Below are 72,089 nucleotides of genomic sequence, written 5' to 3' on the forward strand. Positions count from 1 at the left end.
ACTGCAGGAGGACTGAGGAGGAGGAGGAGGACTGAGACAAGGTCATTAGATTTGGAAGTTAAGATATCAATGGTAAATTTGAAGAAACAGTTTTACCATATATATATATATATGTAGTGCAGCAAGGTGCTGCAGTGGATAGAGAACCTGGAGAGAGGAGGACCTGAGTTCAAATTCAGCCTCAGATACTTGATACTTATGCCTTTGTGACCTTGGTCAAATTACTTAACCTTGATTGCCCCCCCCATACAGGGCCATCTCCTGTTGTCCTGATTTACATCTGATTACTCTCCTCCAGATGGCTCTGGAGGAGAAGGTAAGACTGGTGACTTAAGCACAGCAACCCTTCATTCAAATCCAATTCACTTGCTTGTCATGGCATCACCTTCCTGATGTCATGGTCCTCATCAAGACTGAAGGGGAAACATCATATAAATGTATATTTGTTTAATATATGTGTGTGTTTGTCTAAAATTTCATTCTTTACAAAAGTGAGTTCTCTTCCCATGTTTTAATTTGGAGGAAATGTAGTATTAAATCAATGGGGCAGTTAGGTAGCACAATGATTAGAGTGCTGGGTCTCAGGGACTCAGAAAACATGAGTTCGAATCCAGCCTCAGCATTTATTTCATCTGCAACCCTGGGGAAGTCGTTTAAATCTGTTTGCCTCAGTTCCTCATCTGTAAATGGAACTCTCCATTATCTTTGCCAAGAAAACCCCAGATGGACTCATAGACAGTCAAACATGACTTAAATTAATCAAAAATCCCTATAATAGTAACAAGATTAAATCAGAAGGGTTTAGGACTTTTAAATCAATATAATCATTTAGAAATATTCAATTTCATGACTAAAAGTTATTGCCTAAACATATTCTATCATTTAAAAAAACTTTTTGAGCTATTATTTTAGAATTGCTAAAATGATGAAAAATTATCTCTTTTCTCACATAAATGGGATCTCTCAAAAGTACTAGCCTGATATAAATATAATATCCTATAAATCTGGTCTGAAATGTTTTTCAGAGGGAATATACACATAAAGACTGATTCCTTTATTCTAACCCATTTTTTCTTTGAAAATTTCAGAGGATGACAAATTTTAGACTAACCATTATTATTCACAAGCAAGGTCTCTCTGAAGAGAGAAGACACAGACACAATATTAGAAATTTAACAGTAAGTTAAGTTTTGCCCCTTCCAAAAAAGAAAGGAAGAAAGTCATGTACATCCATGAAATGAAAAGTTGAAAGTGGTGTTAACAGGCGATACTCTGGCAAATGAATTTACCACCATAAGCCTATTATATTTTTTATTAACATATGATTAATGATAATTTTTTACAAGCTTTTAAAAAAGGGACACTAATTTATCACTATCCATTATAGTACAAAGTAATTTGAAGAACTGATTTTACTTATAAGCTAACGTTGTAGTCAAAGGACATGGGGGTCTAAGCCCACCTCTTTTGCTTATGATTTGTATGACCGCAAGCAAATCATTTAAATTTCTTTTCCTGGACCTTTGTTTCCTTATCTGTAAAGAAGTTGGACTAAATGATTCTTGAGGTTCATTCTATTTATGACCTTTAACCTGTTTTTAAAATGCTTAGCTTTTAGTCAGGTCCATAATTACCTCTTTCTTTCTTTCTTTCTTTCTTTCTTTCTTTCTTTCTTTCTTTCTTTCTTTCTTTCTTTCTTTCTTTCTTTCTTTCTTTCTTTCCTTCTTCGTATTCTTAAACTCTTTTTCTTTTTTCTACCTTGATATTGTAAGCATTTTTCAATTTCATGATTTTGACTTTCCCCCCCTTTCTCTACACTTTTCCTTTTGCAAATCTCATCTTCAACTATTACTTTCAGGTAAAGGATCTCTATTTTTATGTTTTCATCATGACCTCTCATGGTTGTTGGGAGGAAATAATTTTGTAAGCCTTGAGATGCTGCAAGAATTGTCATTATTCACAGATTGATCTGCCAAAAAATTAATCACTAAACTAGATTAAGTTGAATATAGCATTTAATCTATTTTCAAAACACATAGTTAAAAGTATTTCAATCATAGTATAATATGTCAAACCTTCTACTCTCCTGATATAGACTTCAGAAATGAAGGATTACTTTGATGTTATGATGAAACAACAGAGTAGGTATGTTGTTGAAGAGAAAAGCTCAAATCCATGATCCTAGAATCAATAGTCCTTTGTTCTTCTGACATGTATGACTAGAAAGGGAGATGGGCTGGTCATGAGGGATAACAGATGGACAGAGATATTGTTCTGATAGCTACAAATATATTAAACGATCATGAAATCCTTCAGTCTGATGGATGGATTCTCTGTGGAAGATTTATGGCGAGATGTAGAAAAGAACTACAAAGGATGAGAAGGTTTAGATGGCTTACCAATGGTTAGAATAGCCATAACACTGAGATCACAGCACCACCAAAGCATTAAAATGATATTAGTCATTCAAAAAGAACTTATTGGAATACTAATATCACATTTAAAAAGTTTTCAAAGCACTTTAGAGGTTATCTCATTTTAATATTCAAAAGAACTCTATAGGTTTCAAACTCAAGTCTTGATTTCAACTTTATTGCTATCAAACTAATACAATTCAATAAGGGGTGGGTGAAGGAGAGATATTCAAAAAGTTTGGGTTTAAGAGTGAGTAAATAAAAAGTACCCCCTCAAGGGCTGAGGAAATGTGAAATAAAATGACTAAGGAATCCTTTTCAGAGATTAAACTACTTGTGGGGCCTTGAATATTAGACTAAGATGTCACAATTTTACCTCAAAAAGCATAAGGAGTTATTGAAAATTCTTGATTACGAAGAAAGGATGTTGGACATAGAGCTTTCAAAAACTAAAATCTGGATGAGCTAGAGAGGAGACATGGAAATCACTTGCAGGATGTTGTATATTAAAGATGTATGAGTTTGGCGTGCTCTATACTACGATAGTAACTATGGAAATAGAAGACTTGAATCTAGCAGATACTTGAAAAGAAAGGTTTATAGGCTATGTTGCCTGAATATGTGAGAATTATTGCTCCATAAAGCAGCATCATTGGCACTCTTAGATGCATTAAGTCTACTTGGGATAAAATGGTTAGCCTGAAAGGTTGAAATCATTCCCTAACAAGAGGTTATTATGAATTTCAGTTATAAAGACCCTATCTGTTCTTTATCAGAGGTGATCAAAATTGTCAATATTTATGTTGGTTCTCATGATTGGTATCTACTTCCACTAATTTCAAATGGGGTGAAGGGCAAAGTGACAGAGCTAGAAAAAAATGAACATATAGATTTTGGTCTGCTGCCATCTTTAGCAATACTCATTCATCTTATACTTTCATTAGCCAGTAACTCATACAGAATTACAAAGCAATCAGTGATAAAGTTTTATCAACCTGGACATTCAATAATTTTCTTTTGCTATTCCTGAATGGTTAGAATGAAACAGAATCTTCTTCCCTCCATGTGTGTACATATGAGGTCAAAAAGAGATGAGGAAGAGGGAGGAAAGGAGAGAGGGAGGCCAGAGAGAGAGAGAGAGAGAGAGAGAGAGAGAGAGAGAGAGAGAGAGAGAGAGAGAGAGATCCTTCTAAAGTGTGATTTGTGAGTGATAGTCTGGAGACTGAATATTTTATTTATAAAGGGGAAAATAAATGGAAATTCCCAATACCCCCAGCTCTTTGGCAGCATCTCTCTATAAGTCTGGAGGTGAATTGGGAAAGTTAATGATCCTGCAAATCCAGGATGTGAAAAAGAGACAAATAAAAAGGGTGGTTTGGATTGGTTATCCCTTCACCCCAGTAGTCATCTTCTCCTTTAAGTTATTTTCCTGTCCTATGAAGGATGTAAATAACTGAGTTTGTTTCCCCCTTAAGGCAAACCAAATTTAGGATTAACAAGTTAGCATTAAAGGAAATAATTTTTTTCTTGTTTTTCTCCACTAAAAATAACATGTGTAGGTAGTTTAAATATGCTAATAGTAAGAACTTCGATTGGAAAAAAATCATCCAGGGTATAATGGACCTGCTTTAAAGTCAGGAAGGCCTGGATTAAAAATCTTCCCCTGATAAAGTCTAGCTAAGTGATCATAGGCAAGTCACTTAATCTGTCAGTGATTGAAGCAAATTTTTAAGACTGTGAACTATACATCTACATCAGTTGAGTTTCTATACCAATGACTTTTGGATCCCTAAACAAAAGTAGCATTTGGCTATGTAGTTACTTATTTTTTGTGTGTTTATGTGTGTGTGTTTTACTCTCTCAATTTTTTTTTATCAACAGATCACCTTTCTTATGAAAGTAAATTTGCAGAACATCTAAATAATTTTATACAAAAGGATAAGGACTGGACCATAGGAATTTCTCAGATGAGGTAACTGTTCCTGACACAGCACCTGTTTTGTTATTAATAGACTTAGAAACATGTACTTTCAGGTTAAATGACTTGTCCAGGGGCATACAGTAAATACTTAAACAAGTTCCTTCCGATAATGTACATAAAATTCAATTTTAATTCTATGTATATGCATTGCTATCTTCTTTTACATGGAAGATATTGCATATGAGCAAATCTTTTAAATTTTATTTTATTTTCCTCAGTTACATGCAAAAACAAGTTTCAACACTCATTTTAAAAACTTTAAGTTCCAAATTCTCTCTCTCTTCTTTCCAACCCAATCCCCCTCAAGTTATTTGATATAGGTTAGCAATGTGTAGTTATGAAAAACATTACCACAATAGTCATGTTGTAAGAGTAAACACAACCTCCCCCACCCCCTAGGAAAAGAGAAACCTCATGAAAAATAAAGTTAAAAAAAAAGGTATACAGCAATCTGTATTCAGAAACCATCATAGATGTCTTTAGGATGGATAGTATTCTTTAATCCTTCAGAGTTGTTTTAGGTCTCAGCATTGCTGAGAAAGGGTAAGTCATTCCTTGGTTGATCATCGTACAAAATTGCTATACAAAATTGCTATATAGTACATTTCCCATTGCATCTGCTCATGTAAGTTTTTTACTGAGAGTATCCTGTTCATCATTTTTTTTATTACAGAATAGCATTTCATCACAATAACATATCACTATCTATTCAACCATTCCCCAACCTATGTGTATCCCTTAAATCTCCAGTTCCTTGTCACCAGAAAAGAATTGCTATAAATATCCTTATACATATAGGTCCTTTTTTCTTCCTGACTTCCATCATTTCTGGAATAAAGATCTAGAAGTGAAGGTCAAGGGAGAGGCATGGTTTTATAGACCTCTGGGCATAGTTCCAACTTGCTCTCCAAAATTGTTGAATCACTTCACCACTCCTCCAACAATGCATTAATCTCATTTTCCCTCATCCCGCCAACATTTGTCACCTTCCCTTTCTGTATTATTAGTAAATCCCAATAGGTATGTTACAACAGGTGATACAAATCATAAAAATATACCTGAAGCTGAAAAAAAATCTAAAAGGTTACCCTCTCTTCCCTCCAAAAAATAAATAAATATGGAAACAATAGAAAGAATAAGTTTCACCAAGGAAATAAAACACAAACATTAAAGATTTCTCCTATTAGTGTGTGTGGGTTTTCTTTTTCTTTTTCTTTTTTTTTTTTGGCAAGGCAAATAGGGTTAAGTGGCTTGCCCAAGGCCATACAGCTAGGCAATTGTTAAGTGTCTGAGGTCACATTTGAACTCAGGTACTCCTGACTCTAGGGCCCGGAGCTCCATCCACCTATTAGAGTTTTAAGAGTAGTCCATTAGTTGCACTTAATTAAGTAGACTTAGAGAATAGGTTGTGAATTCAATTTCGGCTTGGCCAGGGTTTCACTCAGTGCCAAAGAAGCTAAGAATTTTGAGGAACGTGGCAATCAATGAGATTTCTAAAGGAATTCTTCAGCCTAACATTGTGATTCCTTTAGGTATACTTTCTAGATGTTTATTTTAGATGTTTGCTCTTTGTTTTTATTGGTTTGGAGTGAAGGAAGAGAAAGAGTTTCTTTTTTATTGTAGAATCTAGAAATAAATATTGATTTTTAAAACATTATGCTTGGGAGTGACTTACTTTTGAGAGCTTGTAAACAGGAAAACATTCCTGATCATTTTGTTTCTTTGCCGGAATAAAGGAAAGCTTCTAAGACACTTTACCAGCAAGCTAGACATTTTGATGAAAGGTTAAAAACTATATAGCAAAGCTGAAGAAAGTTTAAAACTGCAGATAAAGGTTAGAAACTTTGCATGTTTCACCATTTTTTAAAATTATGACTCATTTTAGTAACAAAAATGTTTTCTGAGCTAAGTTTGAACTGCTGGAGCAGATCGGACACCCACAATTCAGTAACAGCCTCGGGCTTCTATGAGATAAAAAGAAAAATAAACTTGGGTATGAGAGAAAGAAAAAAAATCCCTGATGAGACTAGCTTATAAACGGAAGCAAAACCAAAACTCCCCTGAAATCCCCCAATCAGCAATCCTTATAAATTAATAATTCATCCCTTTCCTCAGCTTTTTTAGTTGCCCAGTGTTCGATAAGATTAATCGTCTCGATTTGCATCATTTAAAGCTGGCTGTCACGAAATGCAGAGCCAAATTCTTTGACCTCTCCAAGCCGTCTGCGCCAATGCGGTGCCTTCAGACTACGACTCCACACGTGTGTGCTGCTTGGAGGGGGTCACGGGTGCGGAATCGGGTGCCTGCCTGCAGGTGTGCGGTGGCAAGCAGGCGCTGCTGCAGCCTTGTGCACTGTGCCCAGCGAGCTGCCTCTCCCCGCAGGGTCGGGATGGGGCGGTCTGTGTGTGAATGAGTGGAAAGGGTGTCGGGCAGTGGCTGGGATTCTGACGTGTGACTCCGGGTGGGTGGTGTGTGTGTGTGTGTGTGTGTGTGTGTGTGTGTGTGTGTCAGCTTGCGAGATGGGTGCATGTGAAGGAGGGCACCCAAGTCCGGGGATGTGTGCAGGGTGCGGGGAGGGTGCTTCTGGGAGCAGCCCCCCGCCCCTCTAGTTATTCCGGGCAGTCTTTGCCACGGGCACTGGGAGGAGAGTCATAGTCTCTTTTAAAACCTCTCGGAAACATCTGTTGGAAACCCAGGCAGGCCAGGTCCTCCGAGGGAGAGGAGACTTGGAATTTTCCGGCCACTTCCCCCCGGTCCCGACTGTCCCCCTGTCTCGCCCACTGCCCCGAGTCAGACTCCGGAGGGCCAAAGGCTGGTCCTGGTGATGGGGGAGCGTGAGGGAGGTGGGGGCACGGCAGGAGAGGGAATCAGCGGGACTGGCTTTGGGCAGAAAGCCTAGCCGCGGCCCTTGAGCGGGGTTTGAGCAAGAAAAGGCGCCTGCCGCCTCCCCCACCCCGCCTCCTCCCCCTCCCCGGGTTTGCTGCCCGCCTCTGCGCGCTGCCCCGGGCAGAGCCCCAGCGCCCGGGAGCGGGCGCAATGGAAGCGGCCGCGCGGCAGCGGGAGCGGGGGCAGGGGCAAGGGCAAGGGCAGGGGCAGGGGCAGGGGGAGCAGCCACAACAGGGACCTGCGAGCGGCAGAGGCGGGGTGGGGGGTGGGGGAGGGCGTTAGGACGCGTGCGCACTGCAGGGGCGCCAGATTTGGCGGGAGGGGGAGTGTCCAAAAGCTCTTTGTTTGATGGCATCTCTGTTTACAGAGTTTATTCTTTAATATCAACCTGTTTCCTCCTCCTCCTTCTCCTCCTCCTCCTCCTCTTCGATCTCCTCCTCCTCCTCCTCCTCCTCCTCCTCCTCCTTCTCCTGAGAAACTTCCTTCGGGTGGTGTGGAGCTCCCTTAAGCAGCCGGCGCAGGCAGGGGCAGCCCCCCCGCCCCATCCCGTCCCGGCTCCCCCGGTGCCAGGTGCCTAAGCAGCAGGATGGCCAGGAGACCCAGGCACAGGTAACTCGGAAGCAGCCCCCGGGGGAGCAGCAGGGAGTGTGCGAGCTGTGTGTGTGGTGCGTGTGTGTTTGGAAGAGAGGGTGAGCTTCTTGCGGGAGGAGCAGGGCACTCGATGCTTCGCCCGGGGACTGTCAGTCCGTGCACAGCAACCGGAGCACGAGCAGCGCCAAGAAGCTGGAAGAGCCAATGAGTGCCAGTGTGCAAAGGAGAAGCGTGTCAAGATGTTGGGAAGGACGCCTCGCCATCTCTTTTGCAAGTTTCCCAGGGAAGACTTTTTCGTTATTTAAAGAGAAAAAGGCACCCCGAGAAGGCGAGCGATTTGTCCTCAAAGCCCTGGCAGAACATAGAGCCCACCAACTCGTAGCATTTTCCCAGGCGCTTGGCTGGATTCAGCGGGTGTCCGCGAGTTAGTTCCCACCTCATTGCTGGATGCGTTAGGATGTGTTTGGACTTGGATGAGTAGAGCATATGGCAGATACAAAAAATGTCGGACTTGTTTCGTAGCTGCAGGTAGTTCATTTAAATTTCATTCATTCTTTGTGAAGGTGAAGGATAGTGTCAGCTGACAAGCAGCAGGAAAAAAGGCCGATTTTACATATTCCAGTCTTTCCTTTTTGATTCCATTCAACCCCCAGTGTTGATGCCCCTTTAATCGCTCTTCTTGGGAAGGCTTTTCTTTTTAAAACAAACTATACACACACACACACACACACACACACACACACACACATACACACACACACACGCACACAGGCACACACACAGATAGACACACAGCCGCCGGCAGGACTCTGCACACATCCCTAGATAGCTCCGGTTCTCACTTCCAAAGATGATGTGATGAAAATTGCTTAGCCCTTGGCCCGAGGCTGGGGCCCTTGTCAGGAAATGTCACTTGGTTCCCGGCGGCAGCTTCCCACTTTCTGCGACTCAGGGGACCTAGGAGTCCCAGACTTTAGCCAGAGAAGTGACTGGACGTTTCCCGTCCATTTATTGCTATTGTTCAACCACAGGACAAGCTAAGTTGCTGAAGCCTTTTTAGAGTCTTTCTCGGGGGCGGCGTGCAGCCAGCAGTCAGTGGAGAGAGAGAGAGAGAGAGAGAGAGAGAGAGAGAGAGAGAGAGAGAGAGAGAGAGAGAGAGAGAGAGAGAAGGAAACGCCTCGTGCTTGCTGCTGCTGTGGAACAGATACCATCCTGGATCCTGCCCTCCCTCCCTGCAGGATCCCAGGGGTTGGAGATCACACACGTGGCCGGCGCTCCAGGCTACCTTCTGCGGCAGCCTTCTGCTTATTGGGATTGTGACTGGGGACAGAAGCCCATTGTAGAAGTGTGGAGAAAGCTCCCGCTGAAGCGGTGGGAAACCCCTCCCCTCTCCTTTTTCCCTCTGGGGCTGTTTTTGGAGGGGTGTAGTATTTTTGTCCCTTTTGCTTTCCTTCTCTCTCTCTCTCTCTCTCTCTCTCTCTCTCTCTCTCTCTCTCTTTTAAAGAGCTTTGTTGGTTTTGCAGAGTTGGAAAGTGAGTGGGCGTAGGGGCTCCATCTCCGGAGCAGATCATCTCTAGTGCGTCCCTGGCTCCGGGGTGGCTTGAGGAAGGGAGGGGACCCGCGGACTTGGAGGGAGCCTGGGCGGAGAGCGGCCACCTGCGCCTCCGCCTCCCTGCCATTTTTCTCCTTGGGGCAAGAACTCAAGATTGTAGCCCAGAACCGGCCAGGGAAAGAACTGCAGAGAGGAGGAAGGGAGAGGGGAGCCGAGAAGCAGGGAGAGCCTCGGAGCTCGGAGGGTCGCCGTTCTCTCCTCCCTCCCCCCCTCTCCTCACCGCGCCCTCCCCCGCCCCTTCCCCACTTCGTTTTGTTTTAGTTTAGTGTGCACTCGTAGCTTTTTGCTGAGAGGGAGGCAAAGAGGCAATTGGAGCAAGGGCTGCTCCTTTGGGAGGTGAATGAAGAAAGTTGGCCCAGGTCTGCCTGACCTCCTCCCGGCGCGCGGGACGCCTGGAGGGCGGCGACACTGCCTCGGGTCCTTTGAGGTCCCTCAGGTAGCCGCGCGGGGAGGGAGGGGAGGGAGGGAGGGAGGAGGAGGAGGAGGAGGAGGAGGAGGAGGAGGAGGAGGAGGAGGAGGAGGAGGAGGAGGAGGAGGAGGAGGAGGAGGAGGAGGAGGAGGAGGAGAGGCAGCCTGGGGAGGGAGGAGCGCGAAGCGGGATCCACTCCGGAGAAAACGGGCGGGCTGCGGAAGGGCCTTGGGAGCCTGGCAGTTCATCAGGTCCGCCAAAGGAGTCTGAACCCCATTTCTAGAATCACTGTAGCCGCCACAAGTCACTTCCTCCTTTTCCCCTCCCTCTCTCTCTTCCTCTACCCCCATCCCTCGTTTTTATGCTATGGTTGCACGCTTTGTTTCCTTGACAGAATGTCATATTCATAGTTGTATAGCCTTTTGACCGCACTTCGGGCTGGCTAGCAGGTGGGGGAACATGACGCATTAACCCTTTCAGGAGGCCTTTGAAAGTTCTCTCTGCCCGCCAGTTGGTTCTAAGATTTTGTCAAGCAGATAAGGGAAGGGGGGGGGATTATTTCAAGTTCTCGGTAGAAATTAATCATCCCACAGATGTATGCTCCAGAGCATCTCAGACAGCAGAGATGTCTGCAAGATGTCAACTTAGGACAGTCCTTTCTCCTAAACTGTTCATCTCTTCTGGCGCTACTGTCTTTCCTTGGGAAGCTGGATTCTAAGGGCAGCCAAGGTTCCGATCTCAGAAACCATTTAGCCCAATGGACCCATTTCACAGATATGTGGACAAAAGGCCAAACAGGTGAAGTGATTCACCCAAATTCACACACCTAGTGAGGATTTGAACCCAGGTCTTCTCTTTAAAAATCCAACATCCTTTCCACAACCTGCTGCTGCCCCTCAAGGGCTTATTAGGTTTATCACAAGAGATCTAACAAAGGAGTTTTTTTCATATAGTTTCCTCTCCATCCCATGGTTTTCACAGTCACTTCCAGTTTTAATTTGTTACAGGTGAATTCTGTTTGCAGAATTATGAAGTATTCGAGTTGAATGGGATCTTAAAGCTAGATTATTTAGTAGAAAACTAATTTTACAGATGAGGAAACTGAGGCACCAAGTGCACAAATGACTTAAGGCCACATAATATTTTAATTATGTGTCTGACTCATGTATCTAAATTTTAATCCACTGTTCTTTTCATAGCACCCTTTTGTCTCTCCTCATGGTTGCCCAAATTGGACAATTTAGCATGCATTTTATCAGTTATTTCTATCTCTTATCTTGGGTGCTTTTTTTTTCCTCCAAGGGAGAAGGGTATGTATGTATGTATGTATGTATGTATGATCATTTGGTGAGTTTTGAAAACTGAGTTCTTATGTTCATTAGAACTAGAGGGGGAAAGTTTAGAATTGAAGTTGCTTAGATTATATTGCTTTCAAATTACCTTGGTTATTTTAATTGTGCATGAATTTTGCCCCAAGCACTAGATAGAAATGATGAGTGATAGCAAAGAATTAAAGTTTGAGGTCTTGATCTTGACCTCTGAATTCCTGATGTTGATGTTTAGTCTCCATAGCATCTTAGAATTAGAACTGGAAGGGACCTGAGAAGTTATTTAGACAAACCCTCCCATTTTACAGATGTGGATATTGAAGTTCACAGAAATTAGGAGATATCTAGGATAATACTATTTAGTTGAGTTCAGTTCCTGTGACTTTGAGTTTAGTACCTTGTTCACTATCCCACCAAGTATTTAGCTTTTATTTTGTATGGTTTACATAAATTGTTGTGCTTTATGTGAAAGGAATTCAATTATAAGTAGTCAATATTTATTGAGTTCCAACAATGTTGTTAGGAGCAGCATTGAAGAATCTGGTCAATTGTAATTCAGTAGGCATTTTTTTTCTCCTTTCTAAGTTTATTTGTTTTATGGTAGCATTTAAAGTTAAATCACATGCTTTTGGTTTGATAACTTGAATGCTGTTCTTGAGTTTTTTGCTAGAAAAAAGGAAAACAAGAAACTCACATTTGTGTTGATACAATGTTCTAATTTTGCAATTCATGGTATTACTTTATCATATCATCCTTTACTAATCCTTGTCTGGTATATTTTTCTCTTTCCTGGTACCATAAATACTATCATCTTCATGAGGTATTTGAAATACTGTATTTCTTAAGGTTTTAAATATTAGCCAGAAAAGCTTGAAATCAATCAGAATCAATATAGTATGGTAGAAATATCATTAGAATTGAACTCAATTCAATTGGATTTGAATATTGGTTTTAAATTTTATTTGCTGTGTCACCATAGACAGGCCACCTCGCCTCTCTCTAAGCCTTGGCTTCACAGTCAGTACAATGGATATATAATCATACATTAGCTAATATATTATTATACATTAATATAACCACCTCAGAGGGTTGTTGCAAGGAAAGTTCTTTATATAAATGTGAGCTATTATTACTACAATCATTTGAGCACATCAATAAACATTAAGTAAAGTGTACTTCAAAAGAAATCAGAAATTTTTAATTTTGGTTAACTAAATAAGTTAAGAGCTCTTTTGAAAGCAGTTATAGGTTCCTTTTAAACTTGAAGGTTGCCTCTGGGGGAAATCCCTTAGTCATGAATTAGGTGAGTTATAGCATTTCTAAAGTACAATTTGAGGTAGTAATTGGTTAGAAGTAGAAAAGTATAAGGAGATTCTAAATACTAAGTAGTTGGGTAAATCATTTGGTTACTGTAGAAACAATATATTATAAATTTCCTCACAGGTTGACTTTTCTGACCAGCAGATCTGGTCAGGTTTGGTATTCATGTTTATTTACAAAGCAGATTGCTTGTTGACTGTGTCTTAATTTTTAAATTCCATCTACCCAAATGTTTCCTAATCTTCCAAACCTAAAGATATGGCTTCAATTATGTTATTAAAAAAGTATTAGTACTTGAATCTTTTTTTCATTTAATAAGATAGGAACCCCATTGGAATTAAATAGTGGGTTTATTTATTGTGTTTGATAAAGTATTCTTTAAGAGCTATGACATATAGGGCTAAAGAAATTGAGTGTGCACTTGAATAAAGGACATAGGCTCTTGTTCTCATTTTTGTCCCAAGCACTATTTTAAATTTAAACTTCCATTGGTTGAAAGATTGCCAAATGGGTAATTTGTCACTGATCTAACAGAAACTACAGGTCTCAACATGTACTATAATAAGAAAGGTGCCAGGTCTTTGCCTGTATCTGTGGATACCCAAAACAACAGAACCAGTTCACAATACTGGAATAATAGAATGCAGAACAAAATCTCGTTGTGCAAGTTTTCAAAGTTTTATCTTCATAACCATTGAACAGATTGTTGGGAAGTTCATGTGTGTTTTGCAATTCAGTAATTTAATTCCTATTGTTCCATCTTATATCTACTCACATTTATTTCTGTAGCATATATAGTAGTGATGAGGATGAAGAAGATATGGAGATGTATGATCATGACTACGATGGACTACTTCCCAAGACTGGGAAACGTCACTTAGGAAAAACAAGGTGGACCCGAGAGGAGGTAACTGCTAGATCACTTTACTACCTGATGAAAATCTAGATCTAGTGAGTCATTAGCAAACAGAAATAGAACCAACAACAGGTGCTTAAATGACTCCAGAAAAAAAGATAGATCACCTCTTTCCTTAATATTAGGCAGCCATTCAAAACACTTAGCAATATAAACATCTCTGAGAAATATTAGCATCAATACCTCTTACCATACAATAACAAGGAAGCAGAAATGATTGCTTCTTTTGTACACTCAAATGAGTTTATTGGAAGCTTGATTTTTCTATTATTAATAATAATGGTATTTAAATTGGACAAAAATTGTATTCTTGGATAAGAAATTCATAATTTTATTACATGAAGTACTCTGATTTCCCTATTGTACAGAATGTAACTTATGTAAATTGTCTTTATGTTCCTTTAATGAAATAACTCACATTTGTATATACATTGAGACTCTAGGCTATAGCTATCTGTGCTTTACAATGGGTGGTGGGAATGAGGAGGAGGGCATTCAACACATTCATTTTCCTTACTTATTATGCACTTGTCCCTGGTTAACTGTGAGAAACATATATATATATATATATATATATATATGTATATACATATATATATATATGTATGTATGTATGTATGTATGTTGTATTTAAGAGTTTTTCATAAAGGCTTAAATCAGTATTATGCTAGTGTTTTAAACCAATGTGAATTTTGTTATGTTATACTTGCGAAAGTATAAAGGTTATTACACTATTAGAGGTACAGATATAGAAAGGAGTAAATACCAAAACCCTGCTTATTTGTGGGACACATTGTCTAGCATTGTGACATAGTTATCATATTCGGATTCTGGTAACTTTATTTCATTTGTAGGCAAATTAGTCCATATTGTTTCAGTGCTTATACCACAAGAGTATAACAAAAGTTTAAGAAACATAAAATCTTCCATTCCTTAGATGAAAGAGTTCCAGTTGAGTCATTAAATATCTTTTCCTTTTTTTTCCTCCTCCCAATTCAATGAAATTTGCTCCTGCTATGCACAAGGTATCCTATTAGGCCAAAAGGAAAACCAGCAAAGTCCCTGTCTTCAAAATGTTTATAAATAATATTTTAAAATACTATCTATGATCATTGAAAAAGTTACAATTGAATCCAGTGTTGAATATCTTTCTTTATGTAATTCTGGAAGATCTGTTGCATTTCAGGAGTCTGTGAGATTTAAAAAAAATTATTTGTATTAGTAATTTTTTCTTTTTTTTTCTTTAACTTAATTAGAACTGATGGATGTTATTTCTTTTAATTATCTCAGGACGAGAAACTAAAGAAGTTAGTGGAACAAAATGGAACAGATGATTGGAAAATTATTGCCAATTTTCTTCCTGTGAGTGATCAATTGCTTATGATAGACAAAGAAAGATAATTTGATAGGCTGTATCACCTTCTAATGTGGAGAAACATTTTGGTCCATATTACATTTTTGGTATAATGTAATATAATATGAGTTTTAACTGTTTGCTTTCTGAAGACTACCATTTTGAACAGTTTTCCTATGTCATCTTATGGTCAAACTACAATTAGGATAAGAATAGTTTACTTAAATGTTAATTAAATTTAATTAAACAATGAACACATTAAATATCAGCTAAGAAGCAAGAAACTTTACATGCTTGGGATAAAAAAGGCAAAAATGAAACAAATTTTGTTCCTAAGGAAAGTGGGGGGGTGGTATATAAGATATATAAGATATATTATATATCATATATTATTATATGTTTCATATATGCTATATACTGATAAATAAAATCTATAGGTAGTCATTTCAAGGGGTAGAAAGCACCAACAACTAAGGATAAGGGATCAAGAATTAAGTAAAACCTTAGTTATTTGGGAGTTGACTCTTGAACAATGCTTGGCTCCAGAGAACACCCTTAGGAGAAATGGGCAGAAATAATAGCTAGACAAATAACATATATTGTCACAAAATGGATTGAACTTTCCTTGGAAATGGAGCATACTTCCTCATTGGAATTCTTCAAGCAGAGCCTGGGTAACTACTTGACATCCTTATTTAATTTAAGGGAATTATGAAATGACATTGGTAATTTGTTCTGTAGAAGATGGTTAATTTAACAATGAAATATAAATCTCTCTGATTTGAAGGGAAATTAATGTGAATTAATTTTGATAGTTGTCACAAGAATGGCATTTCCTTTGATCTCTTTAACATCTAGTTAGTATTTGCAGATATCTCACTACTGAAAAACTGTTAGCTACATTTTGTCCAGTTATCATATTGATCAATGTAAGGTTTTCCCCCTTAGACCATAGAAGAGATCTTAACAATTTAGTAACTGTGGATCTGAGTTTTAAACTTACTTTTACTTTTTTCTGTTTATTCTTTAGTTGTTTTCTGCAATTGATAAAAAAAGAGAAAGAATTCCAGTGATGTAATCATACCTAGAAAGGCTGCTGATTTTTCCATTTTAATATAATTGTACATTAAATTGAGTCTAGAATTGTCTTTTAAAGTAATTTATACATTAAATTGAGCATAGAATTACTTTTAAAGTAATATCAAATGAAAGTTTATTTCCTTTTATCTAGAATCGGACAGATGTGCAGTGCCAGCATCGATGGCAAAAAGTACTAAATCCTGAGCTAATCAAGGGACCTTGGACAAAAGAAGAAGATCAACGAGTAAGTACCTTTCTTTTGTTTGAATCATTATATAGAACATTTTCAGTACATTGCTGTAAGTTATAGAATTTGAGGTAAAATATACCAATAGAAAATGTAGGACATTTTTCCCACATTTCCAATCAACCAAAACAGTTTTGCAGAAATTTCACTGAAGATATTTTGACACTGAAGAATGATTACCCTGATTCATTATATAGCACTAATATATCAGGTGACTTTTGTATGTTTATCTGAAGGTGATAGAACTTGTACAGAAATATGGTCCGAAACGTTGGTCTGTAATTGCCAAGCACTTGAAGGGAAGAATTGGAAAACAATGTAGGGAGAGGTGGCACAACCATTTAAATCCAGAAGTTAAGAAAACCTCCTGGACCGAAGAGGAAGACAGAATAATATACCAGGCACACAAGAGACTGGGGAACAGATGGGCAGAAATCGCAAAACTACTGCCGGGACGGTAACGTCAACAGATTTATTTATTAAATGGGGAAGGAAAAGGAATGGGTGTTGAGCATTCCATTTAAATATTGAAGAATGACTTAGCTACATAGTGTCAGTCATAAATGTTAAAGAGTATATAACAGAAGCATAGACTTCTATACCTGGAAGAGACCCAAGAGGTCATCTAGTACCACATCCTCTTTTTACAGATGAGGAAACTGAGACCCAGTCATATTAAGTGACTTTCCCAAGATTACACAACTAGTTATTGGTACAGTCAAGATTTGAACCCAGGTCTCCTGAATACAAGCCTAGAACTTCCTTAACATACTTCCAAGGTATTTTCTTTTAGCTACAGTAGCATGTCTATGAATTATTGCTTTGCTTCTAAGTAAATAAGTCGTGTTATTCAAGTACTAAAATAAAATTAAAAGAACTAAACAAAGCAAAAAAAAATAATTGCACTAAGGCAGAAACAGATTTTATCAACAAAAAAGATCTATAACAAATCTATTATTTGGAACATAAGAGTTCTACCACATAATAAAATAACTACGATGATGGAAGACTTATGAGTATAAGAAAAATTGAAATTTCTTCCAAAGTTCCAGTTAAAAAAGTACCCTATGGTGTACAAAGATATTTCCTCATAACAAATAATAACAAATAAATAGGTAGAAATGATCATTTTACAGATGGGGAATGTGAGTCTCCCAGAGCCTCATAGATGACTGGTTCAGTGTCACACAGACCTTCATTCTAAGTTTTCTGACTCCTAAATTCATTGCCCTTTCTACTACACTATTCACAATGTTCTCCATTTATTCTTTGCTCACTCTACTAGCTCTCTCTCTCTCTCTCAGAGACTTTCAACAGAGACAATAGAGAAAGATTGGCAATCTTTGAGCGATAGAATTGTTTCTTATCATTGTGTGTGTAAGTTTCCTGAGCTGCATAAAGTAGAAGTGGTCCTGAGAGAAGAGAAAAGTCATAGAAAAGTCAAATCATCTCTAACATTCTTTGAGTCTAATGAGAAATTGTGTGACTCTGATAAGTTTTATGTGGCATTGCTTTACTGGTAGTTGTAGACTTGGTCATCTCAGAAAATCCAGGAGGTAAAGGGGAAAGGTTAACCTTTCTATTTTCTGTTACTTGGGAGTAGGCTACGTTACCAGTTATCACAAATGAAGGGACAATTGAATTTCCTCTCACCTCAAATTATCTTCCCACTCCCTAAGACTAATAATAATACAAAGAGGGCTTTATTCTATTTACTACATTCAGAAACTATAATTGCCTGAAAATTAGGAAGCATCAACCATATATGTTATATAGTGAAACAATAGATTCTAATTTCTTTCTATTTGAAGAACAAGTGTTTTTCCTTTTAAAAAGATGAATATTACAAGTCTCATCTTCAGGGCTGTTGTATACCTAAGGTTGATAGGGAATCATCACTAATCATTGTTATCAAATATTTACTGAAAGACTGCTATGCATAAAGGTGCTGAAGGATAGAAACCAGAATTCAAGTGATTAGTTCTTTTCTATAGAAGAGACTTTCAGAATAATGTCATTTAATACCCAAGACCCACATATTTATTCATTGTAAATATTCCTTTCTGAAAGAAATAAAATGACTAATGATTTGCTGAAAGTAATCTTTAAAATAATGGATATTCAGGGGGTGGGAAGTGACAAAGATTTCAATTTTGTTTTAAAATTAAGTATGGACCTGAGGGAATGCTTTCTGTAGTTTTCTGTCAATTGGCTTTAATCTGAATGTAAACTTTTGCTTATAAAAAATTTTTTATATGCATATATTTCTGTGCAGAACTGATAATGCTATCAAGAACCACTGGAATTCTACAATGCGTCGAAAGGTTGAACAAGAAGGTTATCTTCAGGAGTCTCCCAAGTCCAACCAGCCAACAGTAGCCACAGCTTTTCAGAAGAGCAATCATTTAATGGGTTTTGCCCACACGCCACCTTCTGCACAACTTCCATCAACTGCCCAGGCCCCAGTTACCAACGACTATTCCTATTATCATGTCTCTGAAACACAAAATGTAAGCATTGGGGGAAAAGCTAGTTTATAAGAGGAATAATCATTTTACCCCAAATGAATACTATAGTATTTTTGTTTCATATAATATAGTTTATTTTAAAACGTTTATCGAGGTATTTTATTTTCATATAACAGTCATTTCTACCCCTTCCCCCCCATTCCTCAGCAATGTACTTTACTTTTTAAAAGTACTTGCATGTATGTTGTCTCATTTGATTTTCCTAAGAATCTCTGGAATTAGGTAGGGCAAAGGGCAAATAATAATAATATCATCCTTATTTAAAAATATGAAACTAAGAGATTAAGTACTTTGCTCATGTTCACACAGCTCACAATGAAAGAAGTGGTCTAGAAGTCATGCCTGCAGATTTAAGATCTAATCATTTCACCACACTAAGCTTGCTGTTAAATTTCTTATTTAATATAAAATGTACTAGTAAATAAAAGCAATGATAAATTAATATAATATTTTCTGAAGGGATGCCATCTCATTTGACTTTTTTGAAATTTCACCAAGGAAAAAAAGTTTGCTTTTAGAGGACAATAATGTCTGAAACCTTCCAATTTTTTTCTCTAGAATTTGTGGAACTCCCTCCCACCCCTTTGATGAGCATTGAATTTTAGGGAAATAAGTCAATGTTAATGGATATAAAAAGAATAATTTAAGACAATTGAGATGACAACCTTAAATACAGAAATAACACATTTACTTATCTTAAAAATAATCTGAACTTCATCAGTTCAGGAAGACATTTGTTGAATGAAGAAGACTCATGAAAAGTCTTAATGTTTTCAGTTAAATCTCTACTATTCTAATGATTAAATGAAAACAATTTTATTTATCAACTTAACAATACTATAATCTTTCTACCAAAATAGGTTTTTTTTCCCTCCTTTGCAAATGTTTCCTTATTTTTTCCAGGAAAATTTTCATTATAGTCTTTCAAATTGCTAAGTAAACTTTTCTTATTCAGGTTAATGAGCATTTCATATTTCTTTCTTTTGCTGTGAGAATTTGAATAACTAGCTAATTTTGAAAATTTACCTAATTTATCTTCAAATTACATGAATTTTTGTGTGTGCATTTTATCTGCACAGAGTATACTGTTAGCTAAATCTTAGAAAGTAATATAAGCATGTATCACCATAAATTACTTTTTTATTTAAAAAACAAACCTTTTTTGGTCTAGGTTTCCGGTCAGATTCCATATCCTGTCGCATTGCATGTAAATATTGTCAATGTCCCTCAGCCAGCTGCTGCAGCTATTCAGGTAGATAATTTAAAGATCATTTCAGAAAGGCATTAGTTAAACATCAAGTGCACGAATTTGAAAATATGAACATTTTTATTTGTCTCAGAGCAGTTTTTTCCCCTTCTGTTGAATGGTAGAAATAAGGGGTTGGGGAGGGAGTTCTGGTTGAGGAAGCAAGTAGTTTGCTCTTCTGAGATGATATTGTAACAACACATCGGTCAGTATCTGCTATGGGGGCCTTTCATTTCACCATAGCATATTGAATTTCATTCCTGATATTAAAACAAGGATTTTTACAGTGGAAAAGTGCAGTTGGTGTTTGTTTCATCTCTGAGATTAATTTGGCTGTGGTGCCACATGACAAAGAAGTCACAGGCATTTTAGTTCCAATCAGTTCCAATCAGACTTTTATCTTTTCTTTTCCCTCAACTCTCAATTTCAGAGACACTATAATGATGAAGACCCTGAGAAAGAAAAACGAATAAAGGAATTAGAGTTGCTACTAAAGTCGACTGAGAATGAACTGAAAGGGCAGCAGGCATTACCAGTAAGAATGTCACTGTGTGCTTGGCTGGAGGGATAGCAGCTTTACCCCAGTGCTTTTCTTTCTTCCTTCTCCCTTCTAATTGTGACACTAATCAAGGCTCTATGTTTCCATTAAGAAGGATTTGATGTTGCACCTACTAAAATGCAACTAATATTAAACTGGGGTTGTTTTTCCCCCCTTTCATAATGAAATAGTGATGGTCATCATTAGAAACATTTTGTTCCTTGGAATGATTACAAATAATGAAGAATGCAGTAGAGAAAAGAAGTAAAGTAAAAAAAAAGCTAATTTAGCACTCTCAACACTGATTGAAATCATAACTTTTTTAAAAAAGTAACATTTCTTATAATGAAAATGTGGTGCCTATTTGCTAGATTATTTTTCTTCTCTTTTCAGATCCTCTTTTGCCTGTATATTATATACTTCATAATTTCAAACTTGACTTGGTGCATGTTCCATCATACATATTACATATACAATACACATTTTTTTACTTCTCTGTGAATAATGTTAACTTTTTTAGTTGCATGCATAAAACCAGTGCTGGCTATTACTGAATTCTGACATATTTTGTAGTGATTAGATAGCAAAATTAGCAAAGCTGTTTGTCCTTTGTAATATAGTTAAACCAACAAAAAAAAGTAAAGAAAAGAAGTGATAGCCAGCAGATACTTTTATGAGTAAATTTTTTTGGTTTAATAATCAAATGATTATATGCATGATGTTAGTCTGACCACTTTTAACTTTAGTTAATATTTTGCAATTTCTTCTGTTGCATGATGCCACTGGAAAGAAACTTCTGTTAATTTGCTCTTCTGCTTTCCTAACCACGTTGATTTGACAGCCTCTTCATTGCATTGGTGTAAGCTGTAGCGCTAGCTAGGGATAGAAGAAACAAAGATATATGCAAACAAAAGCAACTCTAACTCTTAAATACTTTAGCCTTTTGCAGGGTAATTGGGTAATTTTTTTAAAAACACACAGCAGAATCTTAATATCCTTGGGATAGTATGCTAATGCAAAATTTTAAATATCCTATATACAAGAGACATACTTTTATATCTATATGTAAATATAGATATTTATGCCCTTGTTATTTGCTCTTTAACAAAATGATGCCCATAAAAGTAATTGTAAAGCTGATAAAATATACCACTACTTAAAAAGCAGGGTCTTGCATTGATAAAAGGAAACATCTTGACAACTGTTTCATAGGCGTAAGTTTTAGATGATGCAACTACATTTATCTTTCCTCCAACAGCATCTGACACCTTGTGCAATTTCTTTGCTAAGTTTCTTCTTCCTTTTTTCTCCCCATTCTTTCTTTCTTTTTCCCCTTCTCTTTCCTTAGACACAGAACCACACATCCAGCTACCCAGGATGGCATAGTACAACAATTGCTGACCATACCAGACCTCATGGCGACAGTGCACCTGTTTCCTGCTTGGGAGAACACCACTCTACTCCATCTTTACCAGTGGACCATGGCTGTTTACCTGAAGAGAGTGCATCCCCAGCAAGGTGCATGATTGTTCACCAAGGCAATATTCTGGATAATGTTAAGAATCTCTTAGAATTTGCAGAAACACTCCAGTTTATAGATTCTGTAAGTAGAATTGACAAGCCAAGGTAAAATGTTGTTTGTTTGTTTTTTTCCAGAGAGTTTGGAAAATCTGTGTTACCATCATTTCCATTTTCTATGTTGGTTACAATGTTACTGACATTTGCAGTGTTGAAAGTGATTTCAGTCTCATATTATCCCCATTTATTATTTTGAAGGTCATGAGTATTAATGATGTCTTGGACTACTTGGGTAAAATTTAGGGTTTTTTTTTAAACAGTTTACAGGTTTTTTTTTAGAAATATTTTATTTATTTTGAATTTTACAATTTTTCCCCTAATTTTGCTTCCCTTTCCCCCATCCCCCACAGAAGGTAGTCTGTTAGTCTTTACATTGATTCCATGGTGCATTCTGGAGAGCAATTTGGAATTATGCCCAAAAGGCAACAAAAATGTGCATGCCCTTTGATCCAGCAATACTACTACTGGGTCTATACCCTGAAGAGATGATGGAAAAAAGGGTAAAAACATCACTTGTACAAAAATATTCATAGCAGCTCTGTTCGTGGTACCAAAGAATTGGAAATTGACTGAATGTCCATCAGTGGGGAAATGGCTTAATAAAATGTGGTATATGTATGTGATGGAACACCATTGTTCAATTAGAAACCAGGAGGGATGAGATTTTAGGAAAGCCTGAAAGAATTTGCATGAACTGATGGTGAGTGAGATAAGTAGAACCAGAAAAACATTGTATATATACCCTAACAGCAGCATGGGGGTGATGGTCAACCTTAATGGACTTGCTCATTCCAACAGTTTACACTTTTTAAAATGGTTATCAGAAGTAAACTCACATTTTGAATAAATTATCATATTAATTTTTTTTGTAAGGCAATGGGGTTAAATCACTTGTCTAAGGTCACACAGCTAGGTAATTATAAAGTGTCTGAGGCTGTCCTCCTGACTACAGGGTCAGTGCTCTATCCATTGTGCCACCTAGCTGCCCCCATATTAAATTTTAATAGAAAATTTTCCATTTTGATGATGAAAGTAATTTGCCTGATTTTGTGCTGCTCATCTCATGTCTATGTGCTTCTTTAGGATCCTGTTTTGCTTTGGGGTTAAAACATCAAGAGCTTTCTTCAGGCAGATCAAGAGATTTCAGAATTATCTTGAAGCCATAAATCCATTCATTGATAGTGTTAAGTGGGCTTATTTGCATACAGCATCAATCTTTGTTTACCAGTTCTTATTGATGATCTGAAGCATTGTGTTTAAGGGAGATAGATTTGAATAAAAGTAGTTTTTCACAAGTAGATATTCTTGCATTCAGAGTTTCCATTCCTTTTCTTAAACTTTCCAGTTAGTTGCTCAGTAAGTAATTATTAAACACTTATTAAAATGAAGGCCAAATTTTGCCCAAATGCATCTTTCTGTAGATAAGGTACTCTCTTTGTTTTAACTTGCACATAATCAATAAGCATTTTTTTTTAGGTTTTTGCAAGGCAAATGGGGTTAAGTGGCTTGCCCAAGGCCACACAGCTAGGTAATTATTAAGTGTCTGAGATCAAATCTGAACTCAAGTACCCCTGACTCCAGGGCCAGTGCTCTGTCCACTGTGCCACCTAGCCGCCCCTCAATAAATACTTTTATAACAGTGTAGTACAAGGATAAAAACTCAGAGTTTTGGATCAGTAGAATTTTCATTCATTCAGTTATTTAACACATACTACATGCCAACAATATTCTATGACAGGCTTTGGATGGAGAATGTTGATTACCTAAAAGAGCACAATTCAATCGTTATGACAGGTGTTAACTGCAAATCAGAGTAGACAGATGTTTGATTTGTATGTGGCATCTCTTTTTCAGTGTTGTGTTTCACAAGATAGCCCACACCATACATACATCATCTCATAGCTCCATCCCTCCCACATTGTTTCAGGATTCTTCATCATGGTGTGACCTCAGCAGTATTGACTTCTTTGAAGAAACAGATATTCCATCTAGTCAACAACACTCAAACAAGGCAATACAACTTCAGCAAAGAGAGGGCAGCATGCATAGACCTGAAGGATGTATTAGTACAAGCTTGAGCAAATGCATTTTGAATCAGGGTTTACTTGACTCACCCAAGTCCTTACCTACTACCGCAAGGCACAGCACAATTCCACTCGTCATCCTTCGAAATAAAAGGGGGCATGCCAGCCCCCTAGCTACTGGAGACTATAGCTCCTTCATATTTGCTGACGTCAGCAGTTCCACTCCCAAGCGTTCCCCTGTCAAAAGTCTACCCTTCTCTCCCTCTCAGGTAGATCAAAATGCTACACAGATGTTACTAATTTTCAACAGTCTCAAGAGTGTTAACAATTCAGAAACTAATCCTTCAGAACAAATGACTAATTACTGTTGCACTCACTGATTTCATTCCATGTTTGAATCTAGCCATTGCTGTGTCAGTTTACTATGCAAAGATTAGGCTACCTGCAAACTAACTGATTTTATTTTAATTGCTTATTCTTGGTGGTTTTGAAAGGGGATGATTATCATTTGCATGGCCCTTGCTTTTATTTCCTCTAGCACCAGATTTTAGTATTTTCATCTTTCACTCCCCTCCTTTAAAAGAAAAAAAAAATTTGTGCATCTTTGTTCACTTATAATATGATTCACCAATTTAGGGGGGTGGTGAGAGAAGCAAACTGTGTTTAGATAATATTTAAATATTCAAGTTGTGACTAAAAGCTAGAAAAAGTAAAGGTGCCACTCTGTCCTTATATAGGAACGGGACAAGTTAAATATCTTCAACACATTTCTGAACATTAACTGTTTTGTACTTTAAAACCATAACATTATGTAAACACAGTTTTTGCCTATTAACTTCCTTGTTTCAGTAGAGGCTTTTTCTTGTGATTTTTAAAAACTCAAGACAATACATCATGGAAGGCTAAAACATATATATTAGAAATTTACTCCATATATAAATAATGGAAAATAATCCAAATAAATCAGTAATTTGGTATATTTTGATTTATAATCACCTATTAACATTTATTTGAAGGACAGCTTTAATTACAGAATAATTATAATTGAAAAAGCTGTCTTGAATTAATACCATTAGTTTTATTCCAGAATCTTCCATGTATTTTAATTGATTTGATAATTAGTTATATAGCATTAGAATCTATAGAAGGAAGTTTATTTAGTAAGAAAGAAAAAATTAATTTCTAAAATAATTTGCTTAATTGACCTTCATGTACAGAAAATGCCTCTTACCTCCATAAGGTGGCAAGTTTCTTATTTGGATAGTCTCTTTGGGATGCATAATTTTATCACCAGAAACCCTGAGTTGATTCATGATGAACATACACAGAGTCTTGAGTATGCTCATCTGAAACAATTTTCTAATCAAGCAACATATTGTTATATTTATTATTGTAATTATCTGATAGTATAATTCAGTAAAATCTACTTAATAGTTGCCAAAATGGGATTGCTTTTGATTTGACTAAATTTAAAAGACAATATTTTAATCTAGGCTTGTCCTGTTCTTTCTTTCACATTTATTACAGTTCTTGAACACTTCCAATAATCATGAAAATATGGATATGGATGTACCTGCTTTAACTTCCACCCCACTCAATGGTCATAAATTGACTGTTACAACACCATTTCACCGAGACCAAACTGTTAAACCTCAAAAGGAAAATAATATGTAAGTCCTTTAATAATGAAGTAATTTTTCAGTTCTATACTATTTGATAGGATATGATCATATTCCCTGGATAGATTCTCAGATCATATGATGTGCAGAAAAAACATGTATGTTTCCATCTGGAACTTATTTTCCAGGATTTGGAGATTCATAATCATAGGAGAGCAAAGGTGGAATAGAGTTCTTGGGATCAAGAGAGCCCTTGTTTTAAATCCGATTTCTGATCATTACTAATTGTATGATCATAGATAATTGACTTAACTTTTCTCAGCTTCATTTTTTTCATATGTAAAATGAGGTTAGGAATATATATATATATATTTCTTATATTACAGGATTACTGTGAGGAGCAAATGAAAAATGCAAACTTAAAGCATTATACGAGATGTCGAAGTTATGAAAATTTAAATGTGCTAAGGCTTTTGAGATAGTTTGTATGTCAGCTGTTATTATAATTATATTTAGGTTGCCTCTTGATGCTCTTTCTAAGATTCAATTACCCTATGTTTGAAGAAGTTATTTTACAAATCAGTTTGAACTTTTTCTTTTCTGAACAAAGCCTTTCTTTCCTCCTTAAGGATAAAAAGATCTTCAACTTTTGTTCCTTGTCACTTAGAATGAAGCTAATTATCTATGTTTTAAATTTAAAGAGTCTTCTCCCCTCTCCTTTTCACTAGGTATGAATACATATTCTTTTTACATTTGTGTAAGTTTTTCATAATTAAGTAAATAAAACATCAATTCATACCTAGTGAGGGAGATTCAAGCCAGTTTGAATTTTAGAAAATATAAAATTCAGTGATTGAATCCAAGAATATTTTATCACTAAAAATAAGTTAGCAAAATATTTCCTGGTAGATCCCCCTTAGATTAATAGATAAAAATTTGTTAAAAATTGTTAAAGTCTACCCATTTGAAAATAAACTATATATTTGTATGTGTATGTATGTATATATGTATATATATATATATATATATATATATATATATATATATATATATGTGAATGCCCTTGTAAAAAAATTGGCCCTCATAAGAAGGTATATACTCTCCTTGAAACCTTAGGTAACATAGTAAATCCTGTTTGCGTAGCCCAGAGGTTGTGGAATTCCTACAGATTCTTAATTATTCAATTCTAAATGAATATACTTTGACCATATAGGGGTTATGGTCTTTTTCCCCCTAAATGTTGCATTCTCCCCATTCCCCCCATTAGTAGGCATTGTTTATATAAAAAGAAGAGAAGCTTCATTTAAAAAAGATATTTGTCTCATATTACTAAAATACATACCTGTAAGAAAGTACATTTAAATCTCTGTTAATTTCATTCTCATTTGTAGCATAATGATAAAATTGTTTCTGCATAATTTTAATAAAATGAAATAAAAGAGATGAAATCTAGAGAAGAAGAGTCCATATACTCTAATCTCTTCATTTTTACACAAGTAAAGTGAGGGCAAGGGAGCTTAAGAGCCTTGCCCAAGATCACTAGTATGCATCAAAGGTTAGGACTGAAACCAGATCAACTTAATTCAGGGTCATTGTTCTGTTCATTGTACCTTACAGCTTCTCAATAATCACACTCATTAAAGAGATGCTAAAACTCATTAAGAGAAAAATTAATGATAATGTATTCTTTTACACTAAAGTGTTGCCTTTTTCTTTTTAAAGTTTCAGAACTCCAGCTATCAAAAGATCCATATTAGAGAGCTCTCCAAGAACTCCTACTCCATTTAAACATGCCCTTGCTGCACAAGAAATAAAATATGGTCCTTTGAAAATGCTAGTAAGTGTGGGGAGTCATCTCTAGTTAAGTGGATTTGTCACTAGAAAATGAACTTGTCTTCTGACGTCATTCTCCTTTTCAGCCTCAGACACCATCACACCTTGTAGAAGATCTACAAGATGTGATCAAACAGGAATCTGATGAAGCTGGAATTGTATCAGGTTTTCATGAAAATGGTCCACCTTTATTAAAGAAGATCAAGCAAGAGGTGAGCAGAAAAATCTTTGGAGAGAGTTACCATGCACCATCATAATCTAGTTTTTTCAACCCATCTCTTTGATCTTCCTACTCTTAGAGAAATTCTTGGTTATACTACAACATCAGGCTATGTAGTAGAGCTCATAATGATGTAGATCCTGATAAACTGCTGATGACTATTTCTGATTTCATATTATTCCTCAGTCATCTCCTCAATTTTCCTGCTGCCACATGATAAATAACTTTGTCAGAAGACATATCTTAGGACATAAAGGATCCATGATTCTATTGGCATGAATACCTCTACTGATACAGATTACAATTCTCTTCACAGTTTGTAGTCTTCATGAGTTTTTATTAAGTGGTGAAGTGTGTTAAAGGGTGGGCTTGGAGATAGGAAAATCTGAGTTCAAATCCAGTCTCAGACACTTAATAACAGTGTGATTCTGAGAAAGTCACTTTGCTCTGTCTTGTTTTCCTCATTTACAAAATGGGAGTGATAATAACGGTATGTACTTTACAGGGTTGTTGTGAGAATGAAATATTTATAAAACACTTTATAAACCTTAAAGTACTATGTGAATTCTCCTACCCTTCTTCTTCTTCTTCTTCTTCTTCTTCTTCTTCTTCTTCTTCTTCTTCTTCTTCATCTCCTCCTCCTCCTCCTCCTCCTCCTCCTCCTCCTCCTTCTCCTCCTTCTTTGTAATAGTAGTTCTCATTGTCATTGTCATGGTCATCATGGAAGTTGTAGTAGTAATATTTCATGAACACAACAATTTACCACTCACCACATTGACCAAAACTCTGGCAATAAGCCACTCTGACTTTTGTTCTACTAATTCTTAGGCAACAGATACAGTCTTGTCTGTATCCAGTACCCAGAGTCCTTCATGCTTTATAGGACCTGTTGGAGCTTATGCTTTGGTGGTATATTTTTAAAAGCCTAAAGTTGTTTCTGCACTACAGTCAGATAGCAGAGTGGGATGTTAATAGACATAAAGAAAGAAAACAGGAAAGGAAGAAAAGTCAGATTAACTATGTTAACCATTTTTTCTGTTTTCCAATTCTTTCCTAAGGAATTTTCCACTTATTTCCCTATTGTCAAGGATATCCAGAAATTTAGAAAATTGAGATTTATGTGAAAATTAAATTTAAAAAATTATTGCTTTCCATATATTACACATAAAAGGGCAAATGCTAATAAGCTGACCTTTCAAGTACCAAGACACTGGGGTGGCAAATAGAATATATCTAACAAATGAGTTAGAGCTTATGGATATACATGCTTAGGGTCATGACAATGATGAGGGAAGAAGTTGAAATTTTATCAGAAATCAATTGTTTCTTTGTGTTTCACTAGCAAGTCTTTTGAAAATGAATGCTTCCTTTTTTCCCTGACTCCTAGGCAGAATCTCCGACTACTAAAGCGGGAAACTTCTTCTGTTCCAATCATTGGGAAGGAGAAAATTTAAACACTCAACTATTCACACAGGCATCTCCTATGGAAGATGTGCCAGTATGTATATACAGTTAAACCTCAATTTTTCTTATGTAAAATTTTGAATTTTCCATGGGTGAGCTTAAAACAGATGACAACAGGCAAATTGTATCCTTAATAAATTGCACTGAGTTTTCAAACTTGTCCGTCCTTGGGAACCTTTTCTCACACAACAGTGTTTGGATAGTCCTTGGTTTTCTTTCCTGTTATTAATGTGTTTACATCTGCAATTGACTTTATGTTTATGTAACAGAAGCTAATGCTGTTAAAATGCAAATTTTTTATTGTTTTATTAATGTTTTAATAGTCATTATGGGCCCCTTTTGGTTTTTTCAATTTTTATGTACTTCCAGAAAATAAGAATAATAAGAAATACATATTAGGATCAATAATTTTTACCTAAAGATTTCCTATTTTCTTTTCATTGACATTTCTTCTTTTTGATCTTATAGTATGACTTGCACTGAACAGGTACACTATTAAAATATTTGTTGATAGGGGCAGGTGGTGTACTGGATAGAGCACCGGCCCTGGAGTCAGGAACACCCAAGTTCAAATCTGGCCTCAGACACTTCATAATTACCTAGCTGTGTGGCCTTGGGCAAGCCACTTAACCCCATTGCCTAGCAAAAACCTAAAAAAAAATTTGTTGTTTGACTCATTTGCTATAGCTGTTTATATTTGGTATTCATCTTCCTGCTAGCTTCAATAAAAGTGTAATTTCTTCTCTCCTCAAAGTGATAGGTGCATAAAATTACATACACCTACTAACACACACACATCAGATCTTATTATCATATAGTACTGGATTATTATATATTCAGAGATATATGGGTAAATGTTTAACATATGGTTGGGAAGGAGAAGGAATTATATGCACAACATGCTTTTAAGCTTAATCTATATTTTTAACATTTTCTATATTACTTTTCTAAATTTAGAAAATCAACAGAACAATAGGGCAAGCCCTGATTTATAGAATTTGCTAATTTTGGATGTGTGAATGCTTCTACTGAAAATTTAACAATCAGCTCTCTTGAGCCAGAACAAGCTCCTCCAGCAGATCACTGGCAAGAATTAAATGGCAATAAGTAAATGTGCCATTTACTTTAGCTTAGAAACTCTTTATTAAAGAAATTTTATTGGAACTATTATACTGTGATATTTCCTATATTTATAAATCATACTGTGAGAGGATTTAGAACTGAAAAGGACATTATAGGATGAAAGCTAGTTCAGATTTCCATTTAGTTCATTAGGAAGATTTATTACAGATATATGCTTTTTCCAATAGAGTTCAGAGTGGGCCGTTTTAAAAAAATGCAAGAATTTTGTTTTTACATTCTAATTTCACTGCTTATTATCTAATCTGAAAAAAACGTATTTTTCTTATTCTTTTTAGAATCTTCTTACAAGTTCTGTTTTAATGATGCCAGTGTCAGAAGATGATGTTCTCAAAACGTTTACAGTACCTAGAAATAGATCCTTGGCTAGCCCTTTGCAGGTAATTTCTATTCTAGCATTGGTATCTTTTTATATTTTTACTATAAAACTTGTTAGCTAGTGTTTTTTTGCCTCATTTTAGATTTAGTGAAAAAATATCCTTGTTTGAAAAAAAACTAAATCTCAATAATATTTGTATAAGATAAGGCTGAATAACCATGGAGAACTAAAATCCACTCAAGTGAGTCCCACCAGGAAAAGGACTTGGCATAACTTAAGAGAGGACTTGAGAAAAAAGATTGTGTATTATATGTTGTTATCAATGTCTAGTTCCCAAACTTTTTGCCATGTTATAGAAATGAGTTGGCCTGTATAGTTTCCCCTTTGACAGTTCTTTTAAAACTTGCTCTTTTGCATACCTTTTTAAATACAGAGTTCATACACTTTAACATTCTGATTTCCAATAGAGTTTGAAATTAGCTAAATGGAAAATAATTCTAATATCTTTGACTCCCAAGGGAAAAGGAAAAAATCCATTCCCAATAAGATCTCTATGGCACACCTGTTGACAGCTTATACTGCCAGGTAGACTTTCCCCTCTAAGCCTGTATACTGTGATTCTCTTCTCTCCTCCAGTGACCAGCCATTATGTACAATGGAAATGCAAGTTACTCTGATAGTCTAAGAAAGAACTGATTAGGAAAAAAAACTTGCCAAAAAAAAATACAGATAATCTGAGTTGTTTTGTTTTTTTAAAAAAAATATAGATTAACGACTCTGACCTTGCCCACAACAATACCAGAACTTTTGTTTCCTTGGGACCTATTTTTTAAAAATAGCACTTTTAAAGACTCTTTGGACTTAGAAATAGTGGAAGAACAGAGGTTATGAAAAACAAGAAAGAATTAGGAGAGCTAATCTAGTATTTTGAAATTGAGTAATTTAGAACTCTATTTGAAATTTGAACATTATAGAATCTAACTTCTTTTTTTGTGGTACAATGTGAAAAAGGAAAAACATCTTTTAAACTCTCAACTTGAAATGGCACACTATTTTCTGACCCTTTTCACAATATTTCCCCATATGCCAAGTCCAAAATATCTTTCCTTCACTATCTGTTTTTCATTATATGCAATATTAATTAGTATTTTACTCCTTAGAAATTCATGTGGATTACAAGTAATGCTCTTTTAAAAATGTGAACACTTTTGAGAAGATGAAGGGGCCATCAGTAATTCATACACTAATATAAATTAGTTCTGTCAATACGCCTTTCTCCTTTCCCCCCAAAAAAATTTCAACAGTACTAAGGGAATGGAAATTTTGATCAAAGAAGAGGCTAGAAAATTTTAGAGCATGGACTATGTTTGGTGACAGTTCTGAATATATTGTTAACATTTGAAACTTAGAATAGAATTCATATTAGACTCCCATTAACTTGCTGAAAGGATTATTGGGAACTTAAAAAAAGCTAATGATAAATTTTCCCTATTTCATTATTTTGCCATAGACTTCCATTCACCAAGAAAGGAAGAGGAAAAATTTTTCTTTTTTCCACTTTCCTCCTGCATCGCATGGCACTCTGTTCCCAAGATGTAAAATATAGACTAATACTATTATAGGCTATCCACCTTATAGGTTGAATAGGTTTTCATGGGCTAGCTTGGGAAAATGATCATTATTTATATCCTTGTTTCTGTGGGGAAAAGGAATTGCTAGGTCAGTGAATTTTTTATATGCAAACAATTTAAACCAAGGATTTATCTGTATATCCTTAGATACTGTAATATGTCCAAATTCAAGTGTAAATAACTCTTAGGTTATCCACTTGGGGGTGGGGGGAGGAATTATCATTGCCACTGCTTCCTTCAATTATAGAAAATTGAGCTATTTTAAAAACATATTTTATTTATTTCATTAAACATTTTTCAATCCCATTTTAAAAAATTTAAAATTCATCTTTTAAAATTTTGACTTTCAAATTATCTTCCTCCCTTCTCTGCTCTTTGAAAAGGTAAGTAATATAATACTGATTATACAAGTGAAGTCATGCAAAACATTTCCTTATTAGCCATGTTGCAAAAGAAAACAAATAAAAAAGAAGAAAAATAAAGTGAAAAACATATGTTTTAATTTTCCCTTAGACTCCATCAGTTCTTTCTCTAGAAATAGCATTTTTCATTATGGGTCCCTTGGCATTGTTTAGGATCATTGTCTTGATCAGAGTAGCTAAGTCTTTCATAGTTGATCATTACTATAGTAATGCTATTACTGTGTAAAATGTTCTCTTGGTTCTTCTCACTTCACTTTGCAACAATTCATAGAAGACTTTTTGGAAATTATAATTTTTAGATGAGATTACTTTAAAATATTGTATAAAATTTAACCAGATTTTTAATATTTATAAAAAGCCATAAAGCATCCATAGATTACATTTAGTTTATGTTAAGAATATTGATAGGTTTTTCATAATATAGAAGTGTTTTCAATGTATTCTTAAATTTTAACTAATAGAAATTCCCATTTTTTAAGCCATTATTTTATTTGATCAAATCTGTTAGACTCAGATCTAAAATATTACATCTAGGACTGGAGTTAGTAAACTAGGGTCAGTTAGTTTATGTATACAAAGTTCAATGATTTGCCAGTTTATTTAATCAATGTAGACCCACCAACTGGGAAATTCAAATTCTTCTTAATCGAAAACAAAATCTAAGTAAATATATTTTTAGACTTGAGTTGTTTCATTTTATCTAGCCTAAATTATAGAATCCATATACTGATTAAATTGGATACCTGCCAAATCTTTCCTTTCCTTTTTTGCATATTTTCTTAGTGCTAAAAGCAATCCCAAATTCTTGTATGTTAAATATATGAAATTGCTTCAAGTAAATTCTTTGATAACTTTTAATTTTAGAAGTCTCCCATATCTATGTAAATCTACTTGTAATAAATTATCATAATATATTTTGTTTTAAACATAAATCACTTGTAAAAGCCCCAATTAAGCAGTTAGAATCTATCCATTTAACCCTCAACTTTACAGTCAAATTCCCTTCACATTGACTTATTAAAACACCATTTTGTTGTCAGGAGAACAGAGACTGTTTATTTAACTTGAGTATTGCATTATCATACAACTTGTAGAAATTTCTGTTTAAGAGACATCAGTATGGTTTCAAAGAGTTTTTATTTAATCAAGGACATAGAACTGATGCTTAATAAATGCTAGTTGACTGACTGACAAAGAATTCTCATTGGAATGAACTAAATTTAATTCCCAAAGATATTTTGAGGTTTCTTGAAAAGAAATCTTATAATTTCTCAAAACCAACAAATGCTTATTGAATTAAAATTAAGATATCAGTCACTGTTATGACATTACAATTAATTTTCAAATATATATCATACCTTCAAAAATTGTACTAAATACCTAAAAATCCCAACTGTTGCACACATTTTTATCAAGTCCTATACATATAAGTTGCATAGAGTAAAATAAAGCAAATGCTTCAAGAATAAAAGTTAAGGTTGTCATGAATGCTATTAAAGACACATCTCTTTTGACTACTTGTATTATTACATATGATTAATATGTTCATTGATTAGCTATATGATTATATATGATTATACCCCAATTTTGCCTGATTTACCCACATATCAGTCTTTTAGACAGTGGTAACATTTAAAAGCCAGGCAAAACGTTCATGTCAAGATTGAAATGGTGGGTGAAAGAATTCCTTTGTAGCACACACACACACACACACACACACACACACACACACACACACACACACACACACATGTAGGTAGATAAGTATGTGATAAATTTAGCAATACATGAACAAACATCCATAGAATTCATTGTTTTCCTCTTTTAAAAAAACTAAATTTGAAAGAAATAATGAATTTGATGAAGGTACCCAACTACCTTGTCATTAATTATTCTGCTTAAATGAATAACTTTCTAAAAAAATGATTAATGCATAAAATACAATTGGGCTTTTGAAAATTGCCTGCTATAATCTCAAACTGTGAAAGCTATCCTGGTATTTTATAATAAAAATATTATGAGAAATTTCTTAGACTTGAGTTTTTCATCTTCAGAATGCATGAGATGCATGCATTATACTACAAATTATGCATTCAGCCCTGGGGTCCCCCCTTTATTTGAATTGGAAAAGGGAGTATACAGTCATAAGATCATGTCATAATGTCTTGAATGTGTAGATAGAAAGAGGGTGTAGTTGGAATAAAGTCATTATGGAACAACTGACAAAAATCTAAATGCTGTGGTGGAAAAAGCATGGATTTGGAGTCAGAGAAATGTGAGTTTGAATCTCAGCTCTGCCATTTAACTAACTGTAAACTTGATCAAGTCACTTATCTTTCCTGGGACTTGCCTGCTGCAGAAGGGAGAGAGTTACATTTGGAATTAGGAAGATAATGGGTTTAAATTCTACCTCAGTAATTGCCATCTGTGTAGCCATGGGCAAGCCATAACATCTCTCAGACTAAGTTTCCTAATCTGTAAAATGGGGATTATAATGAGACTCATATCTTTGGATTGTGGTAAGGGTCAAATGAGAGACTATAAGTAAAGCACTGTGTAAACTGTAAAATACTAGATAAACATTTGCTTCCATTCTTCTTCTTCTTCTTACTTCTATAAATCCCATGATCCTAAGTTATACATGAACTTGTTTCACATAAGAAAAGGATGTACCATGTCTAGACATTTCTGTAAAGTGATGCCTTTGTCTCCATACTTTCCTTCCTTCATGCAAGGTTCCCATGAGAGGGCATCTAGGATTACCAGGGTAATTCATCTCTTTCAATGAGGAAGACATTGAACTAGTGTCATCTTTAGTCAAAGAGGAGAGTAGAACTGAATGTTTTTCAAATTTTTCCCTTCATAGAGAAAAAAAATATTTCTGATAATGTAAATAAAACTTTTAAAAATTAGAAATAAATGAATCATGTTAATGAAAACTTGTTTAGGTTTTTAAAAAATTATGGAGTTGGACATACTTAAGTTACAAATCTTCTGAACTATAGTTTTCTTCTAGTTTATTTTTTCTTATTTTCCTATTTAAACCTTAGTTTAAAAGATGTGTTCATATACATTTAACTCATTCACTTTCCTCTTTTTTTTTTGGTAACCACAGAATGACAGCCTTAAATTTGAATTTCCTGACTTGTTGGTTTGTCACAATGTTAACTTTTTAAAAACTGTTTATATAAAAATAGTTGGGAAATTTGCTTAAATTAAACATTTCACCCAAGAGTTTTAGAGTGCTACTGATGGCAGCAATAACCCTGCTTTACATTTTACTCATTTTTGGAATATTTATTGAATTATTCATCTTTATGTATTTATGCTATTTGTGTTTCTTATAGTTTACATATTTTTCAATGGTTTAGCAACCATTTAAACATTTTATAAAATTACAGAGAAAACTAGAATAGTATTCTTGGTAGCATATCATAGAAATATTCATAGGTAAATAGGGTTGAAAGATTGCTTCCTAGAATACAATAATAAAAGGTCATAAATTTTAGAGCTCAAATGAACTTTAGTGATTATAGGGCCCAATCCTTCATTTTAATGAAGTTAAATGAAAGTTAATGAAACTGAGACCAAGGTAAAACATCTTATCTAAAGCAAAAGAGAAATAAGTAGCAAAGCAGAGCATCAATAAGTAAGTCCAGCATTCTTTCCCCTACACCATTGCTTTACCAGTGACTCAGTAGCTTTTAATATATCAAGAGATTTCAATTTGGAAGAAACCTCTGATATTATCTAGTGTGATCCCTTCATTTTATAAATGAGAAAAATTCTTCAAGGTGGGGAAGTGATTTTTTCAGAATTCTCACCATGCATTCTTCATCCCTCTTTAAGTATTATGGAGCTCCTTTCCTGCAGCACATATAATTATCCTTAAAGACCCTAAAATATGATTTAGTCAACTCAGTGGATAAAATAGATTAAACCCATTTGAAAGTATTTTGGTTGATTGATTTTTTCATATTCCCATTGTTATATCAAGATAATCTGCCTAAGACATTGTGACATCTTTCATTCAGGTGATTTTAATTTCCTTTTTCTTTTCATCTAGGAGGCTCCCAGTTTTGGTCACTTGTTTCCACTTCACCTTACAAAAATTCACTTTGGCATCATTAATATTTCAGTGACCTTTGCCAATATGTGTTCTATATTAAGTGAGCATACTGTACCTTTTGAGTTTAATTAAGAGTGACTAATTAAGGAAGGAAAAGGGTTGGAGTTCAGTCAGGACACCCTGCTCCAAGCAAGCTTAACAAGACATGATGACTTGTTTTTTATTTAATGACACTTGGGGCAAATAAACATTCTGAGACTGAATATACCTCAGACCTGGCAAGATAGAACTGATTTAGCATAACTTGGACCTTGCATTCATTTTTCTTTATTAATTATACCCAACAAAGTGATTGGTGAAAGAACTTGCTACCTTTTTGAATAATGATGATACAAGCAATCAGAGAGGTGTGGTATTCTAGATTATGATCAAATTTTAGAAATAAAGGAATTGAAGCTGCTACCTCTGGAAGGCATCAAAGGCATTTGCCTTCATCCAGAAAAGATTTGGCTTAACCAGTGATTATTAAAACAGGATTGGATCAAAAGGAAATGAATTTATGAACTCATCAGCAGCTCTTTGTACTACTATTCTCCCTGAAAAACAGCAACAACAAACAAACAAAAACTTTGATTCCTTGTTTTTTTTTTCATGAACAGTGTAACAATTGGTCACTCTAGATTGGGCAGTATGGGGAATGAATTGCAGTGGAGTGTGTGGAGTGGTTAAGGAGAATTATACATGGGAACAATTAAAGAACTACTTTGCTAACTCATCAAGAAGAAATTTTGTCCCATGATTAGAAGTTTTTTAGCATCACCTATTCACTTGTAACTTATTCATGTTTGTAAATAACTGTTACTTGGAAATAAGATCCCAAATCTTAAGTTTCAAACCTTTTATTTGAGATGAGTTGAGTAGAACACGTAGCTAATCCATATTGTTACTTTTTTTCTTCTGACATAACTGCTCTTCCACCCACTACTATTTTTCATTTTGATTAACATTAGGATTGTTTAAGAGTACTTTGGGTTTCCAGAAAGTGGTAAAAATTGATTAGCTAGAGCTAACCATGAATCCAGGAAGATCTGGGTCCAAGTCCTACTTCTGACACAGCCTGACCCTGTGACTGTGGGAAAAACTTTCTTAACCAATCAGTTATCTTTGGGCAACCCTCAAAGGCTAAAAGTCACAGAGAAATTGCCAACATATGTAGAATGAGTTTCCTTACCAAGAGGTTCCCATACAATTGAAATCATAAGTCTTGTCTCTACCTGGCCTTTGATATATTCATATCGATATACATATCATCTCTTTATAACAGTCACAATTCAGTAGGATTTAAGGATAAGGAGGATGTGATTACTTAGATTATTGCTAATCCAAATTTTCAGCTGTCACTGGAGGACAGCTGTGTAGATATAACAACAATAAAACAACAATAATATAAATATAGGAGAATAAAAACAATTCATATTCTGGATGAGATTGTTAAAAAACCTAATTCTAGCAGGAAACTACTTTTGGACATAGTCTTCTTTTGTCTTTCTGTTCTGTTTTCTACATGGGGTCCAAGTATTTATTTAATGTACTTTACCAGGATATCCCAGTTAAAGCTTTGACAGATTGTTTACATTTCTCTCCTGCCCAGGGGCAGCTCAAGACATGTTACAGGATAAATGAGATGGTTTGGCTGCCAGGAGAAGGCTATACTAGTTAGATTATTAATGTAAAAATGAACTAAGGAGAATGACAACCTGGAAATTATACTATGGGTCAATAATTGGGGTGGCATTCATATCCAGAATTCTTTTCAATAATTCTAGCATAAGTAAACTGAAAACTTATCAGAAAAAGGAAAAATGGGAGCACATAAACATACATATATGGGGTGGTATTGAAAAATATCCTTTTACACACAAAGACTCCCTGCCTACAATCATTTCTAATCTGTCAGAACTCCCACTGATTTCTTGAAATGCAATATTGGGCCCCTAGGGCTTCAGGTTAAAAATGAGATCTGAAAGAAGAAAGCAAGACAGCGTCTGCCATGGTGTCATTTCAGTTGTTGAAATATGAATTTCTTATTCTGTAGTTAGATATTTAACCCTCTGCTCTTTCTTTAGTTCTTCTTCTTATTTGTTAAGGTAATAAACTTATCATCTTCACTCATTGTCACCATCTTGTCAGGAGAAACTATAGGATGTTCTAACATTGCATTCTCCTTCTCCCCACCCCACTCCACCACCAAAAAAGAACAACCCTCCCTCACATGTTCTTTATCATTGTTCCTTCACAAGGTGACTACTGTGATTTGTATGTCTTCATGTTTTATGCCAATACAGGGAGACTTACTAGGTTATCCTAAGGTTGAAGACTTTTTTTAGATTGATCTAATGTGTTCTTTTGAGTGTCAGAGTTGTAGGACACTGCCTTTTGTTGGAAGCATTGATACTTTAATTACTAAGGATTATGTTCAGCTTGGAATAAACTGATTATTGAGTAGTAAAAGGCCTATGAAATGTATATGATGTATATGTACAGATATGCTTGTGTTTATATTTGGTTCCTCGATAAAATTCTTAGAGGGGAAGTTATAGACCTGGAAGAATCATTAAATATTTTTGAATGATGGTTATCTAGAATGTATAGAAGTAGTATTTTAATTAAAAATAATTTCATGTAAACATCAATGGTACTAATAATTTTGGTAATTCTGAGATCTGCATTGTTATTAGAATTGAGCTTAATTTGGTTTAGAAAATCAACTCTCTGAGTATAAGATGGGATGATTTGGTTAGTTGGCAGTTTCTCTAAAATATATCTGTGGTTTTTAGTGGATAGTGAATTCCATATCATTTTAGCAGGGTGATAATTGTAGTCAAATTAACTAATTGGATCTTAGACTACATGAAGAGACTCATACATCTCATGAACAAGAAAGTGACAGTCACTCTTTATTTTGCCTTGGCCATATTCCATTTGTAGTATTTTGTTCAGTTCTGGATGCCAGAAGTAAGGGGAAAAATCATTCATAGACTGGAGACTATCCAGAGGAAGGATATCTGGATGGTAAAGGGCTTTGATCCAATGCCAAATGAGGATCTGTTGAAGGAATGGATGATGTTTAGCCAAGAGAAAAGTCATAAGACACACAATACTGTGTTAATATATTTGAAGTTTTCTTCTGTAGAAGAGGGATTTGAATTCTGTATGACCTCAGAGGGCAGAACTATGAGTCCTGGGAGGCTAATATAATTACTTGATTTACTATAGTGAATTCTGTCACCTTGGAGGTCTTTGTTATGAGATTGTATGCCTGTTTGTTTGTTATACTATGTTATACTAATACACTATTCTGTGAAGCAATTGGAAGATATGGCTTTTGAGGTTCCTTCTTAACCTGAAATTCTGTTATTTTGATTCTGTGTGATCATCCTGAAGAGATGTTATGATATATGACACTCTAGTGATACATGACACTATTAGCACTTTCTCTTCACCAAGAGAGAAAATGAAGTCCAAAATGAGTTAGTTCAAAACTATTGTTTTAAGAACAGTTAGTTTCTTGAGAGCATGGAATATGTAGTTTTCTTTGTTTGCTTTCTTTGTTTTTTTCCTTTCTTTGTAGCTTCAATCTTAGCACAGTACCTAGCACATAGTAATCACTTAATAAATTCTTGTTGATTTGACTTGAAAATTTTCCTTTAAGTACTATAATCATTTTTTTTTAGTTTTTTTGCAAGGCAAATGGGGTTTTAGTGGCTTGCCCAAGTCCACACAGCTAGATAATTAAGTGTCTGAGGCTGGATTTGAACACAGTTACTCCTGACTCCAGGGCTGGTGCTCTATCCACTGCACCACCTAGCCACCCCATCATCATTTTTTTTTATTAAGTACCTAGATCAATTCTACTCAGAAGGAATTTAAGGTCTAAGAGGAAAGGAAAACCCAGCCTTATGGAGTAATTTCCTTAGGATGCTTTTCAAGGGACTAAATGGTTCATTAGATAGCACTCACCCAGAGCCTGTCACATAGTAGGTGCTAAATGAATGTATAATTTTTTTAGGTTGTTTTTTTTTTTGCAGGGCAATGGGGTTAAGTGACTTGCCCAAGGCCACACAGCTAGGTAATTATTAAGTGTCTGAGGTCAGATTTGAATTCAGGTACTCTTGACTCCAGGGTTGGTGCTCTATCTACTGCATCACCTAGCCACCCCAATAAATGTATAATTGATTGGTTGAGTGACAGGTCTCTGGTTCTAGTGTAAGGAAGACCTGGATTCAATTCCAGGCTCAGATATTCACTAGTTATGTGATCCTGGACAAGTCTCTAACCTCTATATGCCTTAGTTTTCTCATTTTCCAAATAGGATAACAGTAGCTATCTTCCAAGGGTGTTATGAGAACCAAATGAGATCATATTTGTAGGCACTTTTAGCACAATGCCATAGTAGCCATTATTTAAATGCTTATTTTTTATACTTTTCAATTCAGGAAAAAGAATCTAACTCAAGGTTGTTTATTCACATAGCACAATGTAGATCTCATTGTGGGTAATTAACTTTACTCTTAAAGTGAATTTAAAAGTATTCTTTTCTAGAAAAGGAGGAAGTTGAACTAAGCAACTCCTAAGGTCCCTTCAACTCTGAATTTATGAACTACCAAATGATCATACAAGAATAGAGGTTTATATTTTTAAATTACTTGTGGCAAAATTATATTATTTTAATAATGTAAATACTTTGTTAGAAGAGATAGTTTAACTCAAATGAGTAAATTACTTATTTTATGTGTGTAAGGGAAGAGTCTCCATCTGTATTTGGGGGAATACTCAGTACGGAAAATCTCTCTACAAATACAAAATGACTTGTAACTTAGAGGAGTAGAGGTTATATTCACATAACTATTATATATATATATATATATATATATATATATATATATATATATATTAGAAGCAGGACCTTCAAGTAGGTCTTTCTCTCTCCAAAATTTCTCTAATCTCTATGTCTGACTTCCCCTGCTAAAAACATAGAAAAGAGAATGAATTGCCTTTTAAAAAGAAATCATGACCATCATAATTCTGAGTTTCTCATAGCAGACTATTTTATAAAGAGATGAAGCCTGAAATGGAAATTTAGATTTGATATATCTTTAAATATTCATTAGAAGCAACCTAGAAAGTGGGAAGCTCTTTTTAATTTTTAATGGTATTTTATTTTTCCCAATTAAATATAAAGACAATTTTTAACATTCTTTTAAATATTTCGAGTTCCAAGTTTTCTCCCTTCCTTCTTTCTTTGTTCTCTCCCTTTCTCCTTCCCCTACTCCTTCCTTAAGGTGGTAAGCAATTTGCTGTAGGTTATATTTGGCATGCAGTCATGTAAAATGAATTTCTATATTAGTTATGTTGTGAAAAAAGAAACAGATCAAAAGGAAAAAAAGCACAAAAAGTAAAAAATAGTATGCTTCAATTTGTTTTCAGACTCCATCATTTTTTCCTCTGGAGCAAGACAGAATTTTTCAACCTAAGTCCTTTAGAACTGTCTTGAATTATTGTATTACTGGGAATATCTAAATCATTCTCAGTTGATCATCAAAAAACAGTGCTACTACTGGGTACAGTAAGATTCTGTTCACTACAAGTTCTGTTTAAAAAAAATTCAGAAGATTCCAAAATATTGTAGCATGCATGCAACAGGCTCCATCTATATATTGCCCTCTTTCAACTAAACAACTAGGGGAAAAAATTCTTTTTGGTGAGTCATCTCAAAGAAAATTTATAACTATTCTGATGATTTCTTCAGGAGAACAACAAATATGACTTGGCACTGGATTCAGCACCTGACTTTGTCATTTTTAGTCCTTTCAAGATATATAGTGATCCAGAAAATGACTAGAGAATCTGCCTTGCTGTATAGCATTATAATTTATTGACTCTACTTCTAGAATAAAGCATAAACATTTCAAACCATATTATTTTCACTTGATATAAGACTATAGATCAGATCAGAATGAAAATTAAATGAGGAGACCAATTAATTTTTATATGCATTGAGCCTTATAAAAAGTCAGAAACTCAGAGTTGCTAAACTTTGGTCACCTTCCAGGTTAAATTTGAGCAGCTTAATTAGGAAATATTATTGTCAGACTAATATTCCTCACATTTTGCTACCATTATGTTATGGTTGCCCATTTCTTACAGTTTTTAATATACATTCTTGTACTTGATCCCACTTCTTTTACCTGTCCCATCCCATCTATGACATTCTATTCTCACCTTTCTTTTGACTATTCAGTTCAAGCTCCATATCCTCCAGAATGTTTTTCTAGTTATTCATCTCTCCATTCTTAAAATTCCTACCTTATTTTTTCTATGTATTAAGGTATTGTTATTATTTATTGTTTTACATTGTGGATTATAAAATCACTTGATTTCTATTTTAATTTCTATATTCATCAGTAAAATGGTGATAAAATAGTACCTAATTTCCAGGATTGTGAGAATCAAATGAGATGATCAGTGAAGCATTTTGCAAACTTAAGGTACTATATAAATAGCTATCATTATTAATATTTCTGTTACCATATTTTAAATTCATAGGATCATAATTCTATATTTGATTAGGACTTGAAAGGCTACTTACTCTGAACCCCTCATTTTCAGATGAGGAAACTAGGAAAAGTTATATAATTTACCCAGGAAAGTTATGTAATTTACCCAAAGATATACAGGTAGAAAAACTAAGTTTTCAAATTCCAAAGTTAGTTTGACTTTCTCTTTAGGATCAAGGAATTTTTCAAAAATATCCTAGCATATATATTTATAGGCTAGAATTAGTCTTTTCAAATGACTGATAATAATCTATAAATACTTGTGTGATCTTAGGCAAATCACTTCCCTTTCTGTGGGTCTCAGTTTTTCATCTGTAAAATAGAGATTATACTAGATGATTTCCAAGGTGGTTGTTTGTTTTTTCCCCTAATTTTAAATTCTACTATCCTTCCTACTATGGAGAGTGAAATTTGAGTGTCATGAATACTCTTCTGTTCTCAGCTAAGGTTTGTATTCGTTGATGCTAAGCAACACTGCAGATGTGAAACAAGTTGTGACTTCTGCTACATAATAAATAGTAACAGCTGTGCAATTAGATAACAAACTATGGTGGTAAAAATGAAGTCTAAATTAAACGAAAGAAAAGAAATAATGTATTTAGGTGTTACTAAATTCCAGCATGACTGCAAATTTTGCACTTCACACAGCTCAAGGAAATGATAAATTTGCCTAGTGAATAAATACATGTGCATCCTTTAATATCACCTGTCTGGAGTATCACTTGATTTCACTCTCCCAGATTATATAGTTTAGTACCAAAAAAAAAAAAAAAAAACAAAACTCCAATGCTCTCAAAAATCTTGAGTAATGGAAGCTTGATTGTTTTCTACATAAATTCTGGTGTGATTTCTACACTCTACACAAAAAAATCCTCTGTAACACACTATACACTATATACACACACACACTCACACACATATTTATATGTATATAGATGTTAGTTCCTTGCTGCAAAAAGAGTTCAACTGGATATTGCGGTATAGGGAAATAGAATATATGTATATAGGTATATGCAAGCTTGTATACATATATTCTCTCTATATATACAGACAGATGTTTATGTATATATGCTCATGCAAATATATGTATATGCACATATTCGCAATATATAATTTATTGAGTAGTTGGGTGGCACAGTGGATAGGGGGTCAGACTTGGAGTCAAGAAGACTTATCTTCAGGAGTTCAAATCTGGCCTTAGACACTTACTAACTAAATGACCCTGTGCAAATCATTTAAACTTGTTGGCTGTTTCATCCTATCAAGTGAACTAGAGAAGGAGATGGCAAATCACTCCAGTAACTTTGCAAAGAAAACCCCAAATAGGGTCACAAAGAGTTGTACATCACTGAAAAATGCCTAAACAATAATATTATGCATATATCTATAAATATAGATATGGATATATGTATCTATCAATTTATATAGACATATATCTATAATATATCATGATCTTTATATTTCTCTGATGTTTAAATTGGTTAAGAATGATTAAGTATATAAATCATGCATACCAAATCATCAGTAATTCACTTTCTCTTTAAAATATTGGATTGGTGACCTTGAGGAGAGGAAAAAATAAAGCTTTGTCATTTTCTTTTTTCATGCAGCATCTTAGTAATGCCTGGGAATCTGTGTCCTGTGGGAAGACAGAAGATCAAATGATGACCTCTGATCAGGGACGGAAATATATAAATGCATTCTCCACTCGGACTCTGGTCATGTGATACTCTTTCAGACAAGCATTATGGTTTTCAGAACACTTCAGAATGACTTGGGATTTACCATTCCTCTATGTGAAACTCTTCATAAATGGGAGAAGGACCTATTTTTGTTGTGGTACAACAGTTGGGAGCAGCACCAAGTGCATCTTTAGTCACTGAGCATATTCTTGTTGGATTTCACCCAACTAAAATAATTTTATATAAATGACAATTTTACCTAAATTATTAGGTAATAAATTATAATTGATTATTAAATATCTTAATGCAGAATTTTTTAAAAATTAAATGATTTTACCCCTGTATTTTTGAAGATCCAGCAGATCAGTATTGTTTTCCTGATGACTTGCTTTTGGAATTTTGTATAAAGAACAGGTACTCAAACATTTCTTTCTAAATCACTAAACAGAATGCATTGATATGAGACAAATCAATAAAAGCATTACTACTATTGTTAGTTTCATACAAAGGGAAAAACTAGTCAAAACTGTAAAGCGCTCATTGTGACCAAGTTTGAAGTACTCTGATTTTGTTACTGTACTAAACCTTATTTTGTGTGTTTTGTTTTGGTTAGCTTGCTTTAAAAATTATTACTGTATGAAACATAGTTTTATGAGAACAAATTATATTTTTATTCAGTAATTTAATTTTGTAAATGCCAAATGGATAACGTGTTTTGCTGCTATGGACTTTTAGCATATAGATATGCTGCTAGTGTAAAGGAGGCAGTAGAGCTTAATACAAAAAGAAAACAAACTTGGTTTTAGCTAATTGGCCTTGCCCTAGCATTTCTGATTTTTATTTTTATTTTTATTTTTTTATATTTACATACTTATTTTTCTTTTGTAATGCATTGGAAGTTTTTTTCCTTCTGGGAGATTCTGTGTTTGTTTGGTTTTTTTGTTGGTTTAAAAAGCATGTGTTGCACCTTTTATTTTTGGGAGATCTCTGTGTTGTTCATGTTGTCTGTTCTGTTTTGGTCAGTAAGTCAATCAACAAGAATTCATTAAGCACCTACCATATGCCAGACACTGTATTAAGTGCTGGGATATAAAGAAAGGCAAAACAAATACAAAACCTGCATCCTATCCTCAAGAGGCTCTCTTTTTCTTGGGGAAGACTAAGTGTACACAACTATATACAAGCAAAATAGGATAGGATTAAATTGGAGATAATCAATTGAGGGAAGGCACTGGATTAAGTGATATGGGCAAAGGCGTCTTGTTTCATGTTCAACCTAACTGTTCTTTAATTTAAATTTTAAATATCTGATTTGTAACCCCATTGTTTAAAAATGTATGGTTCTGAGTACTGCCATACTTAGCCCTCACATATTTGCAGCTATAGAGGTAGAACACTGGTATTGATAGCTAAGCCTGACTTTGCTGCCTTAATAACATTTAGTGCAGGCTTATCTGCACTTAACTTTTGATATGACAATGTACTTAACTGCCTTGTAGAAAAATAAAGTTGTGTCCCTATTTTACTTATCTTTGATTTTTCTCTCAATTTCTTCCTTAAATAATATATAGTATAAAAGAAACATAACTGCTCTATAGTATTTCCTTTTTAATGGGAGAGAAAATCAAAATGCTTTCTAAAAGTCTGATAATTTGTATAACACTTGAATAAGTTGTGTAGGACTCAAGCCTTATGATCATGAGACACCAAGACATAGGAAAGTTAAGAGTTCATGAAAGAAGAATAAGAACAAAATCATGGGCTATTAGAATTAGAAGGGACCTTAGGAATCATTTGACCCAGTCCTCTCATTTTGTGATTGAGAAAACTGGGATCCAGAGGGTGCAAATAACTTGATCTAGGTTATAGAGTTAGCTAATAACATATCCAGACACGTAATTGCACCTGCTGACTGCTAAACCATATTTATTGAACCATCTTTCCTTGTCCAAATTTCTCAATATTCTTGTCAATTATTGACATTCAATTTAAAGATCACATATTCCATTTTAAATTAAAATTCTTAGAATGGGTGACAATGTCTCTACACTTAGGATATTTGTCACAGTTAATGCATTAAAATTTTTTTGACATACTTCAATTTTACTATCTGATGCAATATTAATAAACAATCCTGCTATTTAATCCTGTATTTAAAAATATTTTTATTTCAAATTCATTTTAGTTCTTCTACATCCTAGACTTAAGTAGCTCATACAATATTACACATTAGTCAGATAATATGGAGTCAAAATCAACCATCATATAATAATTATTAAAATAAATATGAATGATAGCTATACAGAACAGAAACAAATGTATCTTTGCTCAGTATATTTCTTTACTATGAATACCTAAATTAATCAAAAGAAGTATAAGTTATCATTTCACATAAAATATGACATATAGATTTAAACTTATATGATAACACACAAAGAGAGATTATCAAGTATCTATCTGGCAAATGCATATGAAAATTTCACTAGCCCTTACTTCATATCTTTTTTTGTTCAACCTAATATCTCTAAAATGGGTACATATATAGTAAGATTAGTAAAATCAAAATTGTTTAGTAGTTACAGATGCTTATCTTCTGTGAATGGTTATTTGCAAGATTCACAGGTAAATCATAGGCTGTGAAACACTGACAGGACTCTAATTTATTCCCATGACTTCAGTTTATTAAGACTACACTAAAATACACATGGGTTAGATAAACATATTGTTGTTCAGTCATTTTTCACTCGTTTCTGACACTTCATGACTCCATTTGTGGTTTTCTTGGCAAAGATACTGGAATAATTTGCCATTTCCTTCTCCAAGATAAATATGTTCAGTATTTCAAAAGACCTCCTAGAAAGAGGTTTCATTGCTTCCTTGGTATTTTGCACTGGAAGGATGCCTTAGAGACCAAGTACAATCCTGTCCCTTTAAAGGTAAGTAAATTAAACTCCAGAGCTGTTGTCACTCACTCAATGTCTCTGAGTTAATGACGCTCATAATTCTTGGCTTCTATTCCAGAGCTCTTTCTATTACACCCACATGTCCAACTATTCCAATCTGTTCTAGTGATTAATAACTTTGACAATGAAAGATACTCACTAGGATGTTGAACTTAAAAATTTCAGTCAAAGATCTAAGGAGTTTTTCACAAATAAAAATGATTTAATTTAAGTTAGGAGAAAATGAGTTAATACAGCAAATTCATTTACAGTAAGTTTCTCTGTTAAAGATCGTATATCCAAAGTATGTGAGGAATCAGTTCCTTAATAGATAAATGACTAAATGGTATTAACAGGTAGTTTTCAAAGGAAGAACTATAAACTCAACAGCAATATGAAAAATGCTCCAAATTATTAATAATAAGACCAATTTAAATTAAAACAACTTTGCAGTTTTGCCACATAGCCCTTAGAATAACAAAGATGATGAAAAAGAAAATTGCCAAATGGGGCAGGGGATGCAGGAAAATAAAAGATATTAAAGTATGTGCTATTGACAGAACTATCAATTGGTTCCACCATTCTGGAAATAAATTTGGAATTATGGCCTCAAATTAACTAAACTATGCACACTATTTGATCCACTGATAACACTACTTGTAATGAAAGAGAGGAAAAATACTAGCATAAATCTTATATATATTTTTTGGTTATGACAAAGAATGGAATCTTTGAGAGTCTTCAACAATATGAAATGGTTGAACAAATTAAATTATAAATGCAATATAAATTAGTAGAACATTATTATGCTGAAAGGAATAACAAAAGGAATAACTTCTGAGGTATTTGAGAAGACTTCTATAAACTGATTTAAGGAGAACCAGGAAAACAATTTCTACAATAACAACTTTTAGTTTGTAAAGCTCTGTTAATAAAACAACTAACCACAATTTCAGAAGACAAATGATGAAGCACATTACTTACAACCTGAGAGAGAGGTGATGACTCCAAGGCACAGATCAAAAAATTGACCATTTGGGACAATATAGAAATTTCTTTTGCTTTATTATGTCTTTTTATTACATGGATCCCTCCCTCCTTTTTATTTCCACTGCTGTGGTGGGAGGAAGAGGAAAAAAGAAGATTAAAGATGATGAAAATGAAAAGAAAAGTGGTATATTCAAGAATTTCAGAAAATAGGGAAGTTAGATTAGAAGAAATGATTAGCAGGACAGCTTTGAAAGTTACATGCTGAATTGGTTAGAATTTTAAAAGGAAAATCTTATTGTTCATAATAGAGATTCTGAGTTTCATGCATAATTCTCTTTTTCTACTTTACTGGGTATTTAGAAATGTCCATTTTATTTGGTATTTGTTAAATTCACAATAAAATATAAAAACTTTTAAAAATTAAAAACCAGGATGGCATTGATATCTACTATTATTTCCATGGACCATGTGAGTCTAAAGCTCTATAAAATTAGGCCCATATATAATATATATATATATATATATATATACATATATATATATATATATATATATACATATATGTGTATGTATATGAGTAAAAGATGGGGAAGGAGAAGCCCCTTCTGCCTCAATACAGAAACAAATGTCATTGGGTATCATCAACATTTGTTAAGAGAACCAGAGTAAGGTTTCCGGAGCCTTGAGTAGATAGTTACTATGTGGCAGGTTAAAGAATGACACTGAAAAGAAATACAGAATAAAATAATGGAGATATCTCTAGTAATAGAGGAATTTTCATTATTAATGAAATCACAAATTCATCAGATTTTTATAGTATACACATATCTTATCCAAAAGAACTAAATTTGATTTTGAATTGGACCTTCTTTAAATCTACCAAAAAAGTATTGTTCTTCAGGAAACATCTTTGTAAAACAGGAAAGAAACCTATTTTTTTTCTCTTCTGCCCTCAATTAAGAAAAATAAATTATCTAGTAGATTTGATGTGATTTACATACCTCTTTGTACATCTATCAATTACAGTCCCTATTCCTGGGAGTTAAATTGAATTTATTATTCACCTTTTAATCTTTGATTACATTCATTTAAGTTTACCAACCTACCCTCTTTGGAGGAGATTGGAGAAGTCATCTTATTGAATTATAGAGCTAATTCAATAGAAAAATAAAGAATTAAAGGAATGCAAAAAAAAATTTTTTTACAGATGCAAATAGCAGTGCTGAAAAGAAAAGTAAGAGGCAAATTATACAATGTATAGAATCTTCTCAAATGTTTATTACCAGATATTAAGAATCATTTCTAGTGAGCACAGGCTATTGTTTGAATACAAATGCATTTGAAAGCATGTTCTTAAGTAGGTAAAGTATTTGTCTTATTGATACTATTAATTTTCTTAGCAAACACTCTTATCTAGTTATAGTGTAAAATTTAACTTCTACTCAGTTGATCTAAATTATTATGAATTTTGGCTTACTGTAGTCAATTAATTGGTCTTTAAATTTCATAATTTTTCTTTCACTGTAAAATAGGCGTATCACTTCCATCAAATTAATTTGAAAATTGTATAATCTTCTGTATAATAAATCTTTACTTTCTTTTTCAGTATGCAAACCTTTTGTTCAAGATTTATGACTTTTGAAGGAAGTAATAGCTTTAAAATACTAGAATATTTATGAAGGAATCCAAAAGTCCTGCAATGTAAACATACTCTTTAATTATATAGGCTTTAGTGAAGAAACCATTTTGCATCAAATAAAAAATAGGCAAGTAACACAAAAAGTCCTAACCACTTTGTATATCTTGAAGGACCTAACCCTTTTAGGAGTTGTTGTCAACATCATTACCATCATCACCATCATCATCATTACCATAATCAACCCCCCCACCCCCACCCTGTTCTTCCTCTTATTCCTCCTCCTCTTCATCTCAGTTCAATTTTAACTATAGTATTTATTTGGAGTTTTTTTTTAGCCTAACTGCATCTCAATACTCTACCACAGTTCCAAGACATCTAAGGTGGTTTCTCTCTTTCTTGTCAGGGAAACTAGTGCTAAGAATGATTATTGGACTAGTTGTTGGTTAAGTGTTTTGATTGTTGAGTCCTTCATTAGAAGTGAACCCTCCGGGCAGCTAGGTTGCAGTGGATAGAGCACCAGCCCTGGAGTCAGGAGTACCTGGGTTGAAATCTGGCCCCAGACACTTAATAATTATCTAGCTGTGTGGCCTTGGGCAAGCCACTTAGCTCCACTTGCCTTGCAAAAAAAAATCTAAAAAAAAAAAAGAAGTGAACCCTTCAACAAAAATGTGCCTACCCTTTGATCCAGCAATACCACTACTGGGTCTATACCCTTAAGAGATGATGAAAAAGCATAAAAACATCACTTGAACAAAAATATTCAAAGCAGCCCTGTTTGTGGTGACAAAGAATTGGAAATCAAATAAATGTTCTTCAATTGGGGAATGGCTTAACAAACTTTGGTATATGTATGTCATGGAACACTATTGTTCTATTAGAAACCAGGAGGGATGGGAATTCAGGGAAGGCTGGAGGGATTTGCATGAATTGATGCTGAGTGATATGAGCAGAACCAGAAAAACACTGTACACCCTAACAGCAACATGGGAATTATGTTCAGGCTTGAGGGACTTGCTCATTTCATCAGTGCAACAATCAGGGACAATTTGGGGGCTCTCTCTGCAATGGAGAACACCGTCTGTATCCAGAGAAAGAACTGTTGAGTTTGAACAAAGACCAAGAACTATTAATTTAGGGAAAAAAACCTGATATCTTATTGTCTTATCTTGCTATCTCTTAAACTTTATGCTTCTTCCTTAAGGATATGATTTCTCTCTTATCACATTCAGTTTGGATCAATGTATACCATGGAACCAATGTAAAGACTGGCAAATTGCCTTCTGTGGGGGGGGGAGTAAGATTAGGGGAAAAATTGTAAAACTCAAAATAAATAAAATCTTAAAAAAAAAGAAGTGAGTCCTTGTACGACAAAAACACTCCCTTTGTTTTTGCATTCTCAATACTTAGTACTGAGTCTGAAGTAATTCAGGTGCTTAATAAATGCCTGTTGACATAAGACATCCTTTTTTTCTTTCTTTTTTCAAACTCTGATATTGCAAAACCTTACATAAAATAACATTTATAATAGATTTAACAAAGACAAACATGTATTATCTACAATTTCCCTTTTCCCATTGGACAGCAAAAGTTAAGAGATTTGCTCAGGATCAGAGTTAGATTTTATAAGCAGTAATAGGAGGATTTGAAATTAGGACTTGTTATTGTCACTGTCATCCTGACTTTTTTTAATATTGTTTCAATAGAGCATAATAAAGGTAAACTGAGGTGAAGAATTCTGATTTTTTAACCAATTTATTGGCAGAATGCAAACTTGGGTCAAATGGTTACCTCAGTTAGGACAGAAGAGGAGGCACAACTTCTTTTTATAAGCATAGAACTAAGAACAGAACTGAGTAGATTAGGAAAATAATCCATTTGGTTCCAGGATTAGCAGCATCATGGTGGTGAAAACAATAAAACTGATTGGGAATTGAGAATGAAGGCTAGCAACAACTCCCTCCTTCCTCATATGATTAAGACATATTCATTGTTTGAGTCCATCTATAGAGTTAAAAATAGTGGACCAGACTGCTTTGGATAAGAAATCAGACATACCTGAAGGATAGTTTGGTGGTATAAAGTCGATCAACCAAATTCCCTGGTGTTCATTTGAATCATGCAGGGATAGCAGATTTCTTTGAGACAAGAACAGAATACTGATTAGCAGGAGAACTTCTAAACTTAGCTCATAGCCAAAAGGACAAAGAAATGTGGCTTGTGAAATCATACAAAATGGGGTAGTAATATATAATAGGATCAATCACAGAGTATAATCAATTATACAATGATACAGAATCAATTTAGTTTCTTTAATTCTTTTATAGCTACAAAATGCAATCAATAGGCAAAGAGTCTTTAATGTTTAGGGTTAAGCATTCTTATTTGTGGTTATACTTGAATACTTCTAGAATCCATTATTTCATTGCTCTAGGTTCATTTTCCAATGGTGCCAATCTCAACCCTTGATGGATTTTACAAGACCATTTCTGTATTTATGAGCTTTGTTGTACTACTAAGACATAACCTAATGTTTAAGGAAGGGGGTTATACATTTTTTGTTTTACTAAATCCTTACTACCAATTAGTTTTCTTATTATTCAGTTTATTTATTAGCTTTGTTCTCCTAGTGCAAGATAACATTTCTTTCTCAAAGGTACTGCATGAGGAAATTCCCTTCTCTCTCCATTGTCTAAACCCTTGGATTCAAGAATTTAAATTTGGTATTATCCCTTCACCCACTCCCAAAACTGGTACTGCCTTCTCAAGTCTTGGACAGAAATGTATGCTTTTGTAATGGAACCTTGCACGAAACCTCTAAGAATCCTAGTTCCTATCAGTTTTTGACATAGAAAAATGCCCTTTCAGGGTTCTAATTTCCTATTTGTGCTCAGAACTGGAAACAGGAAAGCAAAAGATGGGATGAAACTTATAGTTTAGGAACTCCCTTTTCAGACTTCCTGGGGAATTACATACAGATTGTCATGTGCTTTTACTAAAAGTCCATATTACCCACTACTTGGAGAAGAAAACCACACGTGGTCATAAGTTTCTTCTCAGGCTAAGCGGCAATATAGATTTATCTTTGCCTTGTACTTCTGATACCAGTTATGTCAACTACTCATGCTGAAGATGGGGGGGGGGGGAATAAAATAAAATCCTCCTTCCTCTTATTGCATTCCAGGAAAAGACATAAGGAAAAAAGGTAAAGAGAGTGCTCTGAATATTAACAGAAAAAGCTAGAAGTATAAATCTTAAAGCCATGATGATTCTTCGTAATTGTTTCTTCTTTTTTCTCAATGTTCACTAATACTTTTTTCCCCCTAGTAAAGCAGTCACTTCTGATTTAATTATGTACAGAGCCTCTAAGTACTGGGTCACTCTGAAGGTCTCTGTTAAAAACTTGAGAATTGATTGTAAGGCATGGGAGATACTGGCACAGGATCACTCAGCATACGGTGCCCTCATCAGAGAAAGGGCTGAGCTCTATGAGCAAAGTAAAATTAAAGTAGCTCAAAGAAAACAGGAGATATATAAGTGTAGAGCAAACACCCCAGGTGTTCATTTGAACTATTTGTGCCCAACCTGTGGTAAAGCATTCTGAGCTGGTATTGGTCTGATCAGCCACAGTCAGACACATTGTAATTTGTCTCAAATATAGTGATGTCATTTTGGTATTCTTCAATAATGAAGGATAAGAACTAATCAAACCCATATTCTCTAAATACAATCTCTTCAACTATATTCAACTCTTTATTTAATAAATAAAAGTTTTAAGAGTTATGTGTTATCTTCCCTTATAGGATTGAATGCAATTTAATGTTCTTGACAAACATGTTTTTCCCTTCTGTGTTTACCTCTTTATACATCTCTTGAGTCTTGCTTTCGAAGATTGAATTCTCTGTTCAGTTCTGGTCTTTTTATTAGGACATTTTGGAAGTCCTCTATTTCATTGGACATTCACCTTTTTCTCTGATAGAATATACTGAATTTTACAGAATAGTAAATTCTTGGTTGTAATCCAAGTCTTTATCCTCTGAAATATCTTATTCTGGGCCCTATGATCCTTAATTGTTGAAGCTGATAAATCTATATAATTTTGATTATGCTTCCTTTGCATTTAAATTGCTTCTTTAGGGTTGCTTTCAGTGTTTTCTCCTTTATTTGAGAATATTGGAATTTGTCTATAATAGTCCTTGGAGTTTTTATCCTAGGTTCTGGAGGTAATCTGTGCATTATTTTTTCAGGGACAATTTTGTCTTCATGATCTAGTATATTGGGACAGTGTTCCCTGATAATTTACTGAAAGATATTTTCTAGGCTCTCTTTTTTTTTTTTTTGATCTAGGCTTTCTAAATTATCTCTCCTGGATCTATTTTCCAGATAGTTTGTTTTTCCTAAAAGGTACTTTACATTTTCTTCATTTTTTTCAGCCTTTTGATTTTGTTTGATGGAATCTTAGTGTCTCATAGATTCATTAGTTTCTATTTGTCCAATTCTAATTTTTAGGGTTTTATTTTTATCAGTTTTTCCAGTTGGTTAATTTTACAATTTGCTGAGTTGCATTCCCTTTCCAACTGTTTGATTTGAGTTTTAGATGAGTTGCATTCCTTTTCCAGTTGTTTAATTCTATTTTTTGAAGAGTTGCATTCTTTTTCCAGTTGATTATTTTTTACTTTTAAAGAAACTGATTTCTTTGGTCAGTTTACCATAATTTTCTTGCATGGCTCTCATTACTTTTTTGTATTTTTCTTCTTTCTCTCTTCTTTGGTTTTTAAATTCTTTTTAAAGCTCTTTTATGAGTTTTTGGATTTGAGGCCAATTCATAGACTTCTTTGAGACTTCCCATGTAGGTAATTTGTCACTGCTTTCTACTTTTGAAATGACATTTTTATCATCTCTATTTGCATCATACCTTTCTATGGTTTGTGCTCTTAGGTTTTTTTTGCTCATTTGGATTATTGAGTTCTGCTCCTGGGGTATAGGGAAAACTTGTTATGCAGAAAATAGGGTCCAATCCTTGCCTTATTGCTGTTCAAGATGTTGTCTATGCAGCTCAGGAATTGCCTAAGCAGAAGATTGTTTCTTCCTTTATATCCAGGTTCTGTCTTTGCAGTGGTTTATTCCCAGCTTATTCCAGTCTTTTGTCCTAGTGTTCCCAGGTTCAGATTATCTGGGGGGGGGGATTGTCTGGGGGCTTGCAATCTAGCTGCTGGGACCTGTGCTACTGCCTAACTTATGGGACCTTGGCTGTACTTAGGCTAAAAGTCTCTTGTTGACTTTCCCACTCTCCCTTCTAGCTGGACTTTACTCCCCCCCCCACAAAGAAACATACTTTCACTGAAGATACTCCACAATGTCTTCAGATGAAAACTTGTTTTGTTCTCTTTTTTTGGGGTGGCTTTAATGTATGGGTAGAGGCTTCATTTAATGTTCTGTAGGGAAAAAGCTCCAGAGCTTATTCATACTAAATTGAATATCTCTTCCAGAATTTTCCCAGGAAGTGGAATAAAGGTCACTCATTTATATCTTTTAGATTCTATTCTCTTTTTTCCTTTCTTTTTTTTAATAATTAAGACATTATACATAGAATGACAGTTCCATAAGACAAAAGATTTAGAGCTGAAAGGAGCCTCAGAGTCTGTTTAAACAAATCCGTCATTTCAGGGATGAGGAAATTAAGGATCATAAAAAGGGAATGATTTGCCAAAGGTCAATGAATTGAGGGGCAGAGCTAAGTCCTAAGGCCTAAAATCCAGAAGCTTTATCACTGAATTATGTTAACTCCACTCTTGTAATTTTTCTCTTATTTTTCTAGCTCTTTCAGATATCACGAATAGAGGCTCAACAGTCACAGCTGCCAGTTCTTTTAGTAACCAAGGATGTAGTTCATTTGGTCATATGACTTAACTTCATCATGACTGCTTGCTGCTCTCTTCTATACTTAATTTTCTTGAGTATCTATTTCTGTTAGCCTTTTTTATGGCTATTTCCAATTCCAAGGTCATTATCCTTGCAGAGAAAACAGAAACCAAATGAGAATTGAAAAGTCCTGCCTAGACTTTATTGTCAATTATGATTGCCCTACTTACCCCCAAGGAAGGGGGGGGGAGGTATTTGATCTTCCCTCTTTCCCCAATTTAACTTAAAAACAACCTTCCCCCCCCTTATTTTTGTCCTTAGTTTTCCTTAGTTCTTTCTCATCTTTAGTACTGCTCACATTATTTTAGAGAACAATACCATGTTCTCATGTTCATCCTTTGTTACTTGTCCTCCCTTCCATTTACTATACATATCTTTTGAAATTTTGTTAGTTGATTCCTGTAAAGTCATTTGAGTTTCAGGATATGTACTACATTTTCCCTCCTTATCGGGACTGTTTTCATCTGTGTTTTTAGAATCTTATTCTTCAGAATTTCCCATTCTTCTTGGAATGATTTTTCCCTATAAGTTTATTCAATGGAATTCTACCAGTCCTTTCTCTGAAACTTTTGAATAAACAATTGGTGGACCAATCAGCAAGCATATATTGAGTATAAACTAGGTGCCAAATACTATGTTAAAGTCATTTTAATTATATTTGTAAGATATCCATCAAGCAAATAAATTCTTATCACCCATTATTTACTTCACTCCATAACCAGGGGTTCATCATTACTTTAATATAAGTTGTGTTTCAAAATTCCACATCCCATTCTCAACCACCATCTGATTAGTCAGCTATTACTTACCAAATCCAAATCACCACCTTATTAGTTAGCTATTTTCTTATTAAATAAATTTTTCTTCTCTGTATCTTTTGACTTCTAAGAATAGTCTTGTGAAAATTACAAACTATGGTCTTTGGTTTCTGTTCAAGTCTCCGTACTGTAATGCTATTTCAGTTCCTTCTGGCAGTATTATTGTCCTCCCAGAAGTGAATAGTAACCATAAATTTTGGTGAGTCTTGAAAGGTCTTCTAGTACATCTTGGATAAATGCCCCATGAAAATATCAGACCTCTCTGTTGTTATCAGATTGACATTGCTGATTCATTACAATGAAAAAGAATCATTACTTCCCCTACACATTTCTTAATCCTTTGACCTCTAATGGGTAATTTCTCACCTGAAAAATTTTTTTTTTATGATTTTTATCATTTCTTGGAGGACAAGTATTTGCTTTTTCCAAACATCCAGGTCCCTTCTCAGAAAGAGTTTCAAATTTGATATTTGTCTCCAAGTATATAATTACCCTAGTCTTTCCCTTCCACTGACACACTTTCATTCTCCAATCACCTGTTAAGGGTCATGTATTCCCCTATCATTTATATCCTTTTTGTTCTCCCACTAAAACTCACTTCTATGTTTTGTTATTGTTTTATAAGAAACCATGTAATTTTCCCTGAAAATCTGGATTATAGAGATATATTTCTTGAGTTCTTTCTGCTTTTCTTCTGGTTGGGAAGGGGTCTGACCTACAGTGGAAAGATAGCAGTCATTTGGCTATAGCAGAAATACAAGCATAAAACACTCAAAGCAAGTTACTTAAAATTTTACCCTTTCTTCAAATTGATTGCGATGCTCAGCTTAAAAAATACTTGGGGGTACTCACCCCTTACCCCCTTAAGAATTTTTATAGCCTTTTACCAGTACTTTTTAAACAGTTTCAAAGCCATACCTGACTTCCTTTCTCTTTTTTTAAAAATCAACTTCCTACTCATCTCACCAAGTTTTTGCTTGCTAATTTTTTTACCAATTTGATGTACTACTTTTTATTGCTTGTAATGTACCTTAATTTTTTCTTTCCTCTTTGGACCTTCTCTTCAGGTCTTTACTTCTAATCCCAAATCATCCTAAAAACTTCTTTCACAAAAGTCAGAAGTAGAATCTGGAAAAAAAGAAATCATTCTTCAAATTTCCCTCAATTTCCCTCAAATTATCTAAAATTTTCCTCTTCAAATTCAATTTCTAGCTTTTTTTTTTGTAAGTCAAATTCCTCCAAATGATCTTCAAAATTCCCTTCTTTTCATATAACTTTTTATATAACTTGTCTTTTCTCTCTTTTCCTACTTCTCTCTCTTAGATGTCATTTTTGTAGCACCAGAAGACCATAATAGATTCAATGACTGAAAGTTATAAGGAGTCAGATTCTTGTTCAATATTAGGAAGAACTTCCTAATAATTGTAACTCTACAAATGTAGAATGATCTACCTTGGGAGATGATTTGTCCATCACTAGAATTCTTTAAGAAGAAATTAGATAACCAGTGGTCATAAATATTATAAAAATAATTCATGTTACATCTATGAATTCAGTCTGATATTTTATAATGTCTCTTTTCTTTTTTAAAATATTTTTTCAATTACATGCAAAGATAGTTTTCATCATTCATCTTTTTGTAAGATTTTGAGTTCCACATATTTTATCTCTTTCCTTTCCTCCCTCTCCCCACAATAGTAAGTAATCTGATATAGATTATATATGGGGAAAATCATATTTAGCATATTTCCATATTAATCATGTTGTAAAAAAGAATCCAAATTAAAGGGGAAAAATTATGAGAAAGAAAAAATAACACGTGTTAAAAATGGTCTGTATTCAGACCCTCAATATGTTTTTTTCTCTGGATATGGATATCATTTTCCATTTCAAGTCTTTTAGGATTGTACTGATCACTGAAGTGCTGTAAGGAGCTAAGTCCTTCATAGTCGATAATCACACAATCAGTTGCTATTAATGTGTACAATGTTCACCTAGTTTTGCTCACTTCATTCAACATCAGTTCATATGCATCTTTTCCAGACTTTTCTGTAGTCTTCCCACTCGTGATTTTTTACATCATTTCTCCATCACATTCATATACCACAATTTTTTAAATTAAATAATGTTTCTTTTAACTCAGATTTTATGATTCTGTTATTTAATTCTTAAGCAGTAATATTCAATGGACTTCTTTGTGTTTTTTTAATAATTAAAAAGTAATAATTAACTATATAATATTACCTGTGTAGATATAGCCCTATTATGAATTTAAAAAATAATTGATGTTATAATCATATCTTGCTTTAGCACTTGCAAGTGCTTTCACACAAATTATAGTTTTTAAATCTATAAAGATAACTAATTCAGAATTAAAGGATAAAATGAGATAATATTTCTAAAGTTCTTTGCAGAGTTCAGTGTTATATAAGTGCTAGTTATTTTTATCATTAGCTGTTAGAAGATCTTCAGCAAGTCATTTAACCTCCTTGAGTCTCAGTTTACTTATATGTAAAATAATGATTTTTGGATTATGTGGTTTCTAAGATCCCTTACAGTGCAAAATAATAATATTATGATCATATGAATGATATTAGCTAGTATTTATATAACACTTTAATATTTTCAAAACCCTTAGCAAATATTATCTCATTTTATTTTGAAAACAGTCTTACATTATAAGAACTATTTTGAGGCTAAAAAAAAGATAAGGAATATGTCTTGGGTCATATACTAGAGAATTTTTGATACTGGATTTGAACCCAGGACTTCTTTACTCTAGTATTCTATCCACTGCACCTCCTAACTATTGGGTTTAGATAGGATTAGATTATTTCCCAAGTCCCTTCCACCTCTGAGCTTTTGTGATTTGGAATCTCTGATTATTTGAACATGTTTCTGACTACCTATTTCTTTTTTCATTATTTCTGAATTTTCTCTTTTCTATCTTTATGTGGCAAAGTGAATGTTATAAAGAGATAGAATGCTTGGAGCTACAACCAACTCAAGGAGATGGTAATATAGAGTTTGGACCCAATAATCAATATGGTGGAGGGTACAGAGTCATTTAGCTCAGAACTCTGAGCTAGCAGCCAAGCTATTTAGATATTTTTTTTAAAAAAGAGGAAACCAGACAACATGATAGTTACCTTTTGGGACAGATTGAGTCATTGATCTGAGCACCCATGGGACAGTCAAGGTTTTTAAGTTAGGACCCTGACATTGTTCCCATAATTTTCCAATGTCAAATAAATTCTTAACTAAAATATTTATGTTATGAAGAGGTTATCCTATGCCACAGAGAAATCTTTCCAGATCTACCTTTGTGAAATTGAGATATTTCCATGCTCAGAATTTTGATTCTCATTCCCAAATCTTAGTCTTTAGCTCTGACCTTTTTTGAGGTCCAGTTCTGTATTTTCAACTCCATTTTGGATAAGGTCACTGGGGTGTCCTATGATCCCTTCAAATTCAAAATGTCCAAAACTGAAACCATTCATCACCTTCCCTGAAAATTCAGTATCTCTTTCTGAATTTCTGCTCAAGGTACCACCATTTTCCCTATAGTCATTCAACAAATTTCTCAGTCATTAATAGTATCTGACATTTATATAAAGTTTTTTAGGCTTCAAGAGCAAAAAAACCTGCACAGTTTAGGGACTCACTCTGCAGTATTTTGCTTTACACACTTTGTACAGCAGTACTATGAGGTAGATACTATAGAAATTGGTATCCTTATATGACAGATGTGAAAACTAAATAAGTAACCTTTCAATCACCACACATCTAATAACTGTCATGGACTGAATTTGAATTCAGGTTTCTATTGATACTAAGTGTAGAACTTTAAAAAAATTATCGATGTTTTCTGTTTTTACACGATAATCACTTCCCGATATATCCCCAAAGTATATCCGTATACCCACAAACATTTCTAATACATATATACTGTTATTGTAAGATAGAAAGTGAAACTGCTGAATTGCTTCTCCTTGTCTATAGATTACGGCTCAAACATCCCCGCTGTGAAGGGTCTCTACCTTTCAAACTATGCTTTCAACCTTTCTCTTCTACACTACTGATTAGACAATTTTTCTGTTCTATTTAAACAATAACAACAACATTGTAAAAAACAAAAAAAAAACACTTTAAAACTCTCAAGGCCTCTAAACAACTATGACTCTAAAAAGGCTTATAATAAATCATATTACCTTACCTCCTGACAGAGAAGTGAAGAACTCAGGATGAAGAATGAGCTTTTTTAGGATATGATCAAAACTTGTTTTACTTGACTGTGCACATATATTATAAGAACTTGGTTATTTTGTTCATAGTGGGGAGAGGTGAAAAGAATATAAAATACATTTTATCTAATTAAAAAATTTAATTTAAAAATTAAATTCTTCTCCATCCAACTTTGTACTTTCTTGCCTTTGTCTATTATGAGACATTTTCTGCTGTCTTTATAAGCATCATATTTTCTATTCTCAATAAATCTTTATCACAGTGGTCCTTCAGTGACAAATCTCACTTATTCCTAGCTTTCTCTCTAACTTTAAAAAGTTTTCTCTAGACCTTACCATCCCCTCAAATCATTGCCTACACCTATCCTCTCTCTCTTTTGATCAACTTCTAGAAATGTTGTTAATGTTTATTGCTTCCCTATATCTCTACTCTGACTCTTTTCTTTACTCCTTGAAATCCAATTTCCTATCTCAGCATTCAACTGAAACTGCTCTCTAAAGGTACCAGTGATCTACTAAGTGTCAAATCTGATGGTATTTTCTTGATCTTCATCACTCTGAACCGCTCTGCCTTATTTGATATTGCCTCTTCTGAATAGTTTCCCCTCTCTGATTGATGATGGTCTGGGTCTCTCTTGGTCCTCCACCTACTTGTCCAAAATTTCTTTGTTTTATTGTTAATTTTCTTTGTTTCCTTGACTGGATTATCATGAATATCATGTCACATAATTGTGATTGTATCACCGGATTCTGTTTGGATCTTTCTCACTCTCTACAATTTCTCTCTTACTGGACTCATTAGGAACCATGAAAGTATCATCCTTATGTACATGGCTCACAGATCTATAGATATTCAAATTCATCTCCTTCTTGAGCTCTAGTTCCATATGATCAACTACTTATTAGGCATTTTACTTAGATGTAAAATTCAAATGTCCAAAATAGAATTTATTTTATTTTCTCACAAACCTTTACCCCTATCAAAATTCCTAATATCTGTAGAGGTCACCACTATTCTCCCAGTCTCTCAGGTTTATAATCAACATATTATCCTAAACTCCTCACTCACTCATCTCACTTATCAAATCAGTTGACAAATCTTGTTTCTATAAAAACACTATTTCTTACCTTCATCCTCTTTCCCAAACTCAAATCTCCTCAGTTCAGGCTGTTTTTCCCTTTTGGCTAGATTGTTACATTGGCTTCCTAATACGTTCCCTATCTGTCTTTCCGCATTGCAATCCCTCTCCTACATTGCTGATGAGGTGATTTTCCCTAAATATACATCTAATCCTGTTGGTTGGTTGGTTGGCCTTCCTTCAATGTCAAAGAGGACCAAAATTGCATCACTGTGTTGGAGTCAAGATATAGAGTGGCTGATAAGACCAGTATTGAGCTCAGAAGACTCTACCATAGGTTGGGCCCAAATAGTCCTCATTCACACTTGGAATTCTTCAGGTCTGATCACATTAACTCCATACTCAATGAACTCCAGTGGCTCCAATTGACCTTTAGGAAAAAATCAACTTAATCAACACTTTGGTTGGGGGAGCAGTATAATACAGTTGAAGAGCTCTGGATATGGAGTCAGAAGACCTACATTTAAATTCTAGCTCTAGGGCCAGCTAGGTGGCACAATGGATAGAGCACTGGCCTTGGAGTCAGGAGTACCTGAGTTCAAATCCGTTCTCAGACACTTAATAATTACCTAGCTGTGTGGCCTTGGGCAAGCCACTTAACCCCATTGCCTTGAAAAATAAAAAATAAATAAAATAAATAAATTCTAGCTCTGCCACTTACTACTTGGATCATTTTGTCAGAGTGATTCTCTAGATCTCAGCTGTTTTGTTTTTTAAAAATGAAAGGATTGGATTGGATGATCTTTAGAGTTCCTTAATATCTGAGACAATGAGCCTATGTTTTCTTTCTTATACTACTTAACAACCTGAACCAGACTATCTTTGCAGGCTTGATTTACCTTACTCTCCTTCAAACTGGCCCCTCTCTCTCACCCATAGCACTCCTCCATCTCCTGTAGTAGTACCTTTGCATGGGTCAATTAATTATCAATTCAACAAAAAGAAACATGCTTCCATACCAACTCTATTTCAAATAATTCCTCATTAGTTCAAGATTCAGATCAAGTATATATATGTATATATATATATATGTATATGTGTATATATATATATGTATTATGAAAACTTCACCCAACTGCTAATGCCAGTCTCTCTAATTAGCTATTATTTAACTACCTTATAATATATTTTGCATTTATTCTGAAAATAACATTATAATATATAAATATAATATATATACCTAATGTATATGGTAGATACATATAGATATTTATGTATATATATACACATATATATGTATATACATACATATATATTTTTCCCCCTCAATATAATATGTGTCTTCTGAGTAGGGACTGAGTTTTTTAAAGCTGGTCAACAAGCATTCATTAAGGGATCACTACATGTTATGTATTTTGCTAAGGTCTGGGGCTACCAAAAAATCAATTCTTTTAAGGAACTCACATTTCAATTTAGGGAAACAATATACAAATAACTTTAGATGCATGATATGGTCATAATAATTATGTTCTATAGAATTAGTAAAGTAAGTATATATGTAAGCTAGTATAAAGTGGCATAAAATAAAATTACAAAGGGAAACCTAGAAGACATGCAGAGATCATCCTAAAGATCAAAGGAGAATTACAAATTGTTGCAAATAATTATCGCCAAAAGCACATCCTCTTAAAAATGTTCAGAATCAGGGGTCCATGTTGTTGAAACACTCCTAACATTATTTCAAGGCTATGTAAGTGTTTCATCCTCTGCCCATCTTCAAGCTTCGCCAATCATATTCTCTGCCCCCATACTTGCCTCTGTACTCTCTCCATTTTGCTGCTTATCTCTGCTATTCTGTGCCATTTACCACTACACCATTGAAATGTGATCATTTCCTGCTGGAGGGGAAATGAACCAGTTGTGTGTGTGCCCCAATTCAAAAAAATTCATAAATTAATGATCAATTCAAATAGCTTCTGATGTAAAAACTCTTGGAGAGCAAGAGTTCATTTTTGGTAATTGTATCCTTACTGCCTTGAAAAGACTGCCTAGATAATCATGGAGTTGAAGACTAGACCTGTGATTCTATTTGTATAGGGAATTCCCAGATAAGTAAACTTTTCTCACCAAGGCAGGACAGTACCTTCTTAGAAAATTAAAGTCTTTTTTTTTCTTTTACACTTATTTTTCATGTTTTTTTAGCATTCATTTACAATTTTTTTTGAGTTTTGAATTCTATCCCTTCCTGCCATCTCTCCCCTATCCATTTAAAAAGGTAAGAAATGTGATACCAATTATACGTGTGAAATCAGAGAAAACATATTTCCATAGTGGCCATGTTGAAGGAAACAAAAACAAGGAAAATGTAGAAAATAATAAAAAAATGAAATAACTGTGCCTCAATCTGCATTTAGAATCCATCAGTTCTTTCTCTGGAAGTGGAGAGTATTTTTCATCTGAAGTCCTTCAGAATTGTCTTGGATTGTTGTATTGCTGATTATAGCTAAAACATTTACAGTTGATCAACACACAATATGCCATTTTTATGTATAATATTCTCATGGTTCTATTCACTTCACTTTGCTTTTGTTCATATAAGTCTTCCAAGGTATTTTTGAAACCATTCTGATAATAATTTCTTTTTTTTTTCTTTTGGTTTTTGTAAGGCCTTGGAGTTAAGTGGCTTGCCCAAGGTCACACAGCTAGGTAATGATTAAGTGTCTGAGGCTGGATTTGAATTCAGGTCCTCCTGATTCCAGTGCCAGTGCTCTATCCAGCTAACTTCCTCCATCCTCATCATTTCTTTTAGCACAATAATATTCTATTATAATCCCATTATAATGCCAAAACTTGTTTGGTCATTCCCCAATTGATGGGCATCCCCCCCAAATTTCCAATTCTTTGGCACCACAAATAGAGTTGCAATAAATACTTTTGTACTTCTCTTTTGCTCATTTTGAATACAGGTAAAGAAGCAGTATTACAAGGTCAAAAGAAATGCCCAGCTTTAGAGTTTTTTGAGCATAATTTCAATTTCTCTCTAAAATGATTTAATCACAACTCAAACTATAACATACATTACAATTTTTCCACATCTCTTCAACATTTGTCATTTTCCTTTCGTATTATATTAGCCAATCTGATAGATATTGAAGGTAACATTGCAGTTATTTTAATTAGCATTTCTTTTATCAGTAGTTATTTAAGATAATTTCTTTCATATGACTATGCAGAGTTTTGATTTCTTCTAAGAACTTTCTGTTCATATTCTTTGATCATTTATCAATTGGGAAATTGCTCATATTCTTGCAAATTTGACTAAATCTTTTATATATTTGAGAAGTGAGACTTTGGTGAAATCACACCCACCTCCAGCCCCCTACACACACACACACACACACACACACACACACACACACACACACACACACACACACACACACAAACACACACACACAAACACAGAGTTTCCTATTTTCCTTTTGCTCATGATTGCATTGTTTTTGCTTATACAAAACTTTAATTTAATGTAATCAAAATTGTCCATTTTACTTTCTGGGGTCCTATCTCTTATGTCATAAATTCTTCCCTTATTCATAGATGAAAATATAATATAAATATATATGAATGTATATTTAAATAATATGTATAATAAAATAAATCCAACATAAATATAAAATATAAATTTTTCCAAATCTATTTTGATATGATATCATTATGTCTAAATCATGTGTTAATTTGACTATATCTTAGTATGTGGTATGAGATTTTGGTCTATACATAGTTTCTGTCAAATTGCTTTCAGTTTCTTGAGTCTTAAGTTCATCAGACACTAGATTGCTATGTTATTGTGTACCTTATCTATTCCACTGATCCATAACATTGTTTCTTATCAAAGATTACTGTAATGATTACTGCTTTGTAAAATATTTTGATGTTTACTGTTTAGACACTTTCACATTTTTTAAAATGACTCACTTGATATTCTTGACATTTTGCTCTTCCAGATGAATTTCATTATTATTTTTCTTAGATCTTTAAACTGATTCTTTGGTAATTTGATTGGTATGGCACCAAATAAATTAATTTAGCTAGAATTGTCATTTTTATTATATTGATTCAGTCTACCCATAAGTAATTAATATTACTTTAATTGTTTTGTGTGACAAATATTTTGTCATTATTTTTAGATTATTCCTGGGTTTATCTTGGCAGGTAGACTCCCAGATATTTTGTATCATCTGCAGTTACTTTAAATGAGATTTCTTTTTCTACCATTTCATGTTGAATTTTGTTGATAAAGTATGGAAAGGCTGATGATTTATGTGAATTTATTTTTTTTATCCTGAAACTTTGCTTAAGTTGTTATTTCAGCTAGTTTTATTACTTTAGTGTCTAGGATTCTTTAATCATCTGCAAAACATGATAATTTTGTTGTCCCATTGTCTTTTCTAATTCCTTCAATTTTTCTTTTCTTATTGTTATAACTAGCATTTCTAGTACAGTATTGAAGAATAGTGGTGATAATGAACTTCCTTACTCCATTCCTGATTTTACTGAGAAGACTTCTAGCTCATTCCCATTAAAGATAATGCCTGCTAATAGTTTTAGATAGATACTATGTATCATTTTAAGGAAAACACCATTTGTTTTTATGCTTTCTAGAGTTTTTTTTAAAGAAATGGATATTGTATTTTGTCAAAGGCTTTTTCTGGATCTATTCAAATATAATTTTTGTTGTTTTTGTTACTAGTATGTTTAATTATGCAGATAGTTTGCCAAACAACCCTGCAATTGTTATAAATTCCATCTTGTAGTACATGATTTTTATGATATATTGCTATAATCTTGATACTTGCATTTTATTTACAATTTTTGCATCAATATTCTTTTTTTTTAGGTTTTTTGCAAGGCAAATGGGGTTAAGTGGCTTGCCCAAGGCCACACAGCTAGGTAATTATTAAGTGTCTGAGACCGGATTTGAACCCAGGTACTCCTGACTCCAGGGCCGGTGCTTTATCCACTACGCCACCTAGCCGCCCCCATCAATATTCTTTAGGAAAATTTGTATATAGTTTTCTTTCTCTGTTTTTGTTCTCCTTGATTTATATATCAGCACCATATTTGTGTCATAAATAGAATTTTCTAGTATTTCTTCAATAACTATTTGTTCACATAATATAATAATTAATTGTCCTTTTACTGTGTGGTACAATTCACTTGTGATTCCATTTGATACTTGGGATTTTATCTTAGGGAGTTCATTGAAGGATTGATCGACCAATTTTTTGTTTTAAAGATAAGGTTATTTAAATATTCTATTTCTCTTCTGTTGTTCTGGACATTTTTATATGTTTTTGTAAACATTCATCCATTTTCCTTAGATTGGGTTAAATAGCTCCTAACAATTGCTTTAATTTTATTTTTTATCATGTTTTAATACCAGTAATTTGTTTTTCTTCACTTTTGAAAATCACATTAACAATAATTTATCTATTTTTTTCAACACAAAACCAGTTTCTAGTTTTATTTAATATTTCAATGGGTTTTTTACTTTTAATTTTATTGATATCTCCATTGACTTTGGGGATTTTTCTTTTGTTATTTAATTGGGAGGTTTTAATTTACTCTTTTTTTCTAGATGCTTTTTTAGTTGCATGCTTGATTCATTGATCTGCTCTTTTTCCTTTTTAATTGATGCATATGTTGAATTATAATTTCCTTTATAAGTGCTGTTTTGACTACATTTCACATTTTTCTCCCAAAGGTCTGTCATATGTAAATTTTCTAAAATTCTATTCATCTCCTCAACTTCTTTCTCATTTATTTTTTGATTAGATTTATCTAGTTCTGAGAGGGAAACGTTGAGGTCCCACACTAGAATGATATTATTATCTATTTCCTCCTGAAACTCATTTAACTTGTCCTTTAAGAATTTGGTCTATATAATCTCTAGTGCATATATATTTAATATTGAAATTACTTCATTTTCTATGGTACCTTTTAGTAAGATATAACATCTATACTTCTCTTTTAATTAGATGTATTTTTGCTTTGCTTTGTGTCTAAGATGTGTTTGCTACCCCTGATCCCTTTTTTTCATACTTCAACTGGAGTATAATAGATTCTGCTCCATCCCCATATTTTTACCCTACTTTCTTGTTCTATTCTACTTTCTCTTCCCTGCCTCATACCCCCTACAAAAGACAAGAAACTCCTTGTACCCAGGTACTTGTCACATATCTCTTTGTAGGTCCTGTAGTATTCAGCACAGAGCTTTGCTTATATTTCACCTTCTAATTCAATCCTAGTTCTGAAACCTCCTACCAGTTTGGCTTATTGGTGGATCACTAACTCCAGGCTTCAATAGGATGTAATGACTTCCAAGATCCTTTCCTATGACACTATCAAACCAATGCTAGGAGACAAGTGAGAGGAAGATTGCTGTTATTGCTGTTCAGTCATGTCCTTACTTTTTTGTGATCCCACATGGGATTTTCTTGGCAAAAATATTGGAATAGTTTGCTTTTTCCTTCTCCAGTGGAATGAGGCAGAGGGTATGTGACTTGCCTGAGATCACATAACTACTGAGTATCTGAGGCCAGATTTGAACTAAGGTCTGACTCCGGTCTGGTACTCTAACTTTTTCATCACCTAGATACCTGGGAGTCATCTCCTGAAGGTTATTAAAGATTTCTTGACTTGGAATCTATTAACCTATATTTGAGTTTTGTAGGTGTTTGTTTTTGCAAGGCAAATGGGGTTAAGTGGCTTTCCCACAGTTAGACAATTATTAAGTGTCTGAGGCCGGATTTGAACTCAAGTACTCCTGACTCCAGGGCTGGTGCTCTAGTCACAGCACCACCTAGCTGCCCCTATTAACCTAGATTTGAATCCCAGTTCCAACTTCAATTAGTTATGTGAACTTGGACAAACCACTTAACCTATGTGAGCCTATATGTTAAATAGGGATAATGTCCACTATTCCTGGGGTTATTATGAGGATCCAATGAGATAATATGTGTAAAAGTCCTTTCTGAACCAAATAACTTTTAACAAATACAATTTTCTTTTTCTTTTCTTTTCTTTTCTTTTCTTTTCTTTTCTTTTCTTTTCTTTTCTTTTCTTTTCTTTTCTTTTCTTTTCTTTTCTTTTATTTAGGTTTTTGCAAGGCAAATGGGATTAACTGGCTTGCCCAAGGCCACACAGCTAGGTAATTATTAAGTGTCTGAGACCAGATTTGAACCCAGGTACTCCTGACTCCAAGGCCAGTGCTTTATCCACTATGCCACCTAGCCACCCCCAAATACAATTTTCTTTGAAATAAAAAAGTATTCTAACTTAAGGGGAATTTCATGTTATGAAAAGAACACTGGTTTTGGTTCTATCACTTATTCTCTCTGAATCTTAAGTTCTGCACGAAATGAAGCCTACATGTGTGTATATATGTATATAGGTGTAATTATGTATGGACAGAGACATAGATGTGTATGTGTATGTGTATGTGTGAGCACGTGTATATAAAATAGGATTGAGAGTGAGAAGGGCCCTCATTGACCATCTACTCCAAATTAGCTTTTATAGAGGAGAAAAGTGGGGCTACAGATAAAGTAACTTGCCCAAGGTCACATGGTTAGTAAACTTAGCCAGGATTCAAAACCATGTCCTCTATCTTAGTAACAATGCATTTTCCAGTACATCACTCTATCTCCTTTACTACTTCAGTTGTCCTGAGGCTCAAATGAGATAATAAAAAAAACTAAGTATTTAATTATATAAAGCACAAATGCAAAGGACTCCAGGCCTGGAGTCAGGACAACTTATCTTCCTGAGTTCAAATCTGATCTCTGACACATGGTCTTACACCCTAGCTATGTGATCCTGGGCAAATCATTTAACTCTGTTTACCTCAATTTCCACATCTGTAAAACAAACTGGAGAAGGAAATGGCAAACTGCTCCAGTATCCTTATCAAGGAAATCACAAATGGGGTCACAAAGAAAGACAGATTTAGCTGAATTGACTGAACAAAAATAAAAGTAGTCAATAATCAATTGAAGTCCTTGAGACCTCCCCTCCCTCATTATGTAGTCAGACTATTTCCTCAATCTCAAAAGTTTCTCAAATTCAGGGGTTATTGCTCTGTCATTGGAGCAACACATTACATCACTCACAAGAAGGCAATGCTACCTCAGACAAACTCTTTTCCTCTTCCTTTTCTCTCAATCTCTGCTTTTGTTTTTTCCTTCAAGGTTCTCTGTTCTTCTGAGGTAAATCTATCTTTCCTTGCCCCGCCACCCCAGGTGCTATTTACATCTATTTATACACTCTCCTCACACCTTACACCTTTGTACATCCTTGACCTTGAATGAAATGTTGGTTCCCATTATGCTGATACCTTTCACAAACTGAAGTCTAAATAAAAGTTTTCCTATATGTTCCCTTGGGGTTACTACTTTAGCCGTCAAGCTGACCATTTCAAGGAAATGAGGGATAGGAGTCTGTCACTTCTCTATTTATCCTCACTGGCATCTGCCTCTTGGTCCTTACAGACTGTGCAGGGTGAACTGGCAAAAGTAAACCTAAGTGGGGGTTGGGTGAGGCGGGAACGATGGAGAGCCCTCTCTCTGAGAAGCAGAGTGGATGTCCGACTCCTGAGCAAGCTTCCCTCTCAATGTGCAGGCTGACAGATGGGCAATGTCTTTATTCAGATGACACAAGTCATTGTGAAACTGGGTGCAGTTGTTGCTTCTGTTCCGCTCCCTCTGAAGCTGACTTTCAGATCCTCAGTAGTTTTCAGGGCAGGCTCTGGGGCCCAGGGATCTGACCATCCTTTCCTTGCACAGCATAGGCCTGAATCTTAGTCCTTTCTCTAGCTCATCTGCCTGCTGGGTTTGAGTCTGGTGAAAATGAACTTCAGAAGCTATAAGTTTATAGCCAATGATCGACTAACATAGAAAGTCCAAGGGTAGGGGGTACAGAGAGGAAATGTCACAGGATTTTAAGTTCCATAATGAAGATACAGAATATTTTGCTAATTTCAAAATATACATACATACACCACACACACAAATATATATATATATATATGTGTGTATATATATATATATATATATATATATATATATATAATATACATGAGAGAGACAGACAGTGACAGAGACAGAGAGCACTGCACATTTTGCTCTTTTGTTATCATTGTTGCTCAGTTGTTTCAATCATGTCTGATTCTTTGTGATTTCTTTGGGGGTTTTTTTGGGGCAAAGATAATGGAGTAGTTTACCATTTCATTCTACAGCTCATTTTACAGATGAGGAAACTGAGGCAAACAGGATTAAATGACTTGCACAGGATCGCACTGTTAGTATCTGAGGTCAGATTTGAACACAG

General features: G+C 34.4%; 1 protein-coding gene across 8 annotated transcripts; it reads left to right on the forward strand.

Annotated features, from left to right (window-relative positions):
• The first annotated feature begins 7,639 nt into the window (after nt 1-7,639).
• MYB (MYB proto-oncogene, transcription factor) lies at nt 7,640-47,174 on the forward strand. 8 transcript variants are annotated; one of them, XM_074187641.1, is made up of 16 exons: nt 7,640-7,890; nt 13,331-13,448; nt 14,748-14,819; nt 16,043-16,135; nt 16,375-16,595; nt 18,414-18,648; nt 19,838-19,918; nt 20,343-20,447; nt 21,799-22,053; nt 23,956-24,321; nt 25,580-25,722; nt 27,394-27,508; nt 27,591-27,716; nt 29,112-29,222; nt 30,607-30,708; nt 44,997-47,172. In XM_074187641.1, exons 1-16 carry the CDS (start codon nt 7,868-7,870, stop codon nt 45,111-45,113), a joined length of 2,283 nt encoding a protein of 760 aa, XP_074043742.1. In that variant the 5' UTR covers nt 7,640-7,867; the 3' UTR covers nt 45,114-47,172. The 8 variants fall into 8 exon arrangements, with proteins under 8 accessions (XP_074043742.1, XP_074043748.1, XP_074043747.1 ...); XM_074187640.1 differs by lacking the exon at nt 7,640-7,890 and adding an exon at nt 7,912-8,400; XM_074187646.1 differs by lacking the exon at nt 23,956-24,321 and having other exon boundaries at nt 7,644-7,890; nt 44,997-47,169.
• The last annotated feature ends 24,915 nt before the right edge of the window (nt 47,175-72,089 follow it).

Source organism: Macrotis lagotis, chromosome 5, assembly GCF_037893015.1.
Source record: "Macrotis lagotis isolate mMagLag1 chromosome 5, bilby.v1.9.chrom.fasta, whole genome shotgun sequence".
Taxonomy (NCBI): Eukaryota; Metazoa; Chordata; class Mammalia; order Peramelemorphia; family Peramelidae; genus Macrotis; species Macrotis lagotis.

Bases quoted from the DNA above. Each gene is read 5' to 3' on its own strand.
- MYB (XM_074187640.1), top strand. From the start codon at position 8,375: ATGTCGGACTTGTTTCGTAGCTGCAG. The intron at 16,136-16,374 runs GTAAGTACCTTT...GTTTATCTGAAG, and splicing joins CAAAAGAAGAAGATCAACGA to GTGATAGAACTTGTACAGAA. The intron at 27,509-27,590 runs GTAAGTGTGGGG...TCTCCTTTTCAG, and splicing joins ATGGTCCTTTGAAAATGCTA to CCTCAGACACCATCACACCT.